Below are 72089 nucleotides of genomic sequence, written 5' to 3' on the forward strand. Positions count from 1 at the left end.
GCATGAAGTTGTGCGATAAGGAGGACTCAACACAGGCTCTCCCACAACAGATGTCCCACATTTTAGAAAAAGAGTATCAATGTCATTCTTACTTTTTTACATACTCCTACTATGTAGCCATAGTAGGACTTCTTAACTTAAAAACATTAAGGATTTTTTAAAAACCCACCACTTAAAATTAATCTTCAACAGGTCCAGTTGGTTCTTAAAAATATATAGCTTTTTAAAAAGGCGGTGCCAGTGATATATTTTGGAGTTCTTTAAACTTTAAAAGCCAGTCAAGGTTCTTACCTTCCTAGAGTCACAGGGAATTCACACCGGCAGAGAATTCAAAATGTGTCACCCACTGAATCTCTACTCGGGCCCCACCCAATGTGGCTCCGTTGATTGGGTCCTCCCTGCACCAAAATGTTGCCGGTTAGGTCAGGGCACGTGCCTGGGTTGCGGGCTCCATCCCCACCCCCACCCCACCCCACCCCACCCCACCCCGTGGGAGGCTTGCAGGAGGCAGCCAATTGATGTTCAGCGATGTTTCGTCTCTCTCCCTCTCTAAAAACCAATTTTTAAAAATCTTAAAAAAAAAAAAACCTACCCCGTTTGCCCCCTCCTGTAATAGCCTCATTCGCTGATCCCCTTTAATTAAAATTTAAAAGAAATATTACTTGGCAAATAAAATGATTCCCAAAAGATGGAGAGGGTCTAGAGGGGGCGTTTGCTATAAACTGTGGGAATAATTCCCAAAGAGCGTTACAGACCAGAGGCCACCGTTAGGCCGGGGCGGCCACACCAGTGCGTTCCTCTCCGCGCAGAAGCGGCTCGCCCTCGGGTCGGTCGGGTCACCTCTGCGCCCCCTGGGTCGCGCCCCACCGCCTTCGGTGCAGCCCGCAGTAGGCGTGGGCGCTCGCTCGGGATCGGGGTGTCCGCCCGCCGCCCGGCCACGCCCCTGCCTCCAGTCCCAGGCCCGCGATTCTCAACACCGAGGCAGAACCACCGATCCTGGTGAAGTTGCAGCGGGAAGTGTCCCACTGCTGACTCCCAGGCGGCCGGCCAGGCGGCGGCGGGCAGAACGACTCCAGCTGGGGCAGCGAGCGCACTTGAGACGGACCCGGCTTCCGCGACCGCGAGGGCTCACGCGGCGCTGGCGGAGGTGGGGCGGCGGCCCAAGCGAGCAGGCGGAGCAGGGGAATCAGGAGTGAAAAGTGGGGTGGGGGCCCGAGGAGAAGATGGACTTCCCCACTTCCCTCCTCTCACGTGCGCCTCGCACGCCCCTCGCCCCGCTCCGGCTCACCCAGCCGCCCCACCGTCACACCCGTGTCCCCCCACCGGCCGCCAACAACTAGACTTTTAAGACCACGCGGAAACGGCCCGGAGGGAGGCGGCCGGCAGCAGTTGGGCGTGGCTTCGTAGGGAGAGGCGGGCCCTGGGGGCGGGGAGAGCCAACGCAACCGTCGGCTGGGACCAGTGATTGGCTGAGGTGCCTGCGCGAAGCCCGCAAGCGTCTCCGCCCGGACCGGCCGCCCCTCCTCTTCTCCCAGCTGCTGGGTCCGCACTAGCTCGTGAGGGAACCGCTCCGGCGTCACCGCACCCAGCACGGTGAAGACGACGGGACCGAGGGAGGTGGAAGGAAGACACGCTCGCTCGCTCCCACCCGCACCTGGGCCCCCTGAGCCGGCGCGGAGCCCGGGAGGAGGAGCCGCCGCGGGCACGCCCCGCCTCTGGCCCGGGAAGACGACGCCAGCGACCTCGCCGGCCGGCCGCCGCCCCCTTCGCCGGCGGAGACCCGCCCCTGACCCTCCCCCGGCGGCATGGGGGAGCCCCGCTTCTGACCGCCGGGCCGCGCCTCGGCCCCCGCCCCTCCGCCCGCCCCCGCTCGCATGTCCGCGCCGCCTTAGCCGAGGATGCTGAGGATGAAGCTGCCGCTGAAGCCGACGCACCCCGCGGAGCCGCCGCCCGAGGCGGAGGAGCCCGAGGCGGATGCGCGGCCGGGAGCTAAGGCGCCGCCGCGCCGCCGCCGCGACTGCCGTCCCCCGCCTCCCGCGGGCCCGCTGCGGGGCCACCCGCCGCCGCCGCCGCCCCGGGGGCTCGGGCCGCCTGTTGCTGGCGGAGCGGCGGCGGGGGCGGGCATGCCGGGCGGCGGCGGCCCCGCGGCGGCGCTGCGCGAGCAGGAGCGGGTGTACGAGTGGTTTGGGCTGGTGCTGGGCTCGGCGCAGCGCCTGGAGTTCATGTGCGGGCTGCTGGACCTGTGCAACCCGCTGGAGCTGCGCTTCCTGGGCTCGTGCCTGGAGGACCTGGCGCGCAAAGACTACCACTACCTGCGCGACTCGGAGGCCAAGGCCAACGGCCTCTCGGATCCGGGGCCCCTGGCCGACTTCCGAGAGCCCGCCGTGCGCTCGCGGCTCATCGTCTACCTGGCTCTGCTGGGCTCGGAGAACCGCGAGGCCGCCGGCCGTCTGCACCGCCTCCTGCCCCAGGTGGACTCGGTGCTCAAGAGCCTACGCGCGGCCCGGGGCGACGCGGAGGACGAGCCCGGCGAGCACGGCTCGGACGCGGTTGGCGAGGAGGACGCCGAGAAGGACGGCTCCGGCCCGGAAGGCAGCGGCGCCGAGTCCCGGGCCGGCGATGGGCTGGGCTTCAGGGCCCAGGAGGAACTGCTGCTGCTCTTCACCATGGCTTCGCTGCACCCGGCCTTCTCCTTCCACCAGCGGGTCACCCTGCGGGAGCACCTGGAGAGGCTCCGCAGCGCGCTCCGCCGGGGCCCCGAGGACGCGGAGGTGGAGGTGGAGCCATGCAACTTTGTTGGCCCCCGGGCCCAGGTAAGGGCGCGCGATCCTCCCAGCCCCCGCGGGGCAGTCACGCCAGGCGGGTCCCCGGCTTGGGTTTGGGGCACCACTAGGCCGAGCCTGAGCCCGGGGGCGCAGGTGGCTCGGATTCCCCGCCCTGTAGTACCTTCCAGCCCCGGAGTACTCATCTTCGTTTTGCTGGGCCGCCGCAGTTCCACTCACCACCACCCCCCCCCCCCCCCCCCGCATTCACAGGCACCCGCCATAGCAGAATACTCTAGAAGTCTCTTCCGTAACGGAATCGCCACGGAAAACGTGGTGCACTCAGCCCGAGTCCCCTCTCGGATGAAGGGTCTCTGGACATTTCTGGCTTTGAGCATCCTTCGGGCCCTAGATGCCGGGAAAACGAAGCGCTATCGGAGCCGGTGTGCGACCGCAGCCTGGCCGTGGGCAGTGCCTTGCCTTTCTCGTGGGCGCTCTGCTTGCACATCTTAAAGCCCTGCGGTACCCGTTCGCCAAGTGTCCTGAGATGCGCTCCCAGCGTGCTGCCCTGCCTTGCCACACCGGGGCTCGTTTTGTTCAGTGTGTGCCTGACTTACAAGGGGGTCCTAAGGGGCTTATGGCCCCCTTTCAAATAACTTGATTTCTGAGTTATTTGAACGAAATCTGAAGTGGAGATATGCGAATTGACTCAAACTAGTTAAGGAGTAGCGCTAGTTAAGGAGTAGCGCTCCCTGTCTGCGTAGGGAAAGCTCTCCTAAGGTGAGCTGGTTATACTTTTATCTCTGGCATAACCTGCTTTCCAGATTTGGGTCTGGGAATATTTGTTGGGCCTTTACTGTAGGCATAAGTGTTGTTTTCTAAAAAGTTATTAAACACCAAAGTGTAGTAGACGAGAGTCCAGAGTCACTTGTGGCAAACATTAAGGAAGATGAAATTTTTATAGAGCTATGAAAGTAATTTAATGATCATATAGACCCCATATAAAGTTCTTGAGCATGGCAATTTAGTGAAGGAGAGGGGAGGCGGTTTCAGTTAGAGTAAAAACTATGTACAGTAAGAGTTTGTTTTCGTGGTTCACAATTACTTAAACAGTATTAAATTGGACGCCTTACTTTTCAACGTAGGCGGTTTCCAGGCTGGTACACTGGAAAGGGCGTTTTGCTTTTGCCCTTCCCCGCCCCTTGCTTGAAAGTTAATTTAACTCCTATATCTGAATTGGGGGGCTGAAGATACTTAGTGCTAATCAAAGCTGAGCCTCTCCTTTTAAAAAGGAGGCTACTGTGAGGTAACTAACTCAATTTTAGGATACAATATCAAACTCAGATGTAATGTCTAATTTTTTTGTTTGAAATTTTATCTTCAAATGTTTATTTACTGGTAGCATGCAGCTGTGTATACTGGTGGTAAAAACTCAATTCTTAAGCCTACTCACAATAATTCAGAAGAGTTTCATATGCACTGCCATTAAATTTAGAAAAGAAAGCCTGCACTCAGGAGCAATACTTTTATTTTTAAAAAATTTCTTGGTATAGCTTATATTGTAAAGATAACCTTAGATTGTAAGTTTAATGAAAATGCTAGTATGGAAACCGTTTGTATCATTCCTTTCATATCATTACAACTAATCTATTTGAGATTTAACTGCTGGGAGTCTTTTTTCCTTTAAATTTTGCTTGTCATGCAAGTGTTGGAAGGCGACTAGACAAGAAGGAGATGCGTGCACACCAGAGTAATGCGATTTTTATCTTGACTGCAGTGTGTGCCTTTCCTGGCATCCAGTGAGTGCCGGGAGGAGTGGAGAAAGTGAGGCTGGGCATGCTGCCATTAATTTCAGCACTTGGTTCCCTGTCAGGCAGTGCCCAGTGCTGTGGCCATGAGCTGAAGTGGGGGGACAAATCATAGGGGATACGGCCTACAGGTGACGCCGAAGGCTATTTCTAGACACTAGTGGTGTGTGCTACTTTTCTCTCCAGTAGTTGTTTGCAGTCATTTGCGTCTCTTTAAATTGTTACGACCTCGCATTTTCTGCTGCTAGCATGGACTCCGAGGCCCCCAGCTGTGGCATGCTCTGGCCTTGAAGACATTTCCGCTTTTGTTGCTTGCAAGCTGTCACTCCAGAGCTGCTGATGGGGGTGGATTGCTTTCAATCCCCTTTTCCTGTAGTCCACCCCAGCTACTCCGCGACCTTCTGCCGATGCTCCCGGGGAGGAGTGCTCACCTTGGGGTGTGCAGAGAGGCTCCCGAGTCTCGCTTGTCCTTCGTGCGTCAGCGCAGCGGCGCGGCGTAGATCCCCGCGGTCTGGCGCGGCCGCGGACCCGCCCCGGGCGATGGGGGCCTGTCCCGCGGGGCGCCCCCGCCCCCGCCCCCGCCCCCGCCCAGCAAGATGGCGGCCGCGCGCCGCCCACGTGACTGTCGTGCTGGCCCCGCCCCCCTGGGGGCGGGCTGAGGGTGCGGCTCGCTCCGGGGTGTTCTCTCTGCTGGGCCGGGCCGGGCCGGAATGCTGAGCCCAGGGAGAACCACGTGGGTGGTGGTGTCCGGGAACTCGGGAAGTTCCTGAGGCAGGCAGCCTTTGATTGTCCCGGAAGTAACCTTTTAGGCATACGTTTGTAACTTTTTCCGTAGGAATCATTCTATTTCTTACTGTCTCAGTATCCTCCATACTAAGTGGATAAAGTAGGACTCATCTTTAAGGTTTTGTGTGGGGTTTTTTGTATTTAGAGTAAGAGTGGGCTAGCCCAGAATAGCGTTCCTGGCTCTTTCAAGACTTGTATTCAGTGCCTAGTATGCAGTAGTCTCTCTTTAAAAATAAATCTTTTTAAACATGTTTACAGGTTGAACGGGTGTTGTGTTTTATTTTGAATGCTCTATTAATTATATGCTTTCAATTTGACCAGGCTCAGCAACTGTTTATGACATACCATGGTTAGGATGTTAATGGCTGAGGTGATAAGTCCACAAACTTAACCACTAGGCTAGAGTATACTTACCAGTCATTTTAGAAAAATGGAGGAAGATTACACAAGTATGTTTCTAACAGTAACATTGCTAGAGTTTTCCTGTGTGATTTGGGTGATTTTAGAGTAAATATTATATTGGATTGTAATTAAGTGTTGGCATTGCTTTTTGGAGACTTGTGTATAAAGCTCATGTTCTTCATAACTGTAGTGGACTGCCAGTCACTTGCATAAAATAGGTCACTGGCCGAAACCGGTTTGGCTCAGTGGATAGAGCGTCAGCATGCGGACTGAAAGGTCCCAGGTTCGATTCCGGTCAAGGGCATGTACCTGGGTTGCAGGCACATCCCCAGTAGGAGATGTGCAGGAGGCAGCTGATCGATGTTTCTCTCTCATCGATGTTTCTAACTCTCTATCTCTCTCCTTTCCTCTCTGTAAAAAATCAATAAAATATAAAAAAAAAATGGCTCACTGGGCAGTGGTGAAGATACTCATTAACTGTGTACTAGGAAATTTGGGTGATTGATCTAGTTACAGATTGTATACATAGCATAACTGAAAAGACTTGGTTTTAAAAATGGGTCCCAAACTATAAATGATAATGTTAGCAGTAGTAAAAAAATAATAATAATAAAACCTGCATAAATATTTTGAAAGGTTATCGTTTTGGTTTTTTTTCATTGAAAAGAGAAAAAAGAGCCAAGTTTTCTCTCTCTGAATGCCTAAAGACACTCTTAATTGTTCACAAAAATGAATATTATAATTGTGGAGACTTAACTCCTATTTAGCAACACAAAGTTGAAAAAAAGGTTAGTGGTTAGTATCATTGGTATGGCTATGTTTCTCTGGAGATTGTGTTTTCAGTGTCCTCAAAACTTAGTTGCCTGGCAAGTAATACTAATGTTTGAATTAAAGGTAGAAACTGATAGATCATCCTGTGTCTTAGTGTTATTTGAATTCGCAAAACATATTTGAACTCACAAATTAAGTGGCCATGGGACCTTCACTTAAAGAAATCAATGGAGTTACTAAAAAAGAAAACTACAAAATTGTCACTTCCTCAGCATAATTAAGTGAATTAGCTATTTGTACTTGACAGAGCAAGTACCTCAACTCATTTTCATAATACAGATTATGTATTGGTAATGTTGGGGCCCAAAAAAGAAAAATTTCAAAGACTTTTAACATAAATGCCCTACTCTGAGATAACGAGTGTATCTTAGCAACCAGAACCCTGGTGAAACAGATCACTGACTTAAAAAGAGGGGAGAGGTAGTGGTTAGGTTTTCAGTTGTTACTGTATCAGGCACTGAAAAGATGCTCCCTAAAAATGGTTTTTAAAAGGAACAGTTCTAAAGCTCACAGGTAATAAATGCCATTAATTTGTTGGCCACTGCTGGGATATTTTACAGTGAAGAGTCTCACTGGGGCATTGAGAAGGCTTTCTTCCTACAAAAGGGATAATAGTGCTTACATTAGGATTGTTGGGATTAAATGAACAAGTACCTGTAGAATAATGCCTGGCTCAGGATCTTCAATAAATGTTAGCAATCATAGGTCAAAGTTAAGCCTTGTTTGTAAGGTGGTAGAAGAGTGGGTACAGCATCTCACAGATTGAGAGTGGGATCAGAGCTAGGTAACCATGTCTTTTATGAGAAATTTTAGGTTGATTTGGCTGCAGCAAAGAATAAAAGCACTTAAGTTATAACTGCCTTTTGAAAAAGGCTTTTAGAATATCAGAGTTAAGTAGTGATTATATTAGTAACAAATGGGAGCTATTGGGTATCCTCCCCCTGTTACTTATGTTTTCTGTGCAATGGTTTTCTCAGGTAAGGAGAACTAGGGGAAGTCACATTTATACCTCAGTAGGAGATGAGGGTTGTGGAGGTGGACAGGAAGCTAGTTCTTTTTCTGAAATTAACCAGTGTAATAGAGATATTTTTAAAACTACCTTTGTTATATTTTGTGGGGAGCGGGGACAGGCCTTGAGTGATAGCCATGTTTAGTAGATCACTAGATTCAGAGGCTTAAATTCTCCCACTAGCTCTTTGATATTAACCAGAGCACTTAGATCCCTGTGAGGTCGTCTTAACTGTAAAATGGGGATAAGAACTGCCTTTTAAAGTTGGCATGATTGAATTAATGAGATAAGGTGCAAAATAATTCACATACTATCAGGAGTACAAGTTCTCTGTTGAGAATGATGCTCAATGCATTTTTCTTTTCCACTACAATGTAGTCATCCAAATTGTTATATCAGTTGTTTTCAGGAATGATATTTTTTTTTTCCACTCAATAAAAGTCCATAGGGTGTAGTATTTTCTATATTGTTCTCTGTTACTATAACTCTAAATTGATTGGTGTTCAGGAAGGATGGGTAATTGAAAAGGTAGTATTTGAGACACATTTATTTGGGACAGTTATTTTTGTTAATACACTGCAAAGATCTGGTATGCTACAGATAAAAGAAGCCCAAAGGAAAAGGAAAAACAAGACCTCCCAGCATTTCTCTGAGTCACAATTCATTGAAATACATATTCTCCCCATACTGGATTTATGAATGGGAATGGAGAAAATACATGGTTTTAATTTGAATTATCATTAACTACTGTGCAACTAACTTACTTAGATTTATATTCAGTTTTCACATTTAGCTAGAAAATGATTCTATAAATTAAAGCTATTTTGCAGTTTTGTTAAGTTACATAATTTTTTGTTAGTTTATAGCACAGACTAGAACCCATGAATAATTAAGGAACATTTTTGTATCTTGTTTTATAAATGCTACTAGAGACCCGGTGCACGACATTCGTGCACTGGAGGGGGTTGGGGAGGGGGGAAGTGGAGGGTCCCTCATCCCGGCCTGCGCCTGCCCTCTTGCATTCCGGAACCCCTCGCTCCTTACTGCCTGCCTACTCGCTGCTCCTTAGCGCTGCTGCGGAGGCAGGAGAGGCTCCTGCCACCACCACTGCACTCGCAAGCCATGAGCCCGGCTTCTGGCTAAGTGGTGCTCCCCCTGTAGAAGTGCAGTGACCACCAGGGGGCAGCTCCTGCATTGAGCGTCTACCCCCGGTGGTCAGTGTGCATCAGCAACCAGTCATTCTGCTGTTCGGTCTATTTGCATATTAGCCTTTTATTATATAGGATGTAGATGGCTGATATTTAAGCTTATTTAATATTTTTGTCCTTTCTAGAGAAATACTGAGCCAGTATTTTTCAAAGAGAAATAAAAGGCCTGCACTCCCTTCAAAGCAGATGAGCTTCACTTTTACAGACTATTTTTCATTATGGAGGACTGTGTCTGATAGCACTCCTTTTACTCGTAGAGAATGCCTTGTCACAAAAGCCTCTTTCATCCAGTCTATGTAAACAGTCACTCTAGAAGGGAAGTGCCTAATCGGGTGTTTATGTTACAGGTGGCAGAGCTGCTGGACATGCAGTAGTACATTTCCTTCTGTTCTTCCTATGCTGCAGGGAACATTTGGTTTTTAATTCCTTTCTAAATGTCTTAGAGCATTAGGAGGGTTTTATGTTCATTCAAAAAATAATTTATTTGAGGTCAGATTAGATTTTTAAAACGTCACTTTGGCAAGTTTAGTCTTTCCAAGTTTTAGTATAAAATAGGGATATCATCACCATTTATTGTATATGTAACTGCTGTGAAGATGAACATGTATATGAAAATGCTTGTTAAACAAGATATATACTCACACATACATATGTATCAATCTATATGTCAATTGTCGTAGAGTGACTACAGAACAGAAATATAGAAGTTTGAAGAAAATAATAGGGGTTGGGTTCAGAGTGCCTTGAAGGTCAGATGAAAGGGATAAGTTTCCAGCAGGTTGCAGGGGGAGTCAGTACAAATTTGTATGTGTGTCTGCCTGCCTGTGGTATGTCTGCTTGAAATGGCTACTGTCACTTTAAACTTAATGTGTATAAAAAGAATGCATCATTGATTAAAAAAAATAACACCTTACAAAGTCATCCAGTTTTCTCAATACTACCATTATATTTCTAGACACTCTCTGATTTGCTTGATAACCTAAATCCTGGCTCCCCTCATATCCTGAATCCACCATTTCCTCATCCTTGCCGACACCATTCCCTTTTGGGACTTTATGCCTAGACTTTTATAGTTATCTGACTGGTTCCCATCTGTTATCTATTGCATATTGCTGCCAGATACATCTTACTAAAGCAGTATTACCACATTTTCTTGCCGTGATGTCTGGAGCTTGGCCACTGATAAGTCTTTAAACTCAAAATCTCTTTCTTCCACAATTTCTTCATACATCTTACCTTCCATTCAAGGCTGGCTCATCTCATGCCATCATCTTTCTTGCATAATGGTAGAACAGGAGGTTAGTAAAGAAACACAGGTGCTGGTGCTAAAGAGGGGGGACCCCAGCTTTGGTCTAGGTAGGAAACCATGACTACTCCTTCTCTGCATTCTAGACCTTTGTAGTTTTGTGGTCCAGTGATGTATATTTTTCACCATTCCACCTGTCAACTACAGATGGTGCTGTTCAGGTTGAATTAGAAACAGCAAGGCCAGTTCTTAGGTAAAAGCTGCCACCCTTCTCTTTTATTCTCTACTCCCCTCTTCCTTCTAGGCTTCCTTATCGGCATTCTTTTGCCAGATCTTCTCTAATTGTGCATCCTACAAGTTCTCTCTAGAAAAGGCAATGACATCGACAAATGTTAATATTTTTATTTGTAATAAATTCAGAGCTCCCAAAATACATAGAAAGTTATAGTGATGAGTTTCCCTCCTCCATATTGTTCCACCCATCTGGTTCTAGACACCCCCCCCCCCCACACACACACACACATACACAGATAACCATTGTTCACAAATGTCATGTTAACAGCTTGCATAGCTGCTATTGCAGTGGGCTGTGATAGAGGAGAGTATACACAGATTCAGTAAATCATCTGGCCCTTCACCCCACATTCATTTAGCCAGGCTTTTAAGAGAATTCTGCCACATGGCCTTGTTGAATCACCTTATCCCCGCATTTCTGGTTAAACTAAATAAGTTACGTAGGAAGAGCTTCCACAATCATAGAATCCATATCATGCTCTTTCTGAGCTATTGATTCATTGGTACCCCTTCCCTCAACCTTTGTTAGTTTAGTTGTTTGAGCATAACTTTAATATATTTACCAGCCATGTTTCTCCTCACACCAGAACTTGCCTTTCGTCAGATGCTATAGGTGATTTAAGGCATTACTTTGGGTTGGGTTGAGTTGTGCTATTTCATTGAGTGGAGATGAGAAAAACATCTGCCTTCTCTACCACATCCTCTCAATTGAAGAGACAGGCAGTAAGTAATTCTTAAATTTTCCCTAGAGAATTCCCTCTTCTTCCACCAAAAATGGATAAAATTTGACATTTCAGTAATGTTTCTGATGAGTCATTTTCTAACATTCAACACAAGACATTCTACGAATCTTGCTTAAATAATAACATGTTTTGGTTGTAGCCCTTTAAATAAGAGAATTTGAAAGCTGTAACTGTATAACCAGTTACCCCAAAATTTAGTGGCTTAGTCCAACAACCTTTTTATTATTTCTCGAAGCTCTATGGGCCAGGAATTTGGACAGGTAACTAAAGGTGAGGTCTGTTTGTCTCTTCTCCAGAATGTTTGGAGACAAAACACATCTGGGGACTGGAGGTGCTTTCTCCCTCCCTCCTCTCTGTGTGTTCCATCTATAGTTAGACCTTTGTTAGAGTAAAATGTGGCCAATGCAACTGACTTTTGTTCTCAGGGTATGTTTTCAAAGAGTCTTTTTAGGCTGTCCAACCGTTTGACTATTCCACAAACTTTCCCACATTTAAGAAATCTCAAGTGTGTAATTGTGATGGATCTTCATGTGTAAAATATAATCTTAGTAATCTCTGGAATGAACAAGATGTCTAGCTCACGTGTGTTACTTGACATGTGGATTTGAGTTAGCCAGGAGCTCTCAGAGTTTATTAAACCGGGAGGCTTTTTCTTGGTTGCTAAATTGTGTTCTTAAAGTAACTTCAGACTTTAAAAATGTGATTATGATTATGAAGCAAACCACTTTCTCATGGTTACTTCAATATAATATTTGTGGAGGCAACATTGTGGTAAAATATATATAACAAAAGTTTCCATTTTGACCCTTTTAATTGTATAATTTAGTGGCATTAAGTACATTCACATTCATATTGTTGTGCAACCATCACCACTGTTCATCTCCAGAACTTTTCTTTTATCCTAACAGAACCTGTATTTACTCCCCATTTCCCTTTCTCTAGCCCTATTCTACTTTCTCTATGAACTAGGTGCCTTATATAAGTGGAATCGTACAATATTTATTCTCTTGTGTCTGGCTTGTTTCACTTAGCATAATGTCCTCAAAGTTGATCCCTGTTGTCGCATCTGTCAGAATTTTATTCCTTTTTAAGGCTAATATTTCATTTGTGTACACACACACACACACACACACACACACACACACACCATTTTATCTCTTCATCCCTCATTGGATGTTTGAGTTATTTCTACCTTTTGGCTATTGTGAATAATGCTGCTATGAACATTGGAGTACCAGTTATCTATTCTAGTCTCAGTTCTTCTGGGTATACATCTAGAAGTGGAATTGCTGGATCATATGGTAATTCGATGTTTAATTTTTTTTTTTTTTGAGGAACTGTTGGACTGTCTTTCATAATGACCACACTATTTTACATTCCTTACCAGCATTGCACAAGGTTCCAATTTTTCCAAATTCTTGCCAATACTTGTTTTCTGGCTTTTGGTTAATAGCCATCCTAATGGGCATGAAGTGCATCTCATTGTGGTTTTGATTTTTTTCATTTTCCTACTGAAAACTATTGGGTTTTATATATTTTGATTTACATTGGAAGGTGTGTGTAATTTTTAATTTATGAACCACACATAAGCATGGTAGAAAAATATTCTATAGGAAATGGTTTACCTCATCAACTAAACTTCTTCCAGCTAACACAAGTATTTGAGAGGATTACAGTGCTTTATTTGTATTAATTTTTAAAGTACAGTAGTGTTAGGCCAATGTGGTTTTATTACTTTGTAGTAAATGATTATATGGTTTGGGTTGGATATACATTGATTGTGTTATCATTAGAAGAATTCCTGTATCCAACTTTTTAACATCAGTAATGATGGAAAGTGATGAATACCATCGTGCTAAATGTTTTAGAGGTTGGATGTTGACTTAAGAGGTCTGTGTTCTTCTCATTAAGTGCTTCTTTGTAGACAGTCTTTATTCCTTGGGCTTCTAGAAGAAGACAACTACTGTATAAGGCTGAAGCTTAGCTCCCCAGAGTATCGAATGTGATACTTTATTCCCAGAGAGCTGTCAACTGGCAGGCCAGGATGCATAATGAGACAGCAGAACCAAATATTTTACAATAGGATTTTTAGGAAGTTTCAGCTGTTCTGTTTGCTTCATTTCTTTATACAGTTTTAAAACATGAATGTATATTATTTATTGCAAATTTGTAAAATTGTAGTTGGTTCTTGAATCTGAGGTGATTTTGGTTTGAGTAGTGTTTTAAGATTCTGAACATAAAAAAAAAGATTCTGAACATGAAGAGGGGGGGTATGGTATGAATTTTGATAAAGAACCACTTTCTTATTCGGCTTAACCAGTGTGTTATAGTAACAGTCTACACATGATAATGCTGGAGAGCTGTGTGTACACCAGCCTGCTCTGTATTCCTTTAAGCAGCAGTTCTAGGAGTAAAACTCACCCCAGTTCACTGATGACTGGCTGAGCAATTAGATTTAGAACACCTAGTTACCGTGAGGTGGTTTAACGTTAGTAATACACTCACTGTCTATACACATTCTTGTTTAGAAAGATTTTTTTTTAAAATATATTTTATTGATTTTCTTACAGAGAGGAAGGGAGAGGGATAGAGAGTTAGAAACATCGATGAGAGAGAAACATCCATCAGCTGCCTCCTGCACATCCCCCACCGGTGATATGCCCGCAACCAAGGTACATGCCCCTAACTGGAATCGAACCTGGGACCCTTCAGTCCCCAGGCCGACGCTCTATCCACTGAGCCAAACCGGTCAGGGCGATTTGGTTTTTTTTGATACTTTTTGTAAAACATTTTCCCAACAAAGCATCTTGTTAGATAGTCACTAAACCCAAGTAATGAATAAAAATTGCACAATAATTAATGTAAAGAATACCAATGTCCTTACGTAGTGGGGGATTAACATAAAGGGCACCATCTTTTATTTATGTTGCTTCAATTCTGGTTCATTTTGGTATAGAATTGTCATCTTTGGCAATTCTGAAAGGTAATATGCAAGAAAAGTGGAACAGTGAGTAGTTGATAGAATATTGCTCTTAAATGAAGATAAATATTGATAATTCTTTTCCTTACTCCTGTGACTTTTTGCACCTTTCTGCCTTTACTTTGTAATCACCTATTTGGTCTCTAAAAATTGCTATTAAAAGGGTTGCTACTAAAAGTACAAGACTTTAATCTGGTTTATTTTATAGGATTTACTCTTCTCAGTCAATTAACTTGTGGCCCTTTTCTGATCTAGAATGACTCTGCTCACGGTGATTATGTGCAAGCTAAGGAGGCCAGTTTAATGGAACACGCCTCAATACCTCATGACGGACTTACTGTGGCACCTCATAGAACCCAGCGAGAAGGTATGCTGTATTTTTTGCTAACATAAAGCATCTATAAGTGGAAAGATTACAGAGTGCTATTTACATTGGTTCACTCTTACTCTCTGTCTCCTTTTTGGAGTAGAGAAAGCCTGCTGGTCCTTGGTTTAGTTCAAAAGCCAGTCCTCCTATTTGTTTGAGTCTGCATCTGGGCTATAGCTCCATAGCACTCGGCCCACCCTTGTAGTCAGTTGTCTTCAATCTGGTTGAATGTCTTTGGAGGGCAAAAATCTTAACATATTCCCAAAGTTTTTATTATAGGGCTATATCTGTAGGATGTGCTCAGTGTCTACTAAAAAAAAAGTACTTTTATAGAAGATCACTGTAAGAGAGAGAAGAAATTTCTTACAAGTCCATTCTTCCTGCAGTAATGCAGTTTTCAAGAGAGCTGGAGATGGGGGAATGAAAAGACTTTGCCATGTGCAAAGAAGTGAGTTTAGACATGCTCTTAACATTTGGGGAGTCCATTACATGTGTTGAGGGAAACAGTGAAATGGAAAATCTAGACAGCTACCCGGCAGCCTTTGAAGAGTGAAGGATGGGTGAGAATTCACGCTAGTTATCACAGCTTTGAATTGACATTATTTTATCTCTTTTTAGTCCAAATAATAATCCTTTCGGTGTAATACATTTTTCCTTACAGAGGAAAAATAGGTAGAAATGTTTAATGTATAAAAAGTTTACATTTCTAATCAAGAATATCGAATTGCTTGAGCCATAGACTCTTCCACCAAGCATGGGAATCATCTAAAAGGAGCTTGGTTTTACAGTGAAGGTCCTTTTAAAAAAAAAAAAAAAAGAAAATTGAAAAGATTACATCAAAATGCTAACAGTTAAGGTGGTACTAGAGATAATTTTTTGTATTCTTAATTTTTATTAATCCTCACTGAGGATATTTTTTTCCATTGATTTTCAAAGAGGAGTGGGAGGAATGGAGAGGGGGGAGAGAGGAGGAAGGGAGGGGGGAGAGTGGAGGAAGGGAGGGGGGAGAGTGGAGGAAGGGAGGGGGAGAGAGAGAGAGAGAGAGAGAGAGAGGAAGAAAGAGAGGAAGAAAGAGAGAAAGAAAGAAACATCTATGTGAGAGACACACATCAATTGGTTCCCTTCCGCATACTCCCAAACTAGAGCTGGGGATCTGACTTGCAACCCAGGTATGTGCCCTTGACCGGGAATCGAACCCAAGACCTTTAGGTGTGTGGACCAACACTCTATCTACTGAGCCACACCTGCCAGGGCTGTATAGTTAATTTTTAAACAAATGTTTATAATCTATGCTTTTTAGTTTTAATGTATGAAGCTTGGAGGAGGATCTCACATTATTGGCCATTCCTCACCACATACTCTTTTGTTCTCTCGTCCTGATTCTGATAGATCACGGCAGGTTTAACTTGAAATGAAGGCTGAAGACATAGCTGTGTTCCATAATGCCCTAGCTGTCCCCTCTCCATAGCCCACCGGTTTGCAGAAGTAGAGCTGCTTTATATATCTGAACGCAGATTAGTTCAGATGGCTTTTATTTAGTAGCATCATTCTTTACATAATTTAATAGAAAAGCTTTTGAAAGCAGCAGACCCTCCGTTTCCACTTTGGCCTGTATGATGCTGCAGGAGTTCTGAGAAGTTACAGGCTTCTCACCTGGCTTTTGAGATTTTCTTTTGTCTCCATCCTCAACATTTTTCACCCACTAAGGGGAAATTGGCCCAGAAGCAGGCCACCAAACACTATATATTTGGAAACTTATCACAAAATTCTGGCAATGAGATCTCCTTAGTTTATTGTGAATGTGTGCTTACCAGCAAATTTCTGTGTCTATGTTTTCTGCTTTCTCATTGCCCACCTTCCGTGATCTATAACAACCTTAATTCTTCCTATACACTTTTGTTACTTTGTATCTTCTGCTTCATCTGATTTAACTTCTTCCTCTAAGCCTTAGTGAATCTTTCCCTTCTCTTCTCCATCTCCTGTCCCCTGGATCCAGCAGTGACCACACTAGTCTGTTGAGTCACTTTCCTAATTTCTTCGCTAAAACCTTTATCATCTTCATTACTACCAGCCTCATTGTTGTTTAAGTACGTTTTCTTTTGGATGAATCTAAAGTGCTGTTTTTGTAGTAATCGGAATAACAAACAGTTTTGATGATTTTCACCTTGAAAAATAATCTTCACTGCTGGCACCTTTTATTTTTTATCTTTTTTATCTTTGGTGCTTAGCAGAGTGCTTAAAGCTGCTTAGACATTCAGCATGCTGAATGGATATAGGAAAAAATTACTTCATGGATGGATGGCACATTGCTATGCTTCTGGGTGTTTTTTTGTTTTTTGCTTAATCATGATTTAAGAGCAGTAATTAAGATGAAGATAAATAGCTTAATTATGTAGCATTTATCACATTTGGTAATTGAAATGTGTGTCTAGTCTCTGTAGAACAAGTCAGCATGTTTTCTTTCTTTCAGCTGTACACATTGAGAAGATAATCTTGAAAGGAGTCCAGAGAAAAAGGGCTGACAAATATTGGGAGTACACCTTTGAAGTAAGCTACTCTCACCCACAAAAAAAATGCCTCATTTTATGTTAAATAATCTTTTGGAAAGAATGAACATTGATCTTTGGAAAAACTTCTAGCAGGTTTGCTAACCTAGAAAAGTTAAACAAATGTATACCTTTGTCTAAATTAAGGGGATGTACTGCTTTCAGTGTGTTCTGCATGGTTTGCCGAGTTTTTAAAAATTGTACCACCACATGAAAATTGCTCTGACAATAATTATCAGAGTTTAGATTAAAGGTATAAGATACATCTTTTAAAAGTAAAAGTAAGCATTTTCACCAGTATTTTCAAAATCAGAATCATAAGCCTTGTCTTTTCCTGGCATTGTTTTCCTTGATATTTTTCTCCTTTTTTTCTTTCTCCAGGATGGTTTTATTCTCTGGCCTTTGTGGCCTTGTCTTCTTATCGCTCCACTTGCTCTCCTGTCCTTCTGTCCTTCAAACAGCTCTAATTAACCTTAGAGCCCAGCTCTGTTAGGCTCAGGTCTCCTTTGCCTGTTCACTGTCACATGGGTTCCTTGTCCACATCTCCTTATTCCTCCCTGCTTGGGCTTCCCTGTCTAGCCCTCCTTCCTAAGGCTGTACACGCCTTGAACCAAATGGAAAGACACCACGTTTCTGTGCTTCCTACTTCAGTTCCTCCCCAAAGGTATTGCTTGCCAAACGTTAGCTGTACCTTTCTCATGAAGCCACTTCTGATCCTCCAACAGAATGTTTTTTCATTCATCCAAGGTACATTGCCATCACAGGTTCTTACATTTGGGTTTGTGTTTTTTCTTTCTATTTGGTTATTATCTCATAGAGAGTAGGAATCTTCATCTGCTGCCATCCCACCATATCTAACTTGCTTAGTACATTTGTTCAAAGAATTTCGGAGTCCTGGCTTCTGCTTCTGTGGGAGAAATATCCTCAATTTGAAAATTTCAAGTCCTTATCTCCACTTTTCACTTGACAGTTTTGTAATACTTGGTATAAGCTGATCTTTGCTGTCTTCGTTCCATTTCACCAGCTTTCCTCTGTTGCTGGAGCTCTAAGATTGCTCCTTCTTTAAGGTCTGTGTCCCCTTGCTCTGGAATGATATACCCTCAGACCGTGGCACAGCTGATGTCCCTTCAACACACAGACTGGCTCAGACGCCCCTTCCTCTGAGGTCTTTCTTGGCGCCATATGATGGGCTTCTCCCTGCTCCTGCACCACACCATACTAATTTTCTTTGGAGCAATGACCACTGATGGGAATCCTTATATAGCCATTGTTTCATCTGTCTCCTACACTAGACTCAGACCTCAGCCAGCAGCGACTTCGGCTGTCTTGTCCATTCCTGTATCCCTTTCACTGAAACAGTGACTGACACAGTAGCTGCTCAACAGACATTTGAATAACTAAAAATCAGCTAAAAGATCTGTCAGTTAATAAGGATATTTGCTTTGGGGGTTGCTAGATAAAGCTTTGTATGTGTAGTAGGTCTTTGAATAACCACATTATTTCATTAATATTGATAAGAAGCTCTGGGAACTTAACTCTTCTTTATATCAGCCTATGGTAAAATTAGTCTTACCATACATTGTTTTATTTAAGTCACAGAACCTATTGTTGACGTTAAGTGAGGACATACTATATTTTTAAGTGTCTGATTAATTATGATACAACTAGAGGCCCAGTGCACAAATTTGTGCACCAGTGGGGTCCCTCGGCCTGGCCTGTGGGATTGGGGTGACACCAGCTCTCCGACATCTCCTGAGGAGTCCTGGATTGCGAGAAGGTGCAGGCCAGGCCGAAGGACACCACCGGTGCACGATCAGGGCCGGGAAGGGATGTGGGAGGTTGGCCAGCTGGGTAGGGGCCGCAGGAGGGCTCCAGGGCCTGTCCAGCCCATCTCGCTCAGTCCTGATCAGCCATACACCAGCAGCAAGCTAACCTACCGGTCAGAGCATCTGCCCCATGGTGATCAATGCACATCATAGCGACTGGTTGACCGGTCAACTGTCTGCCCCCTGATGGTCAGTGCACGTCATAGCGAGCAGTTGAGCAGCCTTAGCATATCTTTAGCATATTACACTTTGGTTGAACAGACGGACACTTAGCATATCAGGCTATTATATAGGATTAGTTGAGAAGCCTTAGATATTAGCATCTTTCAAGTATTAACTCAAATAATTGTAAAGTAGAAATTGTTAGTGGGCCACCATTAGATCCACTGAATTAAAGGTATTCAAGAGGTACGGCAGCGTAATAGATTTCACTTCTGACTCTTTGGTTACTTAGGATCAAATCTAAGTAAATCAGCCTTTTGGAGTTTTAGTTTCTCCATCTTTAAATTGGTCACACTTGTCCCATCCACCTTAATAGGATTTTACAGAATTGAGATAAAGTTGAAATCCCTTCATGGTATTATCAAAGAGGGCTAGTGAGCCCTGGTTTTTTTCTCATAAGAATGTGTATTTCATAAGTTCCAGGAGGTAAAATTTTTCTCTTTCTTGGGGCATAGAGCTGTACTCTCAAAGCATTATGTTAGAGTTCTGCAACTTCACTAAAGGAATGTAAAATGGTCTACTTTCTGAAAAGTTACCAAAATATGGTCACATATTTTAAAGACAGCTTTTTAAAAAAAATCATGTGATTTGAAATGAGTTTCTAAAATTTTTTTGAGTAGAACATGTCAGTGTGCTGTCAATTTTAATAATTTTGAAGAAATGACGACAATGCCAGATTAACTTTATATTTCTAATTGTTAATCTTAATAAAATGTAAGTAAGGCTCTTTGCTTTACACATGGCTTTTTTTCCAGTTGTTTCTCTGCCTAAGAAATAACCATATAATATGTTTGTGTTTTGTTTTGTTTTTAATCAGGTAAATTGGTCTGATCTTTCAGTCACAACAGTAACAAAAACCCACCAAGAACTACAGGATTTTCTACTGAAGGTAAAAGTATAGATTTTGCTGTTAAAATGATGTTTACATAATATACAAAATCCAAAAACCCTTACATCAAAATTAATTTCTAGAAAATTAAAATACATATATACAGGTTGGAGAACTCTCTATGAACATTAGCTGTAGAAAACGTCATGTTATTCTAAACATAAGTTTTCTTTATATTACGAATATAAGGAAATGAAGGCTTTTCAACATTTTTTAAAAATGGAACCTTATTCCTACTTCCTTGCCGAGATGTGTAATGTTGGTGGCTGGAGTACATCCTATGAAAGAGTGTGTCTGCAAAATAAGATGAGGTTTGTTTGCATTTGGTAGTGGATCTCAGACCTAACAGCTCTTCAGCTCCCTCTGTGGACTCCTTAAATATATCTCCATTTGTTCCTTCTTTGAGTTCCAAGTCCCCCTCCACTCCCACAAGGATAGATTCTCCAGAGCACTGAGAATAGGGTATATTGGGAACATCTTATAGACTTGCTGAGGTGAAAGGGATCTTAGATCATTTTGTTCAAACTCTCGTCTATTTCTTTTATACTAATTTTATTTTATTGAAAAGCGTGTGGGTAGAGATAAATACTAAAATAAGGGAAGACATTTAAATGGATAACCAATAAATTACTGTTTCTCAATAAGCAAATGTTTTAAAATTTATAATTAATCTATAATAATAAAAGAGTAATATGCTAATTAGACCGGACGTCCTTCTGGATGACCTTCTGGACGAAGCTGGGGCTGCGAGGGAAGCCGGTGCCGGCAGTTGGGGGAAGGAAGGCCTACTCTTGCACCAATTTTGTGCATCAGGCCTCTAGTACAGAGATAAAACAGAAAGTCCAGAAGCAGAAAACATTGCCAATTGAATTACTAACTTTTAGGTAAAGGTGTGACATAGTTGTTGAACCAGTAGGATATGAAATTTTCAGGACAGTGCTTGTCACTATGAATCTGTTCTTTCAGATCACATGGGTCTCTATTTACTTGTAAAGCTAGGAGGCTTTTTGCCTCCATCTTACACAGCTGTGGGCAGCACGGGAGGCACTGGTTCTGAGGAGCACACAGTTCCCTGTGTCAGCAGTGTCAGTCCTGCTGGGTGAGAACTCCTGGGAATGACTTGAATATTTCCATTTTCCTATGGCTTATTTTATTTTATTATTATTTTTTACCTTTTTCTTTTTTTTTTTATTAAATCTTTATTGTTCAGATTATTACAGTTGTTCCTCTTTTTACCCCATAGCTCCCCTCCACTCGGTCCCACCCCACCCTCTGCCCTTACCGCCCCCCCCCCCCTCCACTGTCCTCATCCATAGGTGTTCGATTTTTGTCCAGTCTCTTCCCGCACCCCCCACATCCCTTTCCCCTCCCCCCCCCCCGAGAATAGTCAGTCCACTCCCTTTCTATGCCCCTGATTCTATTATATTCACCAGTTTATTCTGTTCATCAGATTATTTATTCACTTGATTTTTAGATTCAATTGTTGATAGATGTGTATTTGTTGTTCATAATTTGTATCTTTACCTTTTTCTTCTTCTCCTCTTCTTAAAGGATACCTTTCAGCATTTCATATAATACTGGCTTGGTGGTGATGAACTCCTTTAGTTTTTTCTTATCTGTGAAGCTCTTTATCTGACCTTCAATTCTGAATGATAGCTTTGCTGGGTAAAATAATCTTGGTTGTAGGTTCTTGCTATTCATCACTTTGAATATTTCTTGCCACTCCCTTCTGGCCTGCAAAGTTTCTGTTGAGAAATCAGCTGACAGTCGTATGGGTACTCTCTTGTAGGTAACTGACTGTTTTCTCTTGCTGCTTTTAAGATTCTCTCTTTGTCTTTTGCTCTTGGCATTTTAATTATGATGTGTCTTGGTGTGGTCCTCTTTGGATTCCTTTTGTTTGGGGTTCTCTGTGCTTCCTGGACTTGTAAGTCTATTTCTTTCACTAGGTAGGGGAAGTTATCTGTCACTATTTCTTCAAATAGGTTCTCAATATCTTCTCTCTCTCTTCGTCTGGCACCCTCATAATTCGGATGTTGGTACACTTGAAGTTGTCCCAGAGGCTCCTTACACTATCTTCATATTTTTGGATACTCTTTTCTTTTTGTTTTTCTGGTTGGGTGTTTTTTGCTTCTTCGTAATTCAAATCTTTGACTTGATTCTTAGGATCCTCTAGTCTGCTGTTGGGTCTCTGTATAATATTCTTTATTTCAGTCCATGTATGCTTAATTTCTAGTTGGTCCTTTTTCATATCCTCGAGGGTCTCACTAGATTTCTTGAGGTTCTCACTGAATTTATCGGCGGTTTCTAGAAAATTCTTGAAAAACCTTATAAGTGTGGTTCTGAACTCTTTATCCTGTAGTTTGCTTTCCTCCATTTCTGTCATTTGTGACCTATTCCTTTGTCTCCGCATTTTGGCTGCTTCCCTGGTTGATAGAGTGGCTTTGTGTGCTAGGTGTCCTATAGGGCCCAGTGGCTCAGCCTCCCCAATTACCTGAGGTGGACACTCTTGTTGCACCCCTTTGTGGGCTTTGTGCAGTCTTGTTGTAGTTAAGCCTTGATTGTTGTAGGTATCACTGGGAGGAATTGACCTTCAGGCCAATTGGCTGTGAGAATCTGCTGTGGTTATCGTGGGAGAACTTCTGTGCTGGAGACACCCTTCTGGGGCAAGACTTGCTTCAGTGGGGCTTTGGTGCTCACTGAGTCTACCCCCTGAGTGTGTCCCTTATGGATCTGAGGAGTTATAATCTGGATGGTCCACTCTGACCACTGGGTACACTGGCTCTTGGATCTCTAAGGAGGTGGTAATTTAGCCTCTTCCTGAGTCTACCCAGCAGGAGCTACGGAGAGATCTGCAGATTCCTCTTCTTTGTTTGGAATTTGGAGGTGCCTAGATGAGGCCCAGCTGTGAAGCAGTGCAAGCTGCTGTGGGACTGTGGGCCTTCTTTTGGAAGGTCTGGGTCTCTCTGACCCAGCTGCAGTTTGTTACGTAATTCTCAGATTGCAAAAGGCCCCGGCTTTCATATGCAAAAGCCTCTGTGCACAGCTTGGGTCAGGTGGGGTCTCAGGGAATCAACAGGGGGAGCTAACAGCAGTGGCTGATCCTCAGTCCTACCCTAAGAGGCCCCGAGTCTCAATGTCCTGGTAATCTAATCGCTGCAAGCACCTCTGAGAGAAAGCCGCCCTCGAGTTCTGCCCGATGTCAGACAGCCCATTTCTCCCCGTATGAGTCTGGGTCCCCAGAGACTCGCCCGATACTGGAGTTCAGAGCAGTTGGGAGCTTGAGATTCCCTCCCGATTGAAAAAGACAACCGTGTCCTCCGTTACCAGCCCTTTCCACGTGTGCCTCCGTACCTCTGCACTTTACTTCCGCACCTCCTCTGAGTCTCAGTGTGCTTTTCTCTTTCCTTCTAGTTGTAGAATTTCCACTCAGCCAGCCTTCCTGTGGTTCTGGATGATGTCCGTTTTGTCTTTTAGTTGTATTTTTGAAGTGGTTGTGCGAAGCAGCAATTTCCGGTGTTTACCTATGCCACCATCTTGGTTTCTCCCCCTGTGGCTTATTTTAAACTAACTCTAGGGTAAGGGCTGAGAACTCCACTTCAAGCTGGTGACCTAACTGCATGTAAAGATAGGGGTTATTAATTTCCAGTTGCCACAGGTTGCATGCCTGTGACATGTCCAGTCTCAGACAGCATGGGGAGGAAGAGTGGTGGAAGGAGAGGTGTGTGAGCACTGTAGTTCAATGAGCTACTTTCTCCTCAGTACCCCGGAGGAGAAGGTAGCTCCTGGCTAGAGCAGCCTATTGAGGAATAAGGAAGGGCGACCCCATCCTGTCCACACATGCGCTTTTACATTCTTTTCTACTTATTTGTGACTTTTCTCTCCATAGAATAAATTTATCCAAAACAGGCCTCATTTGGGTTAAAGAGCAATGTGCTTCATTTCCTTTTTTCTGTTGCCCTTTCCATGACCAAATTCTAGAGCTGAGAGTGGTTTGCAGGGGATAAACAGCTAAGGCTGAAATACCCTGCAGCCCAGCACTGCCAGCAGTCAAGGCTGTTTACTCAGGGAGTTAGTGTGGGGCTGCTACTTCCCTGTCCCCAGGTGCTGAGAGAGTATCTATCTGACTGACCCTGGCCTGGGGCCTGGGCAGAGTCTCTCTCCCACTGGGTTGCCCTACACTTCAGCTGCTGTTTGTCTTGACACATTTCATGTTCATCACACAATTTTTCTAAAACCTTAGTTACTTGAAAAAATACAGCTCCAAATAAGTAATTCATTCTTCAGAATCATGGTAATTAATGATCTCCCTGCTTAGGCAACATTTGAATATACTATTTTTCTAAAATAGGGCAAATACCTTATCAAGTTACATGAAATAATTGGCAATATATTGTGAATGTGTAGAAATTGTGTATTTAAAATACACTTTCAAATCTTCTACATATCATTTTTATTTTTTACATTCCTTTTAAAGTCTACAAAAGTTAAGAGCAAACGCTGTTCTTTTGACAGCATGTAATTCTAACTTGTATAGTTTCTGTTTAACCAAACCTCTAGTTTGCTGTAATGTGGAAGAGTGGGTTTGAGGCCAGTGCTTTCACATTCTTTTTCCCACAAATTGTGTCCTCCCAGCCACCTTTACCTGCCTCTCCTTAGCACCTGACAACCCTCCCAAGTGTCATGCCGACACTGCTGAAACAGTACCTAGGACAGGTGGAGTTTGAATATTTGCTGACTGAATGACTGAACAAGGGGTCACAAAATATTATGATGAGGTCTTATAGGTGGTTATCCATTAGGCCTCAATGTTTTTAAAGAACAGCTTGTGATAACAAGGTGTAAACCTCCCAGCACTCTGTGCGTATGCTATGCTGAGGCCCAGCCAGGGTGCCATAGGTGGGAGGCTAGGTGTGCAGGAACCAAGACCAAGAGGTGAGAAAATCCAAAACAGTGACTAGAATAGAAGAGACATGTTTGAAAGCTATATTTTTAGCAAATATGCCTTTTTCGAGGACTGGAAATAGTCTCTGAAAATTAAAGATAAAAACCACTTAAAAATAGATCAGTTTATAAATACTGATGACTGCACATCCACACTGCCCGGTCGCATGAACAGTCATTGAGCAGTTGAAAATGGATGTAGTAGAAGAGCGTTCAGCCATTGGTAGTGGAAAAAGACTTATCCACGATGCTAATTTTCTTTGGTTGTGTATGCACATCCAGTAGAAATTGTATTTAAAATGGGGTAATATATGACTAGTGTCATAAATCTATTAAGAATAATATAAAAAGGTAAATTTTGAAATGAATAGTAATTTCTTTGGCAAATATGTAGATTCAGAACTTATTTCTTCCTGTTAGTGGTGTGTGTGGGATGCCAGCAGAGCCTTTGACTTCAACAGGTTAATGAATGAGAAAGAACTTCATTCTCACATAACATCTTGCTTCCACAGTCTCACTGTGCCTAAAATTAACAATACTTTTTGCTACCTTTGAATTTTCCATTTCTGAATTGTTGACTCAGAATTCTGATTTGTCAGAAGAATACTTACTTTGGGTTCTGGTTTTCCAATTAAAATCAATATGTAAACTGACCATTTGTATAAATTATTCTATTCTTGGGGCTCCTTAGAGATTGTGTTAATGGTTCTATCCTTAATTTTAGGGAAAGTGCCAGTAATTCAAGAGTAGCTAGCAAAGACTAGTTATCAAAAGTCAAATTTAAAACCTTGAATTCTTGAAAGACTTGGAAAGTTAGTTTTATATAGAATTACTTTATTAAGAACTTTTCAAAATAATGTAGTTACTAAATATATTCTCTTAAAATTTTGTTTTTAACTTAAAAATTTTCTTGTCCAAGTGATGATGATTTTGTGTGTGATTTCCTATACAGTGCTCTGAGGGTACCTCCATCACTTTGAGGAAAAGGTTACTAAATCTCTAATTAGTGGGTTGTTTTTTTAAATGTAAATTAGATTAAGAGTTTTTACCCCATTTTTCACACCCAGTTCTTTATTTGGTGTCTGGCACAGGTAATCAGACATTACCAGCGATTCAGGGTAAAAGGAGGCACAAAAGTGATAACTAAAGGCAGAGATAACACTTTTCAGAATACTATTTGAGGATAAAAATAATATAGCTTCACTATGCAAAATGTTCCCTTTAACTGAAGAAGGTCGGTGTGGGTGAGACTTCACTGTGGTGTGTGCGGTATTTGCAAGTGTGTTCCAGAAGCTTGTTGAATGCTGCTGGGTGTCCTGCTCCCTGGGAAGCCCTGAGGTGTGTCTGGAGAGCAGACGGTGGGTCTCCTAGTGGAAGAACCTGTGGCCCCCCCCCCCCCCCCCCCCGTGAAGATTTAGAAAAGGAACTGCTCTGGGGTGGTTCTTGAGCAGTTGGCATTTATTTGCCCCTTTGCCTGGGTTTACCAAGCAGGTGAGAAACTTAACCCTGACCATGCTCTTTTTATTTTCCAGCTTCCCAAGGAACTGTCTTCAGAGACTTTTGACAAGACCATCCTGAGAGCCCTGAATCAGGGGTCACTGAAGCGGGAGGAACGGCGACATCCTGATCTGGAGCCCATCTTAAGGTAATAGTTCGCTGAACACTGCACTCAGTGTCACAGACGGCATCACCGCTGTCCGGAGGACTTGAGGCAGATCACAGAGTCGTTCTCTGGAGCACTTTTTAACATGGTCGTCTTATCCTTATATTGTTTAGGTCTTGACTTACAGTAAGACACCAAACTAATTCTTTTATCATTTGTTCTCTTTACCTCTCTGAAATCAGAAATGATTGTTTCTAAAATATGCAAATATTCAGTGAAACCTCTTTTTCCCCCCCCCAGAGGGGGAGTCAGTTTTTAATTTATTTGTATGGCTAGCTTGTGATCTCAACACCATTAAAATGTTAGATACTTCATTCTCAGTTTGTGAATTTAAGATTTGTATCATTTGTCCCTTAAGAAATACAGAAGTTATAATAGATAGGGGACAGTGCAAATGAGAAATAGGTAATGGGTTTATAAGTGAAGTAGAGATAGGTTGGTACAGCCCACCCTGCGTTCAGTCTGTACCCTGATTTCAAGCCTGGGCCTGTACCTCAGGTGTGGTTCCCATAGTGGATTTGCAATTAGTGTGTGCAGGTAGGATTTGAGCTGTCTCTTGGAACTCAAGCCTTGAATCAAAGGTGTGCCTGCTTATGGTTTTGACCAACTGGTTTGTAAATGTAAATGGAGAATCCACTGAATCTGGATTTTAATCCCTAATTTTAGGTAATGTGTTCAGACCTGGAAATTTAGATTAGCTCCTTACTTCATATCTCAACTTTTCTTCCATTTATTTCCTTTATTTGTCTTCCTGTTGAATATTTACCTCCACATTTTGAGTGCCAAGAAGCAAGTTTGCTTTAAGTATAAGGCAACTTTGGCCCATAAGGGTCATATCTTAGTGTGGAACTTAATGACTTTATAATTAATCTGAATGATAGGTCAAAAACCTTGGGAAAGAGTTTAAGAATTAAAATTTTAAGGGAACATTTAAACTGTTCAAAAACAGCCCTGGCTGATTTGGCTCAGTGGAGGGGTCCCAGGTTCGATTCTGGTCAAGGGCACATGCCTAGGTTGCAGGCTCAGTCCCCAATAGGGGGCATGCGGGAGGCAGCCATCAGTGATTCTCTGTCATCATTGATGTTTCTATCTCTCCCTTTCTCTCTGAAATCAATAAAAATATATTAAAAAATAAAAATAAAGTGTTCAAAAACAATGGAAGGGGATTTGTACATTAAGCATCAGGGTGACAGTTTAATTTACATATATTTTTGAGTGTCATAACCTTGAAGAATTGGTAGTATTGCCTATGAGGAAATTGAAGCTAAAAAGCTTGTTTAGGATGATTCAGCTTTTCAGTAGTTGAGCTGGTGTTCAGATCAGTAAGTAAACATGCTATTAGACCAGCGGTTCTCAACCTGTGGGTCGCGACCCCTTTGGGGGTCGAATGACCCTTTCACAAGGGTCGCCTAAGACCATCGGAAAACACATATATAATTACATACTGTTTTTGTGATTAATCACTATGCTTTAATTATGTTCAATTTGCAACAATGAAATTGGGGGTCACCACACCATGAGGAACTATATTAAAGGGTCACGGCATTAGGAAGGTTGAGAACCACTGCATTAGACTATGCTGTAACTGCCCCTTTTTGTAGGGTCCCTTTTGTAGGGAAGACCTCCCGTTGAAATATTTTAATTGTATTAATAAATATGAGGAATTCTGGTTTTCAAAGATAACAGCCTAGAGCAGCCGTGGGCAAACCACGGCCCGCGAGCCGGATCATTTGAAATGAATAAAACTAAAAAAAAAAAAAAAAAGACCGTACCCTTTTATGTAATGATGTTTACTTTGAATTTATATTAGTTCACACAAACACTCCATCCATGCTTTTGTTCCGGCCCTTTGGTCCAGTTTAAGAACCCATTGTGGCCCTCGAGTCAAAAAGTTTGCCCACCCCTGGCCTAGAGTCATGGTGTGATACACACTGGAGTGAGTCCTTGCTTAGTCATGCCTTGGGATGTAGCAGTAATGCTTGGAACTGACCTGACCACTACGCTCCATAGTTTCCCGGACTCTTAGCGTCCCAGACTTCCCACCTCCTGTGTTCAGAGTGTAGGAAGGTATTTTTTTCATGATACACCAAATGATGAAAAGTCACACCTATGAGAACTGTACTTTTTCTGAGCAGAAAGGCTGGCCCACTTGGGCAAAAGGCTGCAGTAGTATACACCTTTTGCCAGAATTGAAACCTTACCATTAGATTATACAAAATTAAAAATAAGCCTGTTTTATTAGATTCTTGCAAATAAGTTTTGTTAACTTTTATTCAGTTCCTTCTGTGGGAAATATATTAGAAAATAATATTCATTTTCTTAGGAAAACTATTTTTTTAAAAAAATATATTTTATTGATTTTTTACAGAGAGGAAGGGAGAGAGATAGTTAGAAACATCGATGAGAGAGAAACATCGATCAGCTGCCTCCTGCACGTCTCCCACTGGGGATATGCCCGCAACCCAGGCACATGCCCTTGACCAGAATCGAACCTGGGACCCTTCAGTCCGCAGGCCAACGCTCTATCCACTGAGCCAAACCAGTTTCGGCGGAAAACTATTTTTTTTATACCTGAATTAAACTGACACTTAGGTTTGCTTTACAGTCTAAACTGTGACTTTTTTGTATTTATATTAGATGAAATTAACAAATCTCCTTTCTTTTTATATGCAGGCAGCTATTTTCAACCTCATCACAAGCTTTTCTCCAGAGTCAGAAAGTCCACAGCTTTTTTCAATCCAGATCCTCAGACCCTCGACACAGCCTCAGTAAGCATCCTGCTTCTCTTTAGAAGTCTGGTGTTTTCTTGCTTGGGTTTCCTGCTTCACCATGCCATCTTGTATGGGGTTGTCATTTCAGTTAATGTCAAGGAATAGTAGCTTACAATTAAGAAACATTGGTAGATTTAAGTGAATTTTATGCTGCAGTTTTAAAGAAAATAATGTGTAAAAGCTACTATCACAAAACAGACTGATTCCAAGCCTGGGGACAAGTCTCTTTAACTCATGGGCATTCAGGATCACCAGGTTCCTTCAGACCTTGCCACAGTGCTGGTTGCTTGATGTATAACATACTCTTATACTCCGCCTTTCCCCCTGTGTCCCCTATTCCCATGATGAACTCCCAGCCTCCCAGGCTGAAAGTTTTTCCTCTTCCTATGCAGTCATTTAAAGGCTAAGCCACACCAGAGAAAGGACGCCTTCCTTTTCACCATCTCCTTACCAAGCTCGTTGTTGTCAGTGAGGCTTTTTTTTTTTCTTTCTTTCATGAAGGAACTATACAAAGCCTAGCTCTTCTCTTATATTCTAATTTCTCACTGTACTTTACCCTATCTCAGGATTATCTCAGAGATCAAATTGTTAATCCCTTATTCAAAACCTTCAGAGTTGGAAGGCTGGGCAGTCACTCAATACACCTGCCATTTCCTGTCCTAGTGTTCTGGCTCATTCTGCACCCAAACTTAATATGCTTCTTTTATCACAGTCTGTTAAACTCACACCTATTTTAAGACCCAACTGAAATACTACCTCATGAAGTTTCTAGTTTTTTCTTATGTTCCTGTAGTTTGATTTTGCCCTTATGTTTCAGCATTCATCACAGTCTGCCTTGTGTTTAGTTTTATACACATCTATATCAGTTACCTTTTAAAAATAATATTTTGCCAGTAACATTTTTGTGTGCTTTAGGAGAATTTCTGCTAATTTTAAGCGCAGCCACTATAGTAAGTAGCTGAGTTGTGTTTTTTTAATCTTCTGTTTTCAAAAAAGTCATATTTTCCTGTATTTAAAGGGGAAAGAAACTACATGTTTTCTCAATTTTAGGTGGAAAAGAGGTAAAAGAATAATATGATTGGATATTATAACATATGGGTTAATTTTTAAAGTTTTGAATCATCTGTGTGTGTATATGTATGCCTTAAATATTTTAAACAGATAAGTAGCAATTAGAATTAATGACTCTTCTTGAATACTAGACTAAGAGAAGATGAACAACTCCATGGTTAAATTTACATCTGAATAGGGACAATAGCTTTTAAATATATACATATATATATATATATATATATATATGTATATATTTATTGATATCAGAGAGGAAGAGAGAGAGAGAGAGAGAGAGAGAGAGAGAGAGAGAAACATCAATGATGAGAGAGAATCATTGATTGGCTGCCTCCTGCACGCCCCCTACTGGGGATCGAGCCTGCAACCCAGCATGTGTCCTTGACTCTGGGACCCTTCAGTTCACAGGCTGACGCTCTTACCACTGAGCCAAACCAGCTAGGGTGACAATAGCTTTTTAAAAAGAGAATCCTGGTCATTCTAGAGCAGTGGTTCTCAACCTTCTGGCCCTTTAAATGCAGTTCCTCATGTTGTGACCCCCACCATAAAATTATTTTCGTTGCTATTTCATAACTGTAATGTTGCTGCTGTTATGAATCATAATGTAAATATCTGATATGCAGGATGGTCTTAGGCGACCCCTGTGAAAGGGTCGTTTGACCGCCAAAGGGGTTGCGACCCACAGGTTGAGAACCGCTGTTCTAGAATGTATAGATTTAACAATCAGTGCTTTCTCCTTACACCAAGTTTAAGTACTTCTTATTGACTACTTACTTACAAATCATGCCTGATTAGTTCTAAAAAGGCATTGGTGCACAAAATTAAACTTTTAATTCAGGCTTTAATAGGCTGCCCAGGAAAACTCACCCAAGTGAGTAGTATATACATAAATGACAGAAAACTCATCTTGAGAGCTTAGTAGTATTTAAATGACATGAGCAGTGAATGCTAAAGAAGCTGGTAGATCTTGTTTTAAGATATCAAGTTGTTGGGAAAATAATGTCTTAAAGTACACGTTTTGAGATTATGGACAATCTGGTCAGGATGTCGAAACTGTTTCACCAAAGAACACGTTACTGTCAAAGTTAATTTACCCTCGCTCTTTTGAAAAATAAGAGCTTTACGTTTTTATCCCCTGTGGGAGAGAGAGCAACATTCCACATCCTGACAACTGAGAAAACAAATATTAAATTCCTAAATGACTTCAAATGTTGAACTCTGGAATCCTGCTGTATTTTCTGTATTTAAAAGGAGAACTAATCCATTGCTCTAACCGTGTTTTCTGTGGGTCAGTGCTGGTCCACAAATGGTTGTCACTGGTCTGTGATAGAGGAACGAAACTGAGAGTAGACACCTACTCTTTTGATATTGCCACAACATTATTACTGTATTTTATAAAAGTAATGACCCACAACAAATTAGACATTTAAAAAAGTTTCATAACACTACAAATGTTTGAGAAGCACTTGAGCATGCAGGGTAGGGGTGGGGATGGGGGACTGACAGATGTCAAGCATCTGCTTCAGTCCTGTGGTTTTTATGAGGAGAACTGTCTCCACAAATCAGGGTCCCCACTCCTAGCCCAGTGTTTTGTGCTATGTCATTTTATTTCTTAAAGGTTCTATGTGGTAGAAATGTACTCGGTTACTAACTCCACCCTAGCCTTCCCTGGGAGAAAAATAATCATTATATTTGTTTTCTTTATCATAATTTTCCTAAAAAGTTAATTGTATTAAATACTTCCTACAGATAATTTACAACCTTCTCTGAAGACTTCCAAGATATTAGAACACTTAAAAGAAGACAGCTCAGAAGCTTCAAGTCAAGAAGAAGGTAAATGTCAATTCACTGGAATAAGTCCTTATTCCTGGTTTTAGAACAGGGATAGACAAACGGACCATTAGAACAGGTTAAGGAGCTGAGAAACAGACATATAGAAACTTGGAATGTGACAGGTAGCATTACAAATAAGTAGGGAAAGAATACACTATCCAGGCTTTCCAATAAAAAATCCTACCCTATATGATAAAAGCCTATGTGGTGGTGATGGCCTCACGCCGTAGCATCCCATCACTAGGAGGCTGCGTGCACAGCAGGCACGCGTGGGTGGGCGGACCTGCGTGCACGGCAAGGTGTGCGCGGGTGGGCGGGGACTTGACACTGTGAGTGCGTTGCAGAGGCGGGTCCCACAACTCCGTGCACCGAGGCCTAGGGTCTTGTGGGTGCCGGCGGGGGCTTGATGCTGCAAGAGACCCCCCTCCCACGACCCCCAAGTGCATGAATTTTGTGCACTGGGCCCCTAGTATATATGTAATTAGATGTGAATTACAAATTACATGTAACATATAAACTTAATGTAATATGTAAGATATAAAGCTTAAACATTTAAACATTAATATCTGGGATAAGAAGGCTTTCTTGACAAGGTGAAGCATGACCTGCATGCCCACTGTGGTTTAGTGATTGAGCATTGACCTATGAACTAGGAGATCACAGTTCGATTTTTGGTCAAAGTATGTGCCTGAGTTGCTGGCTCAATCCCCAGTTGGGGTGGGGGGGGCATGCAGGAGGCATCCAATCAATGATTCTCTCTCATCATTGATGTTTCTATCTCTCCCTCTCCCTTCCTCTCTCTAATCAATAAAAATATATTAAAAAATAATAATACAATATACAGATGATATATTATAGAATTGTACACCTGAAAACTATATAATTTTATTAATGTCACCCCAATAAATTCAATAAAAATGAATAAAATCGGTAGACTGCTCAACCAGTTGCTATGACATGCACTGACCACCCAGGGGCAGACACTCCAACCGGTAGGTTAGCTTGCTGCTAGGGTCTGGGTGAGAGGACCATACATGCTCCGGAGCCCTCCTGCAGTCCCTCCCTGGCTGGCTGGCCCCCATAGGCCCCAATTGGGACTGGGTAAGACAACCCCAATCGCCGACCAGACCGAGGAACCCCACCGTGCACGAATTCATGCACCAGGCCTCTAGTTTTAAAAATAAAAACAATGAGATGTCCTTTCACATTCTTTGGATTGGCAAAACATTTTTTTTCTGACATCAAGGATATGAAGTAATGGGAATTCTCATCTGCTGATGGGAACATAAATTGTCAAAACTATTTTGGACAGAATTTTGACATTGTGTAGTGAACTTAGAGGTAATTAATTTTATGCTACTGCCCGGCAATTTTACTTGTGTGAAAATTGTCCCTGTGTCGGGGACAGGGACTGGGGTTCTCAAGGTACCATTATGTGTAATAGCAAATGGATATTAACACAAATGCTTTAAATGTTAATAAAGTTATAAGTAAATTGTGACATACTCATATTCATGCTAGATGACACTTAAAACAATTATAGTATATTCAGACATGTAACACCACTGAATGTGTTTGTCAATACATATATGGGTAGTTAAAATAAAAAGCAGTTGCTGAAATATTTTCACTAGTTCACCTCGGTAGAGAGAGGGAGTTGAATGGAAGAGGGCCTTTAGTTGCTTCTGTGATATTTTGTTTCTTAATAAAAAGAGGCATAGAGACATCTGAGATGTGGGTACATGGGTGTGTGTTATATTAACAGATGTATATTTTTAATATTTGAGGCACTTCACTTTTTTAATTGTTTAAAAAAGGAGCTTAAAATTGAATGTTATAGTTTTGCAGTGGCATGCTCCTAGTAAACGTTCATAGTTTTGGAGGATAGTTAAGGAAATTCAGTCATTTATTGTATCTTTTGAAAAATTTATTCTTTAAGGAATTTTCTCTGAAAAGCACTCTGTAAGGACTGTCGACAATGTTAATATCACATAAATTAGTTGCATGATCCTGTTGGACTTTTGCAGAAGCCTTTAGTATAACAAATTTTTTTCCTCCACTCTAGATGTATTACAGCACACCATAATACATAAGAAACACACCGGGAAGTGTCCCACAGTGAAGTAAGTATCTAATTCCTAAAAGGAGAGATGTCTGTGCATTTTAAATCAGTATCTCATTTACTTTAATTACTGATAAATAGTTGGCTATAATTCTACCATTTTATTGCTCTCTTTCTAATTCTTCGAGTTGTAGAGTTAGGTCATTTATTCTCATTGTTTCTTGTTTCTTGCAGTAGGCTTGTAGAGCTATGAACTTCCCTCTCAAGACTGCTTTTGCTGTGTCCCATAGGTTTTGGATTGTTGTGTTTTCATTGTCATTCGTTGCCATGATGTTTTTTATTTCTTCTTTGATCTCACTGGTGACCCAGTCGTTGTTTAATAGCATGCTATTTAGTCTCCATGTGTTTGATTTTTTTGGATTATTTTTGTTGTAGTTGATTTCCAGTTTTATGCCTTTGTGGTCTGAGAAGATACTTGATATGATTTCAATTTTCTTGAATTTGAAGAGACTTTGTCTGTGACCCAATATATGGTCTATCTTTGAAGATGACAAATGTGCACCTGAGGAGAATGTATATTCTGTGGCTTTGGGGTGAAATGTTCTGAAGATGTCAATTAATTCCATCTGATCTAGTGAGTCATTTAGGATTGATGTTTCTTTGCTGAGTTTCTGTTTAGAGGATTTGTCCAGTGGCGATAATGGGGTGTTAAGGTCCCCTACTATGATTGTATTGCTGTCAATCTCTCCCTTGATCTTCTCCAGAAGCTTTCTTACGTATTTGGGTGCTCCTATATTGGGTGCATATATATTTACCAGAGTTATTTCTTCTTGTTGGACTGCTCCCTTTAGTATTATGAAGTGGCCTTCTTGATCTCTTTTTATGTCCTTCACTTTGAGATCTAATTTGTCAGATATAAGTATTGCTACCCCGGCTTTTTTTTCACTTCCATTGGCCTGAAAAACCTTTTTCCATCCCTTCACCATCAGTCTGTGTGCGTCTTTTTTTCTGAGGTGGGTTTCCTGTAGACAGCAGATATATGGGTCTTGTTTTCTTATCCACTCATTTACCCTATGCCTTTTGACTGGGGAATTTAATCCATTTACATTTAAAGTTATTGATAGAAACTTGTTAGTCGCCATTTTTGTTCTTTACCGCTGCGTTCCTTCTTTGTTTCCTGTTTTTTCTATTTACAGCAGACCCTTTAGCATTTCTTGCATTGCTGGTTTGGTTGTAATAAACTCCCGTAGACCATTTTTGTCTGTGAAGCTCCTGATTTGACCCTCAATTTTGATTGATAGCCTCGCTGGGTATAGTATTCTTGGATTCAGACCCTTCCTTTGCATGACTTTGTATATTTCATTCCATTCCCTTCTTGCCTGATGTGTTTCTGTTGAGAAATCGGTCGCTAGTCTGATGGGGGATCCTTTGTAGGTAACTTTCTGTCTCTCTCTGGCTGCTTTTAAGATTCTTGCTTTGTCGTTGGTGTTTGCCAATTTAATTATTATGTGCCTTGGTGTCGGTCTTTTCGGGTTCATTTTGTTTGGGACTCTGTGAGCTTCTTGGATTTGTGTGAGTTTTTTCCTCCCTATATCAGGGAAATTTTCTGTTACTATTTTTTCAAACAGGTTTTCTATTCCTTGCTCAGTTTCCTCTCCTTCTGGCACCCCTATTATTCGGATGTTGTTTCGTTTAGCATTGTCCCAGAGTTCTCTTAGGCTCTCTTCCTGCTTTTTAATTTTTTTTTCTAGAAGCTGTTCTGTTTGGGTATTTTTTTCTACCTTGTCTTCTAGCTCGCTGATACGGTCCTCTGCTTCTTCTAGTCTACTGTTGATGCTTTCTATTGAGTTCTTTATGGCAGTGATGTCGTTTTTCATTTCTTCTTGGTTTCTCTTCATTTCCTCTTGGTTCTTCTTCATTTCCTCTTGGTTTCTACACATATTGTTGAATTGGTCTTCCATTCTTTTCATCCACCTTATGACCATTACTCTGAATTCTTTCTCTGACAGGTTGCTTGCCTCCATTGCCTCTATTTCGTTTACTTCCTTTTCTGAAGATGCCTGTTTTTCTTTCATATTTGGGTTGGTTCTTTGTTTTACCATGATTTCTCTTCTCAAGGTGTTTGGTTATGTAGATCTCTCTCTGTTGCGCTGATTCAAAGGCACAAAATACAACACAACAAGGCACAACGTACAAGGCACCAAACTAAATGCATTCACAATATTAATAACCCCAAATAAAGGTGACCCCCCCGAGCGATGAGAATTAGGGGATAAAGAAGAAAAAAGAGAAAAATATTAGAGAGAAAAATAAAAAACAAAAAGGAGTGCTGAAATGAGATTGGGAAAAGGGAGAGAAAAAAAAAAAAAAACCACAAAAAGACCAAAAAAAAAAACAACAACAACAAAAACAAAAAAAAAAAAACAAAAAAAATTAAGAGAATGAAATAGAGGTGGGGAAGAGGCTATTTGTATGGGGAGAGCGAGGGAATGGAAATTAGATATATAAGTAGGGTGAAATTTAGACAGTGGGTAGAAAGAAGGAATAGGTAAAATCCAAAGCAGGAATAGGGTAAGAGAAACAGGACAACAAAAGGGGAAAAGTGAGGAAGAGAGTTTTGGCTTAAGGGTAAATGTGAAATAGAGAGAAATGATGCTAAAGGAACGATGAAAATAGAGTGTAGAACACTAATCCCAAAATAAAATAAAGAAAAATAAAAAAAATAATAATAAAAAATAAAATGACACTTGAAAAAATGGTAAAAGGATAGCAGTAATACTGGTTAAAAAATGTAGTAATTAAAAAGGTAAAATCAGGTGATGAAAAAAATAAAAAATAAAAAAAAATAAAATAGGTTCTTAATGAAATGGTGAAAAAAGAATTAAAAAATATATATATATAAAAATATTTGGAAGTGAAGGTGCTTCAGATCTTCCACTCTTCTTTTTGGCACGCCTCAGTCCTGCCAGGCATTCAGGGGAGTGTTGAACTTCCCTGCGATACACTGTCCCTCCGTGCAGTAAACCACAGACCTGATTTTAAGGCAGGTTGTATTTTTTTACCAGACTGCCTTTATTTGTGATGGCAAAAGAGACAGTTCGTGGCTCTGCCTCTGGGTGGCAGTGTGTCTGGATTTACCACCGAGGCTCTAAGTCCTCTCTATCAGTAGGGTTTTGTCCTCTATGGTATTTCCCAACTGATTCAGGAAAGACCACTGCCCAGAGCTGGTTCCTTGCCACTGTCCGCTGTTTCCCAGGCTCCCCAAAAAGAACTTTCCCCTACAGGCTCTGCGAATGACCCCAACTGGGGAATCCCATGCGCTGGGTTTAATAATCAAATGCACGGATCTAAGGGGAACTGTAACAAGAGCCTGATAGTTGTGCGAATTCACAAGCCTCCACCTTCCAGGTCTGCGCACAGTCTCCGCGCGCAGTCTCCGCGCGCCCACTCGCCCCTGGCACCAAGCAGCCAGCAGATTGGCAAAGTCCAAGGCTGCTCCTTTACATCCAGTCCAGCTATGGGCTCATTTTTCGCGTTCCCTTCTGCCAGCAGCCCTGTGGGGCCCCTTCCCCACTCGCGGGTCACGCTGGTCCCAGCGGCTGCGGACTCTGTGGGGCGCAGATTCCGCCCCGCGCGCGCGAGCTCGGTCCTCCCTCCAACCCGAACTGCAAACCGCACCTTTAGGGGATGTCCAACCTTTCTGTGAGAAGAAGCAGTGCTCTTCTGAGTTCACGCAGTCACGCTGCTTGAGATCCCTTGTTTCCAGGTTAGTAGCTGGTCTCTGGATGCCGGCAACAATCACCCAAGATGGCGCAGTCTCCGCTGCTTAGCTGGCGCACCAGGAGAGGCTTCAGCCGCAGTCTCCAACCGTCCTTTTTTTTTCCCTGGGGGGTTCTCAGTCTTTCCTAGCTGCAGACAGTCTCTCAGCTGAAAATCCTCTACCTATTCGGGCTGAATGTTACCCGTTTCAGCTGCTCACCCTTATCTGCTCCAGGACAAGGCACAGGACATGTCCGCTTATACCTCCGCCATTTTTCCCATCCTTCAATTCTACCATTTTATTATTTGCTTGTTATTTGTTGTGTATTTTCTCTGTTTTCTCCTTTCCTCCTTTTTTTTAAAAAAATTCTTTTTACTTTTATTAGTCTTGATCATTATACATTGTTTTTCAATTATGCTAGTGGTTGGTTATCCTGGAGATTATATTGTACATCTTTAACTTACAAAGATGTGATATTCGTTGTACTTGTACCACATACCATGTGAAGATCTCCAGTTACTTCACTTATCTTCTCCCAACTTACAAACTATAGCAGTTATGTATTTTAATTCTGTCTATATTTTAAACCTCATGAAACCTTTTTTTATTTATTTAGCATTGACCTTTCCATTGTTCTTCATTCCTTCCTGTGTGTCTAGTTACCCATCACTGTTCATTTTCCATCTAATTGAAGAAACCTTGAGTTATTTCCTATAATCATATCTGCCAGTGGTGAACTCACTTTGTTTTTATCTGTAAAAAATATTTATTTTGCCTTTATTTTCGATGTACATTTTTCCTGGGTATAAAATTCTAGGTTGGCAATTATTTTCTGCTAGCACTTTGAAACTCTACCTCATTTTATTGCACTTCACAGATATTGTGTCATGTACAAATTGAAGGTAAGACCCTCCACCACCATAAAGATTTTAGCTTGCTGAAGGCTCAGATGGTGGTTAGCATTTTTTAACAATAAAGTATTTTTTAATTAAGGATGCACATTGTGTTTTTATACATAATGCTATTTATTGCACACTTAATAGACTACAGTATAGTGTAAACATAACTTTTATATGCACTGGGAAACCAAAAAATTTGACCTGCTTTATTGTGATACTTGCTTTATGGCTGTGGTCTGGAACCAACAATATCTCTGAGGTATACCTTTAGTTTTACTGTCTTCCAGTCTAATAATGCCTTTGGTCCCTTACATCATATCCCCTTAGCCCAGCTCTGATTTCTTCTGCAAATTACATAAAGTCGGTCATTTATACTATTTCTGACTCCCTTCACATTACTGTTGTCCCACCACAAGCCCGTACCACAAGATTTTCCACCTTCTGCCCCAGGGCTTATGCAGATTCTTTGGGCCTTGCTTGGCCCTCAAGAAGTACAAGTTAATTTGCCTGGGGGGTGGGGTCAGTTGTCAACTGATGGGGGAGATCCAGCTTCCTGTCCTTTGGGTAGATAACTCTGAGAGGTCACAGCTGGTTTAAGCTGCTGTTGTTTATAGTGGCACCCTCAGTAATGGACCCACTCACATTGGTTTTTCTTCCTCTCCTACTTCATTCACCCATTCCTTGATCCTGTTTCCTGGGATCACCCCCCAGATTAACTACGAAATTCTAGATTCTGTTTTTTTAGGGGAAACTCAAATTTAAGACAGCTGGCATCCATTGTTTAGTCTTATAGTTGCTCTTTGGTAGTTTGTGTGCATTTTTCAGCTCTTTTTAGATTTTTTTCATTGTCTGGTTTTCAGTAGTTTTTCTACAATATATTTATAGCTTTCTTTGTTGCTTCATGAGTTTGAAGCTTGATACCTTTGGTTTTAGAGAAGTCCGAGCCATTGTCTCTGCAGATATTACTTCTTCCCTATTCTCTTTCTCCCTCTTCTAAGACTTGGAGTACCTATGTTAGACGTTTCACCATGTCCCATGTCTCTTAAACTTTTTTTGCATTTTCCATATTTTTTCCCTCTCAGTGCTCCAATCTATTTTCTGACCATATTTCCTCTTCACTGATTTTTTTTCATCTATCCATTCATTTCTTAATTTTGTTTCATTTTACAGTTCTAGAATTTAAATTTGGTTCTTTTTTATATTTCTCAATATTCTTGTAATCATTGATCCTGTTAAGCACTATTGTTTCAAAATCCTCCCACAGTAACTTCATTCTGGATTCTCTTTGTGTCTATTTCTATTGTCTGTTCCTTTTCAGACACATTATCCTGTCTCTTCTCATGCCTTAGATGTATGTAGTACTTAGTGATTCTCTCAAGATTGGGGTTACACTCCAACTATAAGTGGTATAGGATGGCCATTGCACAGAGTCTAAAGACAATACACAGCTGCTATATTTTTTAAAATCTTTATTGTTCAGATTATTACAGTTCCTCTTTTTTCCCACCATAGCTCCCATCCACCTGGTTCCCACCTCACTCTCTGCCCTTACCACCCCCCCCTCCACTGTCCTCATCCACAGGTGTTCGATTTTTGTCCAATCTCTTCCTGCACCCCCCCACACACTTCCCTCCTAAGAATTGTCTGTACACTCCCTTTCTATGCCCCTGATTCTATTATATTCACCAGTTTATTCTGTTCATCAAATTATTTATTCACTTGATTTTTAGATTCACTTGTTGATAGATATGTATTTGTTGTTCATAGTTTTTATCTTTACCTTTTCTTCTTCTTCCTCTTCTTAAAGGATACCTTTCAGCATTTCATATAATACTGGTTTGGTGGTAATGAACTCCTTTAGCTTTTTCTTATCTGTGAAGCTCTTTATCTCACCTTCAATTCTGAATGATAGCTTTGCTGGGTAAAGTAATCTTGGTTGTAGGTTCTTGCTATTCATCACTTTGAATATTTCTTGCCACTCCCTTCTGGCCTGCATAGTTTCTATTGAGAAATCAGCTGACAGTTGTATTGGTACTCCCTTGTAGGTAACTGACTGTTTTTCTCTTGCTGCTTTTAAGATTCTCTCTTTGTCTTTTGCTCTTGGCATTTTAATTATGATGTGTCTTGGTGTGGTCCTCTATGGATTCCTTTTGTTTGGGGTTCTCTGCGCTTCCTGGACTTGTAAGTCTAATTCTTTCACCAGGAAGGGGAAGTTTTCTGTCACTATTTCTTCAAATAGGTTCTCAATATCTTGCTCTCTCTCTTCTTCTGGCACCCCTATAATTTGGATGTTTGCTGGGGTCCAACCCCAGCAGGTCCAGGGTTCCCCAAAGGTGTGGACGGAGTCGGCGAAGAAGGAATGACACGGAGACAGCGTTCAGTTGATCAGCAGCCTAGCCAGGCTCTCTAGCCAGGATCCTCAGCCAAGTTCTGTTCAGGATCTCCAATGAAGTTCTGGTTAGGATCTCCAGCCAGGTTCTGTGTCCATGTTCTCTTGCTACGTTCTCCAGCCAGGTTCTCCAGGTTCTCTCGCCAAGTTCTGTCCAGGATCTTTTGCCATGTTCTCTCCAGCGAAGTTCTTCTGTCTCTAGGTTCTGTGTAGGTTCTGTCTTCTAATTTCTGTCTTGTTACATCTGTATTTATACCAGTTGATTCCAATCCTATCAATCTCTATTCCAAAGGTTAGGGCGTTTCTTATTCCATTCCAGGGAGTAAAGATTATGTAGCTTAAGCATGATTGTTAGTAAAGTGATTAATTACCTGCCTGGCACTTAGTTAAGAGGTTTTATTCCCTCCCTAACTTCAGGGGAAAATCCCTACCTGGGGAAACAACCTTTCTCAGAGACCTTGGTTAAAACACATAGTGCCAAGAAGGTGAGCAAACATATTAAGAACAGTATGCCATATATGCCAGGTCCCTTGAAACAGCAAGCATGGACCGGCTCCCGGCAGATGTTGGTACGCTTGAAGTTGTCCTAGAGGCTCCTTACACTATCTTCATATTTTTGGATTCTTTTTTCTTTTTGTTTTTCCGGTTGGGTGTTTTTTGCTTCTTCGTAATTCAAATCTTTGACTTGATTCTTAGGATCCTCTAATCTGCTGTTGGGTCTCTGTATAATATTTTTTATTTCAGTCAGTGTATGCTTAATTTCTAGTTGCTCCTTTTTCATATCCTCGAGCGTCTCACTAAATTTATCGGCGGTTTCTAGAAAATTCTTGAAAAACCTTATACGTGTGGTTCTGAACTTTATATCCTGTAGTTTGCTTTCCTCCATTTCTGTCATTTGTGACCTATTCCTTTGTCTCCGCATTTTGGCTGCTTCCCTGTGTTGGTAGAGTGGCTTTGTGTGCTAGGTGTCCTATAGGGCCCAGTGGTTTAGCCTCCCCAATTACCTGAGGTGGACACTCTTGGTACACCCCTTTGTGGGCTTTGTGCAGTCTTGTTGTAGTTAAGCCTTGATTGTTGTAGGTATCACTGGGAGGAATTGACCTCCAGGCCAATTGGCTGTGAGAATCAGCTGTGGTTATCGTGGGAGAACTTCTGTGCTGGAAACACCCTTCTGGGGCAAGACTTGCTTCAGTGGGGCTTTGGTGCTCACTGAGTCTACCCCCTGAATGTGTCCCTTATGGATCTGAGGAGTTATAATCTGGATGGTCCACTCTGACCACTGGGTACACTGGCTCTTGGATCTCTAAGAAGGTGGTAATTTAGCCTCTTCCTGAGTCTACCCAGCAGGAGCTACGGAGAGATCTGCAGATTCCTCTTCTTTGTTTGGAGTTTGGAGGTGCCTAGATGAGGCCCAGCTGTGAAGCAGTGCAAGCTGCTATGGGGCCTTGGGCCTTCTCTTGGATGTTCTAGGTCTCTCTGACCCAGCTGCAGTTAGTAAGGTAATTTTAGATTGCAAAGGGCCAGGGTATTCATATGCAAAAGCCTCTGCCACAGCTTTGGTGGGATGGGGTCTCAGTGAATCAACAGGGTGGAGCAAACAGCTATGGCTGATCCTCAGCCCTGTCCTAAGAGGCTCCGGGTCTCACTGTTACGCAGTAATCGCTGCAAGCACCTCTGAGAGAAAGCCGCCCTCGAGTTCTGCTCGATGCCAGACAGTCCAGTTTCTCCCCGTATGAGTCTGGGTCCCCAGGGACTTGCCCGGAACTGGAGTTCAGAGCAGTCTGGAGCTTGTGTCTCCCTCCCGATTGAAAGAGACAACCGCGTCCTCAGTGCCAGCCCTTTCCGTGTGCGCCTCCATACCTTTGCACTTTACTTCCATACTGCACCTCCTCTGAGTTTCAGTGTGCTTTTCTCTTTCTTTCTAGTTGTAGAATTTCCACTCGGCCAGCCTTCCTGTGGTTCTGGATGATGTCCATTTTGTCTTTTAGTTGTATTTTTGAAGTGGTTGTGCGAGGCAGCAATTTCCGGTGTTTACATATGCCACCGTCTTGGTTTCTCCTCCACAACTGTTATTAATCTCCTTAGAGACAGGGGCTTATTTTTAAATAGGTAACATAGCTGTGTACTGGTTTATTCTCGTAATATACTTGTTTCCTGTAGTGTATTTTGTATATAGTAAAGAAAGTGTTACCATAGCTTCCTCATTGTATGATATAGTAGGTTAGATTATTGAGAACAGATATTCATATTTGTATAAACTTTCCTTTTGATAGCACCGTTGGTACAAGTTGTTCTCCATTGGATGGGCTGTCCATGCAGTATTCTGAAGAGAATGGCATTGTGGACTGGAGGAGCCAAAGCTGCACTATGATTCAGCACCCAGAGCACTGTGCGGCCTTAGCTGACCAGGTATTTATGAGGGCTTTGTTTTGTCTTCATGCCATACGGTTAAAGCATTGCTACTCAGTAAGAATCGAGTTCTGTAAGCATTATTATGTCAGAGAGTATATCTGGTAAGGATGACTGAAGGAATGTTTGTGTTAAACTTCAAATTTAATTGGTTTATATGATCTAAGCTCTTCTGAGACCTGAAAAAGTTTATTTAGATTACTTTTATTGCTCAAAAAATTAATACATTTTAATATGATGCCTAAAACATTGATTCTAACTAGTGATACATTATATTGTTATACCAATATTTTGCTTCTGAAAGAATTAATTCACATTTCTGTCACTATATTGCTACTGGTGATGTGAATGTTGAAACTGACCTCCCCTCATGAGTAGTTGGGCCAGTTGCTGGCCCTCCTGAGTATAATGAGGACATACTCGCTCCCTTAGGGTATGGTAGGATCAGAAAGCACAGGGCTCTCAAGAGTGTTCAGGTACTATGGCACCCCAGGTGCAGGGAGAGTGCTTGCTGTTGTAGTCCTGGAGAGGACCACTTTCTCTCTAAAGAATAGATTTGTTAACCAGATTTTCATTTTTGGACAATACTCAGATTCAAATGTTAACCTTTACTGGAATATTTTTTTTCATGAACTAAAGCATTAAAGCAGATTTTGAGAAAGTGTATGTTATCTTAATCCAGCGGTTCTCAACCGTGGGTCACGACCCCTTTGGCGGTCGAACGACCCTTTCACAGGGGTCACCTAAGACCATCCTGCATATCAGATATTTACATTACAATTCATAACAGTAGCAACATTACAGTTATGAAGTAGCAACGAAAATAATTTTATGGTTGGGTCACAACATGAGGAACTATATTTAAAGGACCAGAAGGTTGAGAACCACTGTCTTAATCATACTTACTTTATGGCCTGTTTTCAGAGTATATTGTTTAAACTTGTTCTGCCTTCACTTCAGTGCCTGCACACCTTTTCTTGTTAGTTGAAAAAATTGTGTATCGCAGTTTTACCAACCTGAACTTTAAGAAAATACTAAGTAAACCTATAGCAAGTACAATCACTTGATTGTGTTTTATGTAGTCAAGAAAATTCAAGTCCATTTTTAAAGCAAAATACTAAATAGATATTTTTCTTCTCATGATTAACAATATTAAGTATTTGTCGGGGATTATAAAAATTTTAGTGGTTCTGGTAGGTAACTTCAAAAATAAGTTGAAAAATAAAAATCTATTAGAATATACAACTGGGAATGTATCATTTTAATCTTGATAGCAGAATAAGAGGATACCTTCCAAAGTGAGGTGTTAACTTTAGTCTGATTTCTTTCTATTCTCTCCACTAGCATTCAAGTGAAAAACGAAGCTTATCTTCAATAAATAAGAAGAAAGGAAAGCCACAAATAGAAAAGTAGGTTCAATTTAATGTCTCCAGTAATAGAAATTGGTAAGAAGGGGCAACATACAGCATTTGATTTTGGGCACATTTAATTTATGTAGTATAAGTAGTATCTTTCCATTAGTTTTCTTTATATTTTTACCTCTAGGCTTTATTTTTTAGTGCAGAATAATCAACATATGCAAGTGATAAAAATAAAGCTCTTGTATTATATTCAGTTTGGAGGGGCAAAACTCTCAGAACTGTACATCAAATCTTTTTTTTTTTTTTTTTAAATATATTTTATTGATTTTTTACAGAGAGGAAGGGAGAGAGATAGAGAGTTAGAAACATCGATGAGAGAGAAACATCGACCAGCTGCCTCCTGCACATCCCCCACTGGGGATATGCCCGCAACCCAGGTACATGCCCTTGACCGGAATCGAACCCGGGACCCCTCAGTCTGCAGGCCGACGCTCTATCCACTGAGCCAAACCGGTCTCGGCTGTACATCAAATCTTGCTTTTAGAGTATACCTTACTAAAAAAAGTTTTAATTATAAAAATAAGGGGAATTTTAGTAATACTATTGTTCTTAATGTGTTCTCTGCAGAACCTTATAAAACTGTTGGTAACTTGTATACTTTTGGTTTAGAGAGAAAATTAAGAAAACTGACAACAGATTGAATAGTAGAATAAATGGTATTAGACTCTCCACGCCTCAGCATGCCCAGGGTGGTTCTGTGAAAGGTAAGAATGTACTTATTTCAAATACCCGTCGCCGAAATGTCTTTAGTATACCTTTTGTAGTAGGAATTGAGCTGTTATGTCAAATCCTGACATGCTTTTATCCTGCGTCGATGTGAATAGCAGTGTCTGAATTAAACAGTTCTGAAGTATTAATTAATGGCATTAATGTAGGATATATGACTTGTCCATGGAGTTTACTACAGTTCTGCTGACCCAGCTCTTCTCTCCTCTGCTGCCAGCAGCCTCCTCACCTGTTACCGTCTCAAGCTGGTCCCTGCTCCAGAGGAGAGGTCCAGGAGACCTGGCAGGCCTTTCCCACCCTCCTGGCAACTGGGACCCATTCTTATAGAAAGTCATTTTTAGAATCTATTCACTTTTTCATGTTTAATAACTGTCCTGAGAGTTTATGGTACTTTAGAGGAATTCAGACCCTCATTCTTATTGTACTAGATTTGTGTGGTTTTCGTTTACCCATTGTTATTTTAAGGTCCCTTTATTTTGGGGTGAAAGGTTATGTGTTCATTTGACTGAGAGATGTCCCTTCTGCTGGTTCATTGATAATTTTTCTGTGTTAGTTTACCTTTACTATCAATAGTAAAGATAAAAAAGAATACAAGCCCACAGACTACTAGGAGAATGTTTTGTGCATTTGTGTACCTAATACTGGACTGATCGCACAAATAAGGATTTTAAATTGAGGTGTTATTCAAATGTTACTACATTAAGGTGTGATGCAACATAAATAACCAGAATATTTTTAATGGAGTGTTTTTTAACTAGACATTTGTTTAGAAAGATTGAATAAAGGAATGTGGTTAATTTTGACTATAAAATCATCAGACCAACTCATTGAATAAATTAACTGAGCTGTCTTTGTTGGGGGGGTTGGGGTGGAAATAGCATGGGGGGAAAAAACCATGTTGTTTAGGAGTATATTTTAACATTTTGATGTTTCCTGTGGTAATGGCAGCTAAAAGGAGGAGGAAAAAGCTGAAATAAGACAAAAGGTCTCTGCCAATGGATGATTGGAAATAGCTTTTGCCAGGTCTCCCTGTCTGTTCTTGCCTCCTTCAAGTTTTTTTTCTACACTGCCACCATTTTGTCTTCTAAAGCATATACAATAAATCAGGTCATTTTCCAGTTAAAACTCTTGTCAAATACAGGGGTGGGCAAAAGGAGATTTGCAGTTGTTTGTATGGAAAAATAATAAGTAAATAATACAAGAAAAACTGTTTTACTCACAACTGTAAACCTACTTTTGCCCCACCTTATACATACCACCGTCACAAGATCACTCTCTTGTCTCACATAATTTGGGAACTGGTGCTCACCAAAGAAGTTTGTGACACTTCTCTCCTTTTTAGCTTCATATTTTCAGAGGAGAAATGTGTGGATTTTCAGACAGATACGTGTTTGAATCTTGTACTCCACCACTTTCTTAAATGTGTGGCCTCTCTGAAGCCTTAGTTTTCTCACTTGTACAATAGGAATAATGCCTACTTTACCGGATTGTAAAAAATGTATTGTGAAAGCATTTAGCTAGCACCGAGTACATGGGTGTTCAATAATTTAGTTCCTTTTCACTAGTCTAGGTTAAAAGAAAACACATGTGCTATAAAGTTGATTAAGAACTTTTTAATAATATCTCAAGTTCCAATTTCTTTCTCTGTTTTCAAATATTATGAAAGTACAACTTCAGGATGTTTAAGATAAACCTTATTCTGTCTGTTTTATCTTGTATATACATGTCACTGATTCATATATACTTACAGTTATAGAGCATGATTATAAATAAAATATACTTTGTACAACTTGTCTCATTGATGTCAAATGTAGCTCAGATGTTTGCTGTCTCCAACTTATGAAAAACTCTTGTTTATTTCTCCTTAAAATATTAAGATATCAAGGAATTACCTAAAGCATTCAGTGAACTCATGATATATTTTGATTTCTTTTTTTATGGAACAATCATGCATATCATAAAATGTGGATACTAGATTGAAACTGAAAATATTGGGTCCTTCTGATTTGTATGTTATTCAGATCTTTAAATAATCCAGTCTAGTTTAAGATAAGTATTATTTGTTTTTAATTTAAAATTTTAACTTTTATTTTGAGTAATAATACATTAGTGTAGTTTGACATTCTAAAGGTACAAAAAGGAACAAAATAACCCCTCACAGTCCCCCTCCATGTGGCTGCCTCCCCAAAAGCTCTCAGTGCTGGTCATCATCAGTATTCTTTACAGTGTTTTTGCTTTAAAACTTCATGCATTAATTCTCTCTGCTGAAAAGATGTACGATTTACCTTGTCTACACTATTAAGAACTCTGTTACAGTGTATCACCCGTGTTTCTTCCACCCTGCCCTTCTGTTGCTGATTGTGGCACCAAAAAGCTTGGGGAGAATGAGGTGGTTGACTTCTCAATTTCTTTTAAAAGGCTTTAGTGATTTAAATGTCTCTGACTTTATTTAATTGTGGTTCTGATGTACCTAAACAGTTAAGTGTAATTTCTATTTGTTCATATATACTAATAGCCAGGATTTTTATTGTTAGAATAGTGGCTAATGTAAGTTTTTGCTTTTTGTCGTCTTGCATGATCTTTTACCCTGTGAGACATGATAACAAATAAAGAAGTTTATATCTCTATTTATAAGGGCGATTTGTGGAATATCCTTTGGCATATCCTCACCTTCACACCTTCTGACTCTAGGGTATCACATAATTTCTCATAAAAATTCCAAAGACTCTACACAATTCCTAAGTACCTTTGAGATGTTCAAAAAGAGAAAATTATGTTTAGTGTAGATTTATGTATTTAGTTCTTTGAAAACTACAGATTAATATGTGATAATTTGGTGCATTGAATGTTTACTAGCTATATAATCTAAAGAAAATAATTTTTAAAATTGTGTCATTTTGAGAAATAGCTGCATTAAAAGCACACATGCACACACATTCTGTAGTTTCACTGTCTGAGTTTTAGTGAGCAAATCTCAGCTCACCTGATCCCACTGGTTTCCTTTTTAGCCTGTCATTTTTGGTTTGAGATTGTCATGTTGAATCTTTGATTCTCTTAATCCTTAAATTGTTAATTTTGTTATATGCTGGTTGAAATATATATATGCAGAAGTTCCATATGTGCCACAGTTTTAGAGTTTCCAATTTTGTTAGTCCAATTTAATGCCAGGTTTTGGCCATCATGGTACATAAATTTGTCTCTGGGTAGCCATTGGTGTTGATGTGCATCCCTTGGTCACACTGTGACTGGTAATTCAAAACCTATTATTGTACACTAGAGGCTCGGTGCACAACATTTGTGCACTGAGGGGGGGGCGGGCGGTGGGTAGGGACCTTTAGCCTGGCCTGCACCCTCTCGCAGTCCGGGACCCCTTGGGGAATATCCACTTGCCGCCACTGCGCTCAACAGCTGTGAGCCTGGCTTCTGGCTGAGCAGCACTCCCCCCTGTGGGAGCGCACTGACCACCAGGGGGCAGCTCCTGTGTTGAGCGTCTGCCCCCTGGTGGTCAGTGCGTGTCATAGCAACTGGTCATTCTGCCTTTTGGTCGATTTGCATATTAGCCTTTTTTTTTTTTTTTTTTAGGATAAGTATACTCCAGATAACTTTTCTGTAAAATCATTACTTGCCCAATAACTCTTCAGCCACTTACAGCCTCATGAGATTTTGTTCAGTTTTTCTGTGGTAGTTTGGCATTTTATTACTCAAAAGGAATTAGCAATATTTAATGACTTTATTGTTATTCAGTATTTATTCACTATTGTAGTTGGGCTAGGCTAGGTTATCTTTTAACAATTGCTGCAAATTTAGTCCATTCAAAAGGCATAGCTTAGTCAACTAACTTGGTCATCACAAACCATATCTTTTCTCTAACACATATTTTGTCCAAGTGATTAATAGTTATTACCTTTCATTGGTTTTACCAAGTTGCCATGGAAATAATTCACTCATCTATAGTTCTAAAAGATCCCTCTGAAATCCCTCTTATGAGGATTTATGCACTAAACTATTCACTAAGCAAGTTGAATGCTGTTGCAAGGTAGGAACTATAGATTTACAGAAATGAATAGGACAGTACCCTAAATTAGGGGCAGTGCAGGAATGTACAATACTAGGTATACCAATAATCTCGCCTCTGTATTCAAAAGAGATGTAGCTAATTGATCATGACAGCTTTTGCACTTCACCCCCAACACTGCCTCTGTGTCACCTTGGCTTCTAGGCAGAACTCAAAAGAGCTTCTCAGTCCACTAGATAGGATTTTACTCCTTTTGAATACTCAGGCATAGTAATTTTAACTGAATGGGGATTTTTGGCAATCAGTTCTATTCTTGAGGTCTTTTAAGGAATGAATGTCCAACAAGTTCTGAGAAGTTAAAATATTTAGACTTCAAAAATGGCCCAGTATGCTGTTGTTATTGGACAAGACCCTACAAAGAACCTTAACTCTGATTTTTTTAAAGTCAATAAGATTGACATTTTCCTCTGCCTTTGTTGTTTTAAGAATGTATTTATAAATTATTTTCAATTAAAATTGTGATTTAATAGTGAATTTTTACCTAGGTTAGATACCAGCTTTTTAGGTAATTGTAGGAAAACTGAAACAAAAACAAAAAATTGCAGATGTAACTTATTTCTACTGGTTCAATTCAGAATTTAATTTACTTAACATGATTTTTAAAAATAGAATTATTATTTTTAGATGCGAATTTGGACATTGGATCTGGACATGACACATGTGGAGAAACATCTTCAGAGAGTTACAGTTCTCCCTCTAGCCCACGACATGATGGAAGAGAGAGTTTTGAAAGTGAAGAAGAAAAAGACAGAGGTTTGCTCTTTGGAGTGAACATGGGGGTAGTGGAGGGTAATACGTGTTGTCTCTTAAAATCAGTCATACATAAGTAATTTTATGTTCTCATAAATATCGTTATTGATTTTTAATTTAATTGGTATAAAGAGTGTATGGACCATTGACTTAGCAGGTCCTGGCAATGTTGATTTTTTTTAAACATTTCACTACATATGAAATTAAATAGAAGACAGTCATAACAAAATGTACAGTTAGTGTAGAAAGATTAAAAACTTATATGTTATTGGATGCACATATATATTTATAATTTTAATGTCTTCCTGATGGATTGATGTTTTTATCATTATAAAATATCCTTTGTCCCTATAACAATTTTTTCTTAATTTTTATCTGATAGTAAGATAGCCATTTGAGCTCTCTTTGGGGTATTGTTTATAGGGTACCTCTTTTTCCATCCTTTTACTTTAAACCTATTTGTGTCTTTAAATCTAAAGTGTGTCTCTAATAGACAGCATATAATTGGGTTATGATTTTTTGGCCATTCTGCCTATCTTTGTCATTTGAAGTGCTTAATCTATTTAAATTTACTGTCATTATTGATAACTTATGATTTACACTCTGCCATTTTGGTATTTGTTTTTTTGAAAGTTTTATATCTTCAATTCCTCCTTAAACAGAGGCTCAAATACACCCAAAAGTGAAAGCCTTCTTAGGGCTGAAACCGGTTTGGCTCAGTGGATAGAGCGTCGGCCTGCGGACTGAAAGGTCCCAGGTTCGATTCCGGTCAAGGGCATGTACCTGGGTTGCGGGCACATCCCCAGTAGGAGATGTGCAGGAGGCAGCTGATCGATGTTTCTAACTCTCTATCTCTCTCCCTTCCTCTCTGTAAGAAATCAATAAAATATATTTTTAAAAAACAAACAAAAAAAGAAAGCCTTCTTAGGTATTTCCTGGGCAAGCATACAGCCCTAGACAGTGAGTGTGACCTTCTAGATTCCTAAGAATATATCAGAAGCGTTTCAAAGCTCCCTATGGACATCTCATTCTCCAGTGTTTCTTCTTAAGTTTTTCCTTTTGTTAGCCCTAACTGGTAATGCTGCCTCAGGTAGCCAAGTTGTTAAATAGTTGCTGCTGATTGGTTGTGACCAATGCCCTGTGAGTAAAGATCTGTTAACATAGAGTGAACTGAAGCTGCCAAACAGTCAAATAGTGACATTTCTTTGGGCATGGCTTTTAGAGAGGTCCAAACCCATGCTTCTTGTGGCTGCTAGGCTGCTGGTTTTCATAATAACTGTAGTTGTAAGACTGATAGTTTACAAAGCTACTTCAGAGCTGGAGAAAGTGAGATAGAATTAGGCAAGGTAAAATGCCACGATTCTTGAGATTCAGCTGTTTTTCTTGAATAAATACTCCTCAGACTGCTGCAAGTCGTTTATCTCCAGAGTTCTGAAAAATTTGATTTTGACAGTTTTTGCCAGGATTCTTGTTGCTTTTAAGGAATGGAGTATCAGAAGTCCCCACTCTGCTCTAGAAGTAAGATCTCAAAAATGTATAAGTTGGATGAGGATGTCATTTTTTACACATGGTGACGATCTCTGATTGGTGACATCTTGGTTATAAGGTTTCCTGTGCTGGTGGGCAGTAGTAAACTATTTCTCTAGGTCACTTAAAGATCTCTGGAGATCCTTGGAACACAGCATTTAAACCACATGTGGCTTCTCTTGGGCAAGCTACAGCTCTCTGAGACCCTAGCGTCTGTGTTACAGCGTCAAGTCTTGTCTAAGAAACGGTGGCAATTGTGCTGCTGTCTCACATACATTTAGCCACTCTTTATTTTGCAATTATTTTCAAGTCATACCAAGTGTCACATGCAGGGACTCTACCCCTTAATTCTAACAGTCTGCAGCAACACTGCATTTCTGATCTGCGAGTACATCTGTACCCTTGGGTTACTTTACAGCATCCCTTTTTTGTCATCTTTAGGATGAGTTGGTGGCCTGTATAGAGGAACTTGCCCTTTTTTGGATAGGCTCAGTTATCAGTGACTAAATGAGCCTTCTCTAAATGAAAACTTACTTGGGACTCTCTAAACCTGCAGGGGGTGAATATCCACTATGATTTATTTTTTTAAAAGCCTTGATTTTAAGGGTATGAAAAGGTTTCTTTGAAAAGCATGTGGCTTGGTTGTTGTTCTTATTGTTCCTAATGGGGTATTGTTTTGAGACTGTACTTTTCAAAATCAACACACAAAAAAGGATGAGACCTATCTCTCTACAGTTAGATGAGCCTTTACAATGCCCAGAAAATCATTTAAGACCATTTAAAATCATTGGTCCATTTGCTGTGACTTAAGATTTAAATGCACTCTTCTCTTGGGAGCATGCCCAGGCCTCTCAGTCCTTCACTTCTTACCCCAGGCCATCACCTTTCCCTCTCCTAAGCTCCAAGCACCACCCTCCTTTTGCTTCTGTAACTTGTTTCCTGAGCCTACACAGCCCAGCTGGCTCACTTCTACTACCTCTGTAACTTTCTAAATAAACTCTTTCTTATAATTTGAAAAAAACAAAAAAACAGTTTATATAGAAATTTAATTGACCATCTGAAAAGTGTTGCAGCCCTTTTTTATTTTTGGACTTAAATGTTTCTTTAATTCTGTACTTATAATGATGGTACAGATATAGATATAATTGCCCTAAATAAGTTATTAATTTTTGGATACTTTTTGTTTTGTAAAGTTTAGCAATAAACACTCTAGTTTTAAGGGGAATTTATGCTAGAACCATTTACTCCTAAATTGAATCTCTTCCCTCTGATGTAAATTATCATAGTTGAATTAATAACACCGTGATATTCTGTCACTGAGTAGGTTCTGTTTAACCATTTTCCAGGAAGACTTGTATGATTTGTTTTTAGTGTATTGTTTAAAAACATTTTTAACATCTTAGCTCAGTATAACTAGTTTTGGTCTTAATAAATATAAACATTTAAGTACTACAGTTCTGCTTATTTATTAGCAGAGAGATGTTAATTGCATGGTCTCTGTACATATTATTGCAGTATCTGGCTTTATGATATTTAAACATTGTGAATTAGATTTTATCTTTTGCCCTCTTTATACCAAAAGTCAGGAAATCCAGGAGAAGTCTGGATTGAAGTTATTTTTGTATGCAAGCATAAGTATGATATAGTAATAAAAACCAGTGCAGCTTAATTTTGTCTCTGTCTATGTCGTTTTGCTCTCAGGAAGAGGCAGTGCTCTCGTGCCTGCCCTGCTTCCTGTGTTCTAGCATATTTGCTTTATGACTCTAATAAAAGCTTTAAATTTTCTTTACCCCACTGAAATATATAAAAGTAAGAATATGTATTGAATTCTGAAAAAAACTCTTATATTCCTTACCTCTACATATTTGAGTTAAATACAGTCTTATTTGGGCTCCTTTAAATGGAATTATTTTTGTGAGACAGAAAGACTTTGGGTTTGGCAATACAGAATATAAATCAGGTGAATTGCCTAAAATTGAGTAAAGTTAAAAATATATAATCCTTTTCTCAGTAATAAGGTGATATTAAATAAATCTCTGTATTTTACACTGTGTCATTCAGTCTCCAATTAACCTTTTATTGCTTTATCCATTGACTTTTTTTTTATTAAAGACATTATTTTTTTAGAGCAGTTTTAGATTTACAATAAAATTGAAAGTACAGAGATTTCCCATCTACCCTGTTCCTCCCACACATGTATAACCTCCCCCATTTTCAACATAACTCACTAGAATAGTTTGTTTATTTTTACCAAGAATGAACCTACATTGATACAGTGTTATCGACCAAAGTCCATAGTTTACCTGAGAGTTCACTTTTTTTGTTGTTGTTAATCCTCACCAGAGGATATTTTTTCCATTGTTTTTTTTTTTTTGTTTTTTTTTTTTAGAGGGGTGGGGAGAAACATTGATGTGAGAGAAACACATTGATTGGTTGCCTCCCACACACTCCCCCAGTCAGGGGATTGAGCCCATGACTCTCCAGTGTTTGGGCTGATGCTCTATACACTAAGCCACACCGGCCAGGGCTGAGAGTTCACTCTTGATGACATACTTTCAATGGCTTTGGATAAATGATTAATGACATGGTCTATCATTACTGTAGCTCACAAAAGTGTTTCACTGCCTAAAAATCTGTGTTCCTCCTAGTCATCTCTCCCTCACCTGCCACCCCTGGCAGCCACTGATCTTTCTGTTGTCTCCACATTTTCCAGAATCTCTATTTTTTTAAAAAAATCTCTATGTTTTTTAAATAAAGTTCGTAGAAAGCCAAAAATTAATAGAGGGTCAGTTTGGCTGTTAGGAAGCTTAGGGGACACGTTTCCTCCAGTTCCAAACTTCAAAGTTCATTTTAGGTGGACTGAAAATTTGTTTCCAGCAAGAGAGATGGGAGTTAACATTTGTGTTAACATGTATTTCTATTTGTTTCCCTCAGACACAGACAGCAATTCTGACGATTCTGGGAATCCACTGGCAACCAGGTTTACAACTTACAGCTCTGTCAACCAGGCTGTCACTGTCCAGCCACCTGTGGAAATGGCCTCCTTAGGAAACGACAACGGAAGCCTTTTAGACGATCCCTTAAACTCGCCCAAGTATCAGCATATTTCTTTTATGCCAACTTTACACTGTGTCATGCACCATGTTGCCCAGAAGTCTGAAGTTGTCGTTCCTCCCCCCAAATCTGCTGATGGCAAAACAATAGGCATGCTTGTTCCGAGTCCTGTTGCTATTTCTGCAATTAGGGAGTCCACCAGTGCGACCCCTGTTGGGATATTAGGACCAGCAGCTGCTGCTGGTGAATCAGAAAAGCACCTGGAACTGCTGGCTTCCCCTCTGCCTCTTCCATCAGCGTTCCTTCCTCATAGCAGTACTCCTGCTTTGCACCTAACGATTCAGAGGCTGAAGCTGCCACCGCCGCAGGGATCTTCCGAGAGCTGCCCGTTGAACGTCCCTCAGCAGCCAGCTGGGAGTCTGAGCATCGGATCACCAAACACAGCCTTCATTCCTGTCCATAATCCGGGCAGTTTCCCAGGATCTCTTGGTGCTGCCACGGACCCCATCACCAAATCTGCATCCCAAGTGGTAGGACTCAATCAAATGGTGCCTCAAATTGAGGGAAACATAGGGACAGTCCCTCAGCCTACCAATGTGAAGGTAGTTCTTTCAGCAGCTGGCCTCTCAGCTGCACAGCCACCAGCTCCCTACACCCTCCCGGGCTCTCCCCTCGCTGCCAGTGTGTTAGCCAGCCAGAATTCCAGTGTGCTCAGCACAGCGTCCACCTCCACCCAGTCCGCGGGAGCCGGCATGAGTCAGGCCCAGTCTGCAGTCCCTCCTGCGGTTCCTACCCACACCCCAGGCCCCGCCCCCAGCCCAAGCCCTGCTCTGACACACAGTACTGCACAGAGCGACAGCACCTCTTATATCAGTGCTGTGGGAAACACGAACGCTAATGGGACAGTGTTGCCGCCGCAGCAGGTGGGCTCAGGTCCTTGTGGTTCTTGTGGGCGAAGGTGCAGCTGTGGGACCAATGGAAACCTTCAGCTAAATAGTTACTATTATCCTAACCCAATGCCAGGACCTGTGTACCGACTCCCGTTCTTCCCTCTGCCATCCCTCTGCAATGGCAGCTACCTCAACCAAGCACATCAGAGCAATGGAAACCAACTTCCTTTCTTTCTGCCTCCGACACCATATGCAAATGGACTGGTGCATGACCCTGTCATGGGGAACCAAGCCAGCTATGGCCTGCAGCAGGTGGCAGGATTTGGGAGATACTATCCTGTATATGCAGCACCCAGTGTAGTTGCCAACACGAGTGGTTCGGGGCCCAAGAAGAATGGGAGTGTTTCATGTTACAACTGTGGTGTAAGCGGACACTTTGCACAGGAGTGTAAGCAGTCGTCCATGGAGGCCAGTCAACAAGGTAATCATGAGAGCTCCCAGAGGACTTGCTTTTAGTGTGCCGGTGTCTCCCCACCTTACTGGTCACGGGGATCCTGTTGAAAGTCGTCATTGTGTGTGTGTTTACGGAAAGTGCAGACAGCAGAGCCTAGTGTAGACTCAGGTCATACAGCACCAGGAAGTTCAGAGCAGTTCAGTTCCCAAGCAAGAAAGAAACCAAAAAGGCACTTTTTAAAGAATATAATGGGAATTTGCCAATAGAATGTCAAATCTCTGGTTTTCAGCACTTTTTTTAAAGCTACAATCCTCTTTCATAAAGTAAGCAAATTTTTAAATATTAGAAAACCAGGATGAAATAGAGTCATCTGCCATGTAAGATTTGTAGTTGTTATTTTAGTATAGCTGCATAGCTAGCCAGTCTGTGCTCAGTGTATTGCCCATGCTCTTTTCCTGCCCAGTAGGTGTTTTAAATAAAATGCTATTGCATTTTAAGGAACAAAATATTTTAAGCACTGGTTTGGGAGTAAGGGAATTCGAACTAAATTGAATATTATTACCACTAAAAAACTAAGAAAATGTTCTTAAATAAGTATGAGTAAAATGCAAATTCCATATACACCTCAAACCCTTATCTTTCACTTGCATTTGGCTTTTGTCATTTTGCCAGACATCACCCAGTAATAGAGTCTTGAATTGGGAGTATATACTTGGCATTTTTAAAGGAAGCTGAAGTTTGATAACTTTAGGTAGAACTTAGAGCACAAACTTTATATTACTTTTAGAAAGTCATTTTATTGACCGTTTTGGAATCGTGGTAGTGCGGAAGATGCCTTCTGCCGAGCATGCCCGTTTGATAGCTTGTAGTGGTTGTGATGCGTTGTGTTGTGAGCAGTGACTTAGCAGTTCTCTTTCCCGTTTTAGGCACTTACAGACTGAGATACGCACCTCCCCTCCCCCCTTCTAATGACACGTTGGACTCTGCAGACTGAACCGAGTAAAGCTTGCCTACCTACCTAACACTGAAGTGTGGGGAGTCATGGTGGGGTGTGGAGGGGAGGAAAGGAGAGGTATTTTGTTTGTGTTTTTTTGTCTGTACATTTCTGAGATGTCTACTCAGTTGGGGTTTTTCGTTTCTCCTGTACTGATGTCCAAAACAAAAAAAAAGAACGCATTGCTTTTGAGCCTCTGGTCTCCTGGTTCAACAACAGGCTTATTTGTATGATTCATGTTAAACATCCAAACAGACTATCAAAAGGAAAATGGATGCGTGGTTTTTTCTTTACACTGAATCCTTGCTGTGTGTAATGTTTACTGAATTTCTAAAACTGTGTATCTGACCTTTTTTGTTTTTTTTACAACACTAGTGACAGTCGTATGGTTTTGGAAAAAAGATACTTTGCTTCTTTCCCCAGCTTTTCTCACTTTCATCCTAAAGCACACCTTTCTCCCCCCCACCCCCGTGTTCCAGTGGCACGCTGCATGGGGCGGACGGTGCTTTGGCCCACACTTCTGTAAACTGCTCTACACATGAATTGAGGGTAAACTGTTTCACCTTCATCATAGGGGAGAAATCAGATTCCCCAAGTAGGGAGTATACTTGTAATAAACAGCACCACATAAATACATGCAGCGCTTGTTTTCCAAATAAAAGTTAAAATAAGTGGAAGAAGTGAAACCATATGAAACTGAAAAAATATGATGTATGAAGTGGACAAAGAGCTTTTTCTTACAAACAAACAACTTTTTACTTCATCATACTTTTGTAGCCTGTTGCTCAGAGAGACATAAAGTGAACAAACTAGTGTGAATACTGTCCTCCGTGTTTGTGTTGGCAATGGCAGTCGACAGCCTATTTTACTTGTAGTCTACCATTGTGTCCTGCTGAGACACTACCTGAGCGAAGATCTCTTCTTTTCCTACACCAACTGTTACAGTGTTCTGTTGTGTTGAAATGTGTGTGGTTTATTGCAGTCTGAACAGAAGCTCTGCATTTCTGCAAAAGTCAGGTATTTGTTCCTAATCTGTCTCTCGTAGCAAAGTCACTTTTATACCAGTTTACCACTGTGCTTGATTATAATGTGAAAGACTGAATTTGGAGTGTGTTAAGATGGTATTAATCATGTCGGTGTCATGTCACTAAGTTTAATGCTGCTGTTTAAAAAAAAAAGATTTTTTTAAAAGCCAATCTCTGTACTAAACTGCTTCCAGGTAATTTTTGATTTCCTAAAGTGCACTGAGGTTATCTGGAGATTGGGTGTGTTTGTGGACTGCTGCATTCAGCGGCAATGAGCACCTGCCGCTGTATGGTCATGAGTAAGGGGTTTGGGTCTGTTCCTGTCCCTCAGCACAGAGCAGACACAAAAGGCTTCTGTTGTGCAAGGCAACATTGGTGCGCAGCAAGGAACCTGGTCTTGCTTCAGAAGCCGAACAGATTGCTAGACAAGAGGAAAAACTTGAAGAAAAAGAAGCTTCATCCAATGCTTCCTAGATATCATTTCTATTTATAGCACCAATGTACATTTTGAAACTTTATTTCAGGGGTGGGGATTAAAGGGGGAGGGACGGGTATGAAGGGATAGATGAAAGCTTTAATTTAAAAAGAAGAAAAAGTTTGAGTAAAGGAAATTATTTTGATTAATTATATTTTATTTGATCTGGGTATTTTTGGACCACATTATTAAATTAATTGTTAAGCTACAGTTGAGTTGTTCAAGTGAGAGTTTTGATAAGCCACGTATGGACCGCGTTGTGAATCACTCGCCAGTTGTACTTTATGGAGCTTATTTTATGATTTTAAATACTGTACTGTACATAGGAGGTGTGTTGCCTTCTCCTTATTTGTATGTTTACCATATACTTTGATATTTGAAATGTTATGTACTGGAAAGGCCACTTATATTTCTAGAACAGATTGGATTTTATGCAACCTTTTTTCCTTGAATTAACAGCAATAAAAAAATGAAAAGCAGCTTAAGAATTGTGCTTTATTACCAGTTTTGTAAAAGTGAAAGATAGGAGAACATCATACATTATAATTTTTTTCTTTTTAAAGAATCAACCCGCTATTTCCCTGCAATGTGGGCAGTGAATCCCACGTTATTTACCACCGTACTTTCTTCAGTATCCCCCAAGCAGCCTGACCACTAAAGGAAGAGACTGCGTTTCTTTTTTTTTTTTTTTTTTATTGCTTAAAGTATTAACAAAGGGTATTACATATGTGTCCTTTCTTTTTTCCGCCCTTGACAATCCCCTGGCCCCCCCTATCCCCCAGTGAGACTGCGTTTCTGTTCTGACCATGCACCGTGTGCTATGTGGTGGCCAGGACAGAATCCTTGTCTCCCTGGAGCTATGCCCCTGGCTCAGGCCTTCTCACTGAGAGTGTAGAGGACCTCATTTGCTTTCTCAGATTTACTAATTTGATTGTGTTTTCCTGGCAGCTCTCTTGGTACAGTACTGAATGTCTTTATTTCATTGGTCACGTCTTCTATAATGCAGTCTCAGGTCTGTTTTTATACACTCAATAACTTATGAGATATTATGGGGAGCACTCCAAGCATCTGTAGATCATTCATGTCCCCTGGCAATGACTGATGTCGCTCGGCCCAGGCCCCTCAGGTTGTTCCTCAGGATATGCTTGTCTGGAGCCATCTAACATACATCCCCTCTGTCCCCAGTGGGCAGGGGTTTGATGGCTTGCAGTGCACCAACTTTCCCCTATCGGCAGCAGGTGTGTACCTAGGAGTAACCTATAAAGTTAGGAACCACCTCTAAGTTAGCGCGCAGGTCTCCTACAGCAGCGGTCGCCAACCTTTCGGACCTCACGGACCACCGGTGGTCCGTGGACCACCAGTTGGCGACCGCTGGTCCAAAGGTTTTCTTAAACCAGCGGTTGCCAACCTTTCGGACCTCGCAGACCACTGGTTGGCGACGGCTGTCCTATAGTGTTACCTGTGTCCCATCCCTTCCCCCTCCTTTCCCCACTGTAGAAGATGACCACTACTATAAGTTTTATACTTACTACATTTTACATCCTCCTCCCTTAAATATGTTGGGTTTTATAGGGTGCCCTGGGGTTCTGTGACTCTCAGCTCATCTGATTTTACAGTCCTGACATTGCATTCCTGCAGTGCAGCCATTTTTACTAACTTTACAATGTTCTGTTGCATGGTGGCGGTGGGGGGTGGTGGGGGGGAAGGATATAAATATATATATGGTAATATGTACCATACCGCTTTCCAAAAGGTTTGCACTCACACCAGTGGTGGACTGGTCCCTCAGTCCCTATCACTGGACACTCTCCCAAAATAATACAGTGATAGTGCCTGGAAGGCTGGCAAGGGAGGACACAGTGTGACCTGCATGCATTTGTATCAGGCTCCGAGGAGCAGGTGAGTGTGCAGAGCCTAACAGTACGGGCAGGTTTAGGGGTTGCTGTGTGTGTGTGTGTGTGTGTGTGTGTGTGGCACTCTTGAGAGAATGTAAAGAAGAGAAGGCACAGACTAGAAGTGGCAGAGTTGTGTCATTGGGAGGTGGGAGGAGGAGACAGGGCAATTGTAGTCAAGGGAACAGTTTTTAAATGTATTTTTTAATTGATTTCAGAGAAAGGAAGAAGAGAGAGAGACATTGATGGGAGAAACATCACTGAGCTGCTTCCTGCACTCCCTGTACTGGGGATGGAGCTGGAAACCCAGGGATGGACCTGGACTCATCCTCCTGGTGATGGGACGATGCTCAGCCAACTGAGCCTCACAGGCTGGGCTCAAGGGAACATTTTGAAGGAGTTAAGAGATTTATGGTTCAACAGAACAGACTTAGACTGGAGATTTTGCAGTTGACTGAATGAGAAATTGGGAGTTACCAAGTTTTAAATAGAGGAAAAATATGCTGATATTTTAAGGAAACTGGTGGATGGCTGAGCTTAAAGAAAGCCTGGAAGTTCAGAGGCTGGTTAGGGTGAGGCAGCCAGGAAGGAAGGGGAGATGGACGAGACAAGTGGAAAGAAACTTGAGCCTCTGAACTTCATAAATATAAAATGTGATTGTTTATTTTAAATTATGGCTATGAAGATAGAATGAAATAATAAATGGGAAAGGTCCAACTTAACGAATGAAAAAGCAACAGGCCCAGCCAGTGTGGCACAGTGGTTAAGTGTCCACCCATGAACAAGGTCGCGGTTTGATGCACGGTCAGGGCACATGCCCCAGGCTCGCTCCTCAGAGGTTGTGTAGAAGGCAGCTGATCTGTGATTCTCATCATTGATGTTTCTCTCTCTCTCCCCCTCTCTTTGAAATCAATAAAAATCTATTATTTTTTAAAAAAGAAAAAGCACCAGGAAGGCACTCAAATGTTTGTTGAATTAAATTTTGATGATTCTGCACCCCTAAACCTGCCCGTTTTGAGGACTGTGATTCTGGTTCAAGAGACAGCACATGTGGAAGAGGATTAGGCCTGAGAGTGAAGGCAGTGGTTCTCTGGGTGGTGAGGAAACTAGCAATTGGTTCTTCGTTATATTAAGGTTGATTATTTCAGCTCTTCCCACTGAAAAAAGATAGAACATATCCCTGGTCCTCAGAAATTAAGTCTAGTTGGAGAGCTTCCCAATTAATGGCAGCGATGGGCTAACTATACATGGGCTCAGTCCCGCAGTCCTGATTTTTCAGTATTAAAATAGAATAAGCTCATTACAAGGCAAACCCACGTTTAATGTTTTATGTAAGTGCTAAATATCAATCTTTTTGGAGACAGTTCTAAAAACATTAAAGCACCGTGTAAAATAATTTTTTTTTTTTAACAGGTAGCATCTAGCACTCATGAGCATCATCCATTTGAGCTTGGAAGACACCTCTTTTCCATTCTCCATACTGATCACAAAACCATCCCAAGGTTCAGGCAGTGAAACCAGATGGAGGCAAGCCGAGATTTTGATAGTTCAGCCCCATAACCTTCCTATCCTTTTATCTCAAGAAAAAATGCTGACTTCCTCCACCCTGTCCACCTCCAAAAGGACCCATTTATTTTTAGAGACAAGAGGTGGGGGAAGCAGCCAGAGAGGGGGTGCTCTGACTTCACACCCTGTCATCGCTGCACTCCAGACCTTCCTTCTCTGGGGTGGGAGTTAGGGGGTAGCTGTTAGAGAAGGAAGGGCCCTGGGTTCCGACGGGAATAGGCAGGTCTGAGCCCAGGCAGCACCCTCGACCCTCACATGACCGTCCTTTCTCAGCACATTGGATTCTTAAGCTCAACCTCCCATCATCCCTCTTGTGAAAAACGTGAGCCCTCTCTAGACACAGTGCCCGAACTCTGTGCAAATGTCTGTCCATCTTGGAAGCACAGCGGCTTTAGGCTTCCTTCCTCTCTCCTGCTCTGGGAAGAGACACATTACAGTGGGGACATCAAAGACCCTTCCTGCAGCCACAACTCTTCTGCAGCGACTGCAGGCCTCAGTCACCAGCACTCTTAACCTGGAGATCCTGTTTTGCTACTGAAATCTAGGGGCAGGGGTGGAGCGAGGTGCCCCGCCTGGGTTGTTCTTAATCGTGTTTCTTTTTTCCTCTTAACAGCTCCAACTTCCTCTTCATCCGCTGTGAAAGGTCTCAGCCAGCCTCGCGCCAAAAGAAATTGCTAATTGGGAGGCAGCGCCACATCGTGGGGGACAAGGACAGTGCACGCAAGCCAATGCTATTTCCCACTGACCTAATTTAGAGAAAATTGAGCGTAGGACAGAAAACATTTGAGATTGTAATCCTGTGCCCAGAGCTTTCAAGAGTGCAGGCAGATGGCCATAAAGGCCATCTGAGCAGTCTCCTCTTTGAGCCATTGCGATCTAAGTTTGTTATAAACATCTTAAACGCATCAGTGGTACTTTGCACTTTTTCTCTGTGGTCATTGCTTAGCACAACTGTGAAGGGTACTGGGTCTTCCTTCTCCCTATTGTACAGAGTAGGAATTCAGGGTGCAGAGGGGAAAAGTGCCACAGACATGCCAGTGATGAAAGCCAGGCCCCAACCTTAGGCTAATGCTTACCTCCCCCACTGCTTCCTGCCCCCAAGCACTTCTCGGCAGAATGGAGGACAATGACTTTTTAAAACCATATAAAGCAATAGGGACTGATGATCTTAACCATGCGGCCCCTGGATTCCTGAGACAGGACTGGGCTAGGTCCTCAGTCAGAACGTCCCTTTTCTGTGTCTCTAGAAGGGTTTGGCGACGTGGGGGGAAGGAACCTTCCCAGAGGTGGGAACCTCGGGGCTCTTAGAACCAGACTTTAAGCATGTGCCTGTCTCAGATAAACTCAAGGAGCCGCCGCTCTCACCTACTTGCAAGGTTATAGAGATACACGCATGCATACCCCCTGCTGGGACACCGAGTTTTGCTGTGCACAGGTTTTTATTACCCCCCAGGTGTCTTGATAAATTGAGCCTTAAGTGAATATTTCATTAGTTTTAAGACTTCAGAAAGTAAGAAATAAAGTAGTAGGGCAAGCAGAACAGACACATAACTACAATGTTTAAAGCTCTGACATCTGCCTAAAGATTGTCCCTCTACCAGCCACCACTACATATAACACTCCAAAGGCCAAGAATGACAGCCTTTGCCTTTAGGCAGGACCAGTGGTAGTCACACCCACACTAAAATGAATGCCAAGAATGCTGCCAGGTTGCCAGGAGTTACTTGGTGTGAATTCTTGCTCGGGTATCAGGGTTGGGTCATGTTTGCAACATGGTAACTCAGTTGCACATTGGACGCCGTCATCAAATGAGTTTGCAAAGGAGGTGGCATCGATCAGGGCTCTGTTCTCAGCACCTACCCACTGTACACACGACCTTTCTCAGGCTTCCTACAGAACGGGGACACCATTTTGTAGGTTAGTGATGGCTTAGATTTGGCAAAATACATACTCAGTGTTGAGCGCATAGCACATGCCCAATAAATTCTTATGGAAGCAAACACCTTAATGCCCTGTAGAGGCCAGACACTATTAGCTCCTTTCAGCCTCACAACAGCCCAAAGAGGTCTGTACGCTGCCCCATGTTATCGTGGAGGAAGTAAGTGTTCAAGGACGCAGAGCAATTAAGGGACAGGGCTGGGATCGGAACCCAAAGCTCTTAACCACGGGGGGACTCCGCTTCTGCTTTGTGTCCATGTTAGTGCTCATGTCGCAGGATCTTCCAGGCATGTGAGTGTGATGGCACAGGCCCTGCACAGGGATCAGGCAAGCTGCACTCCCAGGCAGGCTCTGCCTTACCCTGTCATCGTGAGCAACTGGCCTTCCTCCACCTTTCTCCTTGTCCGAAAGCTGAGTGTTTGGTCAGGAAAAGGTGGTAGAAGTTGAACTCAGCGGTCTTAAAATTTGGTGGCTAGAAGCTTTTAACTTTAAATGATTTATCAAGGTTTTCTAATTCTTGACCTTTACACTTATTTTAGGTTTAATTGATTTGAAGTCCTTACCGGGTGTGGTAAGGAACACAGAAGCTGAAGAGAGGTGAGAATGTTCCAGGCCCTGGGACAAGCCAGGAGGGAAGGCCTCAGGTTGGTCTAAACGTCACTAGATGGCAGCATAAGCAGCGTTCCAGCAAGCTGCCTCCTTAGCCTTGATCCTAAAGTTTCTAGGTTCTTCTCTACTTGTGTTGGTCAGGTTGTGATTGGTGGACCTTTCAGTCAAAGCATGAAGCTCCTGGACAGTCTTGTGCTAAAGGACGGGGTGAGGCGTAGCCCACAGAGGGGCCACATAGGGTCAGCAAACCACGACCACAGCTAAGAATGGTTTTTACATTTTTAAATGGCTGAAAAAGAAACAAAGGACTGATTTTTCATGACATGGGACAGTTAGGTGAAGTTCAAATTTCAGTGTCTACCGATGAAGCTCATTGGGCTCCAGCCACTCCTGCAAGTGTCTGTATAGTTCTGGCTGGTACTTCCTGCAGCGGCGAAGTTGAGCAGTTACAACAGAGGCCATAGCCCTCAAGCCTGAACCATACCCTGTCTGTCTTGCTGTGGGAAAAGCCGGCCGGCCCCTGATGGATATCACCCTGATCCAACCAGAGATGCCCCCGCCAGTCTCTCAGATCCTAACGCTCTGAGTGCAGGAATTTGCACTCTCCTTGGTGCTGTGTCCTTAGCTTATTGAAATAGCACCTGGTGGGCATAGTGCGGGGCACCTCTAGCTGTCACAGTGTGGTGACCAGTACTGGGATCACGGTGAGGATGGAGGTGAGCTCTGCCTGTGGAGAACTGGGGGAGGATCCTCAAAGAAGTGATAGTCCTTAGGGAGCAGGTGAGAGAGGGCGTAGGAAACAGCATCATCAAAGAAGCATTTCAGAAAAAGCACCGCTAGGGAACGTGCAGAGTAGGGAGCAAGGCCAGGTTGGGAGGGGATGGCTGGGGTGAGGACAGAGCAGTGCAAACCCTTCCTTATTAACCTGGGAGGGAGGCAGGAGAAACAGGTTTGAAAGAGGAAAGTGGGAGGTCCTTTGCTGGTGCTGAACTTGTGGAGCTCGAGTGACGTCAGTCGTCCAGTGTTTGTCTCCCGGCGTGGCTTCGCGTACCTGCAGCAGATGCACCTGAAGGGCTCAATTAAGAGCCCAGATGCCTCGGCTCTCCCTCCACCAATGCAGACTACAGAAGGGAAGTTCCCAAATTTTGTTGGTGGGGAGGGCAAAGCAGAGCCCTCTAAGGAGGCTGAGCATGAGAATTCTGAGATACTGGAGAAGATAAACAATATGCCCTGAAGACCACCCCAAAAAGCGTCAAGAATAAAGCGGTCACAATTGCCATGTGCAGCAGAGACAAGGAATTGTGGATGACAATCTGGTCACTGGTGACGCTAAGATGGCCCTGACTAGGGGGCATGGAGAGCAGGAGAGGGGCCTGGGATCAGGGCGGAGGAAGAGGCCCAGATAGACAGAAGGATGTGGAAATGGAGGTGGTGCCGCAGGCAGGGTATAAAGGGATGGGAAGAGGAGAGTGAACTGATGCCTCTCCTTTCTGGGTGCCAGGCACTGGGCGGAGCCCCAGCATCCCCGAGGTGCGGCCCATTGGACAGTACTGGGGAAGGGTCCTTCTAACGAAGCAGGACCTAGGTTGCAGGGTGGAGGTCTGAGGCTCCACAAAGATTTGTGCTGTTTCCCCGCCCTGGCTCATCAAGTGTCCTCTCGGGGGCATCCTTTCCTCCTCTCTTGTCACTGACCCGACCAGCTCTGTTATGTCACTTATACAGGCCTGCCTGCTGAGTCCACTGTCGGAAGTCAGGCCACAGCGGCTCTGGCCAGGGCCCGGGGTGCTGCAGCCACCCCCTCCCTCCCTCCCTCCCTCCCAGCCTTCACTTTCCTGGCTCTCGGTTCTGCCCCTGGCTTCAGGGCACAGTTCCAGGTTAAGTCCCAGGAGACCCAAACCTTGCCCACAAGTCACTAGTCACTCCCAGCAGTCAAACGAGCTGAGGACAGCAGAGCGGCCGGGCCACCAGAAGAGCTGTCTTCGTGCAGCGACGGTGGGACAGCACTGAACTTGGTGCAGGAGCAGCGCTGGTGGAAACTGCCCCCAGGACAGCACGATGAGGATTTATAGGAACACGTGACAAGGTGAGTGGCTGACTTTGCCCTGCAGTACATTGTTGAGGTGAGCAGAGGGAGGGCGGTTTGCTACACACACAAGCTCTGATTCCATTTCGAGGGCAGCATTTAAAACACTAGGACACATATTTCAGAAGGACCTATTTACTACTAAAGAAGTGTTATTATCATTTGGCTCTGTGGTTTTTGTTTTGTTTTGTTAATCCTCACCCGAGAATATTTTTCCATTGATTTTTAGAAAGAGTGGAAGGGAGGGGGAGAGACACAGAGAAAGAGAAACATCAATGTGAGAGAGACACATCAATTGGTTGCCTCCTGCATGTGCCTGCGACCAAGATATGTGCCCTTTAGAATCCAACCTAGGACCCTTTTGTCCGTGGGCTGACGCTCTATCCACTTAGCCAAACTGGCTATGGCTCAACTCTGTAGGAGGTCCCTGGACAACCTTTAACCTCAGCCTAGTTACTAATTTTTTAAAAACAGGATAATATAGTGGTTATCAACATATTTGATCTCCAGAGTGGCTGCTTGAGCTGAGACCTCTGAGTGCAGCCCCTCACCTATAAGTAAAGGTGACAGGAGTGCCCGCCTGGTCGGCTGTGTGAGGGTTAATACACTCACAGGTGGTGCCCAGCATTCAGGGAGCACTAACACATTGTTCCCTTTCCTTTAAACATGTCTTCTTATTCATAGCCGGCCTTCCTATCTCAGAGCCTGTTAAGAGGAACGCCTCCCTTCTTTGTATTAAACGGTGCTTTGTTCTTTTGTTTTTGTTAGCTATTTTTATTTTACATAATCACCCTTTATATGAACTTTATATCTTTCTTTCCATAATTGATGAGCTCATATTGGTACTTTACTGCTAAAGCCCATACTTTACGTTAACATTCACTGTCGGTGTTGTGCATCCTATGGGTTTGACAGATGTTTAAAGACATGTGTCCATCATTACTGTACCGTACAGGGTAGTTCTGGGTATACAGGGTAGTACAGTACAGGGTACAGTACCCTGTACAGTACAGGGTAGTTCAGGGTAGTATCTTTTTTATTGCCCTGAATACCCTCTGTGCTCTGCCCAGTCCCTCCTCCTCCCTCCCAACCCCTGGCGACCACTGATCACTCACTCCATAGGTTTGCCTTTTCCAGAATGTCATACAGTTGGAACCAGACAGTATGCAGCCTTTTCAGACTGGCTTCTTTCACTTAGTAATGCGCATTTAAGGGTCCTCCATGTCTTTTCATGGCCTGATAGCTCATTTCTTTCTATTTTTTTTCTTTTTCTGAATATTCCATTGTCTGGATGCCCCACTGTTTAATTATTCATCAGCTACTAAAAGACATCTGGGCTGTTTCTAGGTTTTGGCAGTTAAGAATAAAGTTGCTCTAAGTATCTGCATACAGGTTTATGCGTGGATATAACTTTTCAACCCATTTGGGTGAATACCCAAAAGCACAATTGCTGGATCATGGGGTAAAAGTACTAGTATGTTGAGTTTCGCAGAAAGTGCCAAACTGTCTTCCTAAGTGGCTGTCCCCTTTTGCATTCTCAGCAGCAGTGCACGAGAGAGTTCCTGTTGTTCCACATCCTCAAGGGCATTTGGTGTTGTTGCCGTTTCGGATTTTAGTCTTTCTGGTGAGTATGTGGTGGTATCTCATTCGTGTGTGAATTTGCAATTCCCTCATGACATGATGTGGAGCAGCTTTTTGGTGAGGTGTCTGTTCATATCTTGTGCTGATTTAAAAAATATTTTTTTTATTGTCGAGTTTTAACAGTTCTTTGTATATTTTGGATACCAATCCTCTGTCAGATATGTGCTTCGCAAATATTTTCTCCTTGTCTTTCCATTCTTTTAATGCTTTGTCCTTTATATTATCATGAGATGGAAATTTGGGCACACTATGGGACCGAAGCCAGTTGGATGGTTTCAGCTCTGCCTTTATCCTTTTTCTTTTCTGTCTTTATTCTCATGCAACTCCCAGCTTCTCCAGTGGTTCTTCCTTGTGTGTTCAGAATGGGCCAGAAGGGGGTTCCCTCGTGGTTGCTACATCCTCAACCCAGAACTAGTGCTGTCCGCCTGACTGTGGGGGTGGACCCTGGGGATGTCCAAGCCCCTCCCTGTGGGGACAACAGGCACTCTCAGGGGCTGGGCCACTGCTGACCCCTCCTATTGCTTGCCCCGAGGTCAGAAATTGTGGGCCCACAGTGCCGTAACGCATAACTTCTTCCTAGGACGCAGGGACTGAGTCCCTCCCCCGGGTGTTTATAGGCATGTGAGTAAAGAAGTGAGTGGTTTCTAATTCAGGCCTCAAGCAGAGTTGCAGGTGTTGCCTGTGGCTCTTGGGGCAGATGTGCCTCCTGGAACACACACAGCCCTTGGCAGGGCGTGAGGGAACAAAAGACAATAGCCAGACGATTAATCCTGTCTGCTTCCCACAGGATGGAAAAGCATCACCTGGCCGTGGAGGGGAAGTTCAGCTCCACGGAGGGGCTCTTCCTGCGGGTCCCCAGGCTGGTCCTCCCGCCCCACCCTCTCCTGATGAATCGATGTGACAGCCTAAGGCTTCAGAATAGCTACATATCTTCTCTGGAGTTAGCATGAAAATGTGCACATTTCTGGCTGTATTGAAACGCATGGCAGGGAGGAAGCAAACTGCCCTGGAGTGCCTATGACCCCAAAGAGGAGAAACCGTTGTGCCAGGCTGGTTCTGATCCCAGTGTCCTCTAACATCAGACTACACCCAATAGAATGGGGAGGTGCGTTCACTGTGGAAAAGGTGGTCATAATTCTCGGTGGAAACAGTTGGAAAAGGCCCTGCAAGTCCAGTGAGAGTGGAGGAGTGCAGAGGGTCTCAGCACTTCGCTGCCATCGAAGGACCCTCGGGGAGCCCGTGAAATGCAAGCTCCAGGCCCCGCTGCACAGAATGCCTGGGGCCTGAGAAGGGGCATTTCACAAACACCGAGGGCATTCAGAAGCATGTCGATTTGGACAAACTGCAGCAGCCTAAAAATCTGGATTTAGATCTTGACTGTTGCCCAGCAGCTGTGTAACTTTGGACAGATACTTAAATGCCTTAATTCTGATCTGTGAAATGGGACCAATAATAATGGGTTGCAGAGATGCCGCCCTGTGCCTACCCAACCACCAAACGTACTGAAGCGAGAGTTTGAAACACGCGAGAGCTGCTCTGAAGATGGGAAGAGGGGTTTCAGAAAGTATAGGAAGTCTCACTTCTCTGCTGCTTGTTTGTTTCACTCGAAATAGTAATAACAATTAGCTTTTATGGAGTCCTAATGTACCAGGCATTATCCTAAGCACTTTCATGTATTTAGTGCTCAAACAAGCCTATGAAATAGCCAAGGAAAGATTTAGCAACTTATGGCCACAGCTAGAAACTTGCCAAGTCAGGATTTGAAGTCAGGACCTCAGAGTCTGGAGTTCTCCCATCTCCTGGGGTCCTCAGCCCTTAAAAACCTGGTAATAAACAGAGAGAGAAAAATTGAAGCAACCACGTGGGGGGGAAAAAAGGCTTTGTAACTGGCTTAGGCAAAGGTTTCTTAGATACAACTCTGAAAACATGATTCACAAGAGAACAGATTAATAAATCAGACTTCATCAGAGTTAAAACTCTGCTCTTTGAAAAACATGGTTATAAAATAAAAGGCCAAGCAATCAACTTGGAGAAAACATCTGCACATTGTGTATTTAATAAGGGACTTGTATCTGGAATATATAAAGAACCCTCAAAACTCAACATAAGCCCGGCCAGCATGGCTCAGTGCTTGACATCCACCTATGAACCAGGAGGTCACGGTTCGATTCCCGATCAGGGCACATGCCCAGGTTGTGAACTTGATCCCCAGAGTGGGTGTGCTGGAGATAGCCAATCGATGTTTCTCTCATCACTGATGTTTCTACCTCTCTCTCCCTCTCCCTTCCTCTCTGAAATAAATAAAAACATACTTTAAAAAACTCAAAATAAGAAAGCAACATCATAAAAAATGGCCCAAAGAACTGAACATGTCACCAAAAAAGAAATATTAATGTCAAATAAACCCATGAAAAGTTGCTCAACCTCATATGACATCAGGGAAATGCAAATTAAAACTGCAGTGAGGTGCACGCACACCCATCAGAGTGACTACAATGAAAAAGACCGACCGCACCAGGTGTGCTGACAAGGATGGGAGGAACAGGCAGGAATGTAAAACAGTGCAACAATTTGGGAAAAGTGCGCCAATTTCTTAACAAGTTAAACATATGCCTCCATGATCCAAACATTTTACTTTTAGGAATTTACCCAAGAGAAATGAAAAGTGTGTGTTGATACAAAAATTTCTGCGGGAATGTTCATTGAAGCTTTATTTGTTCATAGCCAGAAAGTGGAAACAACCAAAGTTTTCATCAACAGGTGAAACTGTGGTATCTACAAACAATGGGTCATATTTCTATATTTTTTTATTAAAAAATATTTTTATTGATTTCAGAGAGGAAGGGAGAAGGAGAGAGAGATGGAAGCATCCATGATGAGAGAGAATCATTGATGGGCTGTCTCTCCTGCACACCCCACACTGAGGTCTGAGCCCACAACCTGAGCATATGTTTGACCGGAATCAAACCATGACCTCCTGGTTCATAGGTCGACACCCAACCACTGAGCCACACCAGCCCAACTCTTTTTTAATTTTTTTTTCATGTCATTCTTTTTTTTTTAATTAAATCTTTATTGTTCAGATTATTACATTTGTTCCCCTTCCCCCCCCCCCATAACTCCCCTCCTCCCAGTTCCCGCCCCACCCTCCGCCCTCACTCCCCACCCACTGTCCTCATCCATAGGTGCACGATTTTTGTCCAGTCTCTTCCCGCATCTCCCACACCCCTTTCCCCCCAAAGAATAGTCAGTCCA

At 42.2% G+C, this 72089-nt stretch overlaps 1 protein-coding gene across 1 annotated transcript; it reads left to right on the forward strand.

Moving 5' to 3' along the window:
* Window positions 1-1898: 1898 nt before the first annotated feature.
* On the forward strand, window positions 1899-59584 carry ZCCHC2 (zinc finger CCHC-type containing 2; the record flags this gene model as incomplete). The annotated part of the gene is made up of 14 exons (XM_081096660.1): window positions 1899-2813; window positions 14325-14436; window positions 16907-16983; window positions 19848-19919; window positions 26393-26505; window positions 29197-29291; window positions 32112-32195; window positions 34261-34318; window positions 43579-43714; window positions 45059-45123; window positions 45745-45839; window positions 50561-50689; window positions 55148-56638; window positions 57538-59584. The coding sequence occupies 14 exons, from the start codon at window positions 1899-1901 to the stop codon at window positions 57603-57605; spliced, it is 3510 nt and encodes a 1169-aa protein (XP_080952786.1). The 3' UTR covers window positions 57606-59584.
* Between the last annotated feature and the right edge of the window lie 12505 nt (window positions 59585-72089).

The sequence above is a fragment of the Myotis nattereri genome (assembly GCF_964212035.1).
Source record: "Myotis nattereri genome assembly, chromosome: 8".
NCBI lineage: Eukaryota > Metazoa > Chordata > Mammalia > Chiroptera > Vespertilionidae > Myotis > Myotis nattereri.